The following is a 70,853-nucleotide window of genomic DNA, read 5'->3' as shown; positions in this document are numbered from 1 at the left end:
CTCACAAAAAACAAAGCAGGATTGGATAAAAGATAGAGATGCCAACTCAACCCTCTTTCATGCTAGCATAAAGCAAAGGAATAATCAGAATAGTATCAGCAATCCCAACGAGGTATTTCATGAATTTATCTCCTTTTACAAAAGCTTGCTAGGAGACTCCATTAAGCAACGTATGAAGGTTAAGAGGAGTGTGCTTGAACATGGGAATAAAGTGACTCATGATAAAAATATATCTTTTAAGACCATACCAGGCTGAAGAGGTGAAACAGGTTGTGTTCAACATCCCTGGGAAGAAACCCTTAGTCCTGATGGCTATAGTAGCTATTTCCTGCAAGATAACTGAGAGATTGTTGGAGGAGAGGTGATTAGTGCTATTACTTCCTTTCTTAATAGTGGAACCATTCTCAAGGAGATAAATGTCACAACTCTTACTCTCATATCTAAAACTAAGTGCCCTGCAACTGTCAGAGATTATAGACCGATTGCTTGCTGCAATGTTTTATATAAGGTGGCCACAAAGGTCATATGCAATAAATTGAATAATATTATGCCCGAGCTTATTTCACAAAATCAAGGAGGATTTGTGAAAGGGAGATTTATAGCCTATAATATTATGATCTGTCAAGATTTGGTGAAATATTATGGGAGGAAAAATTCCAAAGCTAACTTCATGATTAAACTGGACATAAGGAAAGCTTATGATACAAATGAGTGAGACTTCATTGAGGAAATGCTTGAAGGGCTCAAATTTTCCAAACATTTTACAGATCTGGTCATGAAATGTGTCAAGACTCCCAAGTTATCCTTGATGATGAAAGGTTTAATGCACAGTTATTTTAACTCAGAGAGAGGCACGAGGCAAAGAGATCCAATGTCTCCTTTACTGTTTGTGCTTAGTATGGAGTATTTGTCCCGTATCATAGCAAAGATTGGAGAGAGGGAAAGGTTGAGATTCCCTGAAAACTGTGAGGCTATAAAACTGAATCACCTCAGTTTTGCAGATGATGTTCTATTATTCTGCCATGAGGACTATTTGTCCACTTACAGTATGCTGCATGGTCGAGATCTTTTCTCAAGAACATCAGGGCTTTATCCAAACAAAGGGGAAAATGAAATATATAACTGTGGCACAAAGGATTATGATATTCTGAAAATCTTTAAAGCTTCTGGTTTCAAGAGAAATAACCTTCCATTCATCTACATAGGGATGCCAATTAATTCCAAGAGGATATCTACAAAAGATTGCCAAATTCTTGTGGACAATATAACTGGAAGAATCAGAATATGGAGTTCCAGAACCTTATCTTTTACAGGTATACTTGTTCTGATAAATGCAGTTCTGCTTACTATACATTCCTACGGAGTTAAATCATCATTATCCAAAAAAAAGGTGATCCAGGAGATAAATGCAATATGCAGAACTTATTCGTGGACATGTAAAACTTCTGCCTGTACTCCTGGAAACATTGCGTGGGATAAGATATGTAAACCTAAACATGCTAGGGGTCTAAGTTTTAAGAACAACTTAAGTTGGAACACTGCAGCCATTGGAAAACATGTTTGAAACACAATTAGTAGAAAGGAGAACATGTGGGTCAAATGGATCCACCATGTCTATCTCAAGGAGAAAGATTGGTTGGAGTATAGTATCCCACAATAAGGAAGCTGGTACAAGAAAAAGATTGTTAAAGTGAAAGGGATAATAAAAGATAAAGTTGACAGGCAGGATTTTGCAAGAAATACTTACAACATCAGAAAGATAAATAAACTCATAGAAGATGAGCTTGACAAGAAACAGCGGGCCAAGACCATTAGGGTTGCTAAGAATGTGAACAAACACGACTTCATCGCTTGGATGGCAGTCTAGGACAGATTAAAGATAAGAAGCAGATTGAAACTGATGAGAATTATGAACAATGAAAATTGTCGTGTGGTATGTAGGAAGAGACTAACCAACACTCATTCTTCCATTGTATGTATAGTGATATATGCTGGAGTAGTATAAAGAGCTGGCTGTGATGGAATATGGAGGATGCTAACTTACATGATATCACTAGATGGATTGGCAGGGGAATGACTAGCTCCTTTAAGAGTCAAGTGTTCTCTACTGCGGTTGTATCAACGATCTGGAAAATAAAGAATGATGTGCTTTGGAATCACAAGTTGTTGAGGCCTGAAAAAAAGGGTGAAACTGCTAAGAATGTTAAAAATAGAATACGAAACATAGACAATACCAAACATAGTCTAGTTGATAAACATTGGTATACCCCTTATAACTATAACTTTACGTTATTTGGCCGAATTAGGCCTTGCTTATACAGAAATTTAGTGAGATTAATAAAATGGCTGATTTATTAAATTTTTTTCTTTGATAAATGTATTTTACTCAAATATTTTGCAAAAAGAAAAAATTGTTCTCTTCATATATATATATATATATATATATATATATATATATATATATATATATATATATATATATATATATATATATATATATATATATAATTTTAAAAAAAAATAACAAATAAGTTATTTTCGTTACAGAATTTCCCTTTTCATAAATATATTCAAAATATATTATAATTTTTTAAATAACTTTTATTTTTAAAGAAACTATTTCGAAATACTTTTTATAAATTAAATATAATTATAAAACTTATCATAAATTTAAATAAACTTTTAAATATATATATTTTTAAAGACTAATAAATTTGAGTTTTTTTTTTAAATTTTCTTTTATATAAAGATAAGATAAACTTTTAAATTTTTTTTTCTTTTTGACTTAAATAAATATTTTATTTGATATGGTTATAAGATAATTTTTCGATATAATATCAATTGTTATTTGTTTTTTTTTTGAAGCAGCAATCAAATCTTATTTGTTACATATTTGTTACATAAAATCTTTATAAAATAAAATCTTATGTGTAGGGTAGTGAAATTGTTACCCCTAGATAAATATATATAAAAACACACTTGAACCTTAACCTAGTTTCGTGAAAAAATATATTATTATTTAATTCGAACGCAACGCACAAATCAGTAATAAGGGTTTTTTGTGACCCCTCCGTTGTACCGCACGCAGTTCTCTCTTCTTCTCACTCCGCAGAAGAGAGAGAAATATCCAATACCTAGCCTCTCTCTCATCTTCACAATCCAATCTCTTCCATTTATCCTATCCTTTTTCAATCGCCGCCGCCGCACCTCCGTTGCCGGTGAAGTTTGTCTTTTTGTTAGCAATCTCTGTAAAACGCCAGATCGATCTCACACAAGGTATGCAGCAAGGTGATCAAACTGTTCTAAGCTTGAGACCTGGTGGTGGTCGAGGAAACAGGCTTCTCGCGCCTAGATTTGAATCGTCCTCTTCCAACTCATCGGTTTCCCCGGCTTTTGGTTCCTTTTCGTCTGATCTTCTTCGTCAACATGGTGCCGCTCAATCTCATTTCGCATTCAAGGTATAAACCCCCTTTCTATTGGATCTGATTTTTTTCTATTAAATTTACGATTTTTTTAATTAAATTTATTTGCTTTTTGTTCTTTTTAGGTTGTTTATGAGAAGGGTTTTATTCACAAATGCTTTAAAGTTTATGTTTTTAATATTTTAGATCGAGTATTGATATTAAGATTCAATCTGTTGCTGTTTTTTTGTTGTGTAAATTTACTTTTGTGAGTTTTGGGGTTGGTGTTTAATAGCACTGTGGCTTTATTATATGGTTTTCTTCTGTTTAAATCCATAGATTTGAATGCCTTTGTGTTTGATTATTGGGTGTTTTGGAATCTAACTATATTGTATAAGCATGTTATAAGGCGTAACTGGCATGTACTCGATTGTGTGTTATGTTTACTGTACTTTGTTTGCTGTTTAACATCTAGGGATTTAAGTTAAGACAGAGGTTAGGCTTGGTTTTAATGTCCTAATTCTTGGTGGGACACTTAAGTGTGTGTGCTTGCCGTAAATATGGACAGAGAGCAATTCGTGGGCTTTAGGTGGGTTTGACTAAGTTTCAAATTACCATAAAGATCCCACATACATAGAACTTAATTTAAAAATTTTGGTCGATGCGGAACCCTCTCCCGTGTTTATTACTTTATTGTGTTTGAATTAATTCAACTTGATTAATATCAAGAGTCATTCTGTTTTTCCTTTTATAAGTTTTATATTTAAGTTGAGATGTAACGTTTTTAATTCGACGAACGATTTGTCTTTACTTGTCGGTGCACTGTTGTTTTATTATGTAGTTTAGTTTTGTACAAATCTGTGATTTTGAATGTGTTCGGACGTGTTGATTGTGTATTTTGGAATTTAACTGATTTATTTTCTAACTTTTCATATACTTAAAAAAGACTTGTATGTTTTGTTTGCTGTTCTTTGTTTTCGGATTAGCAGCTGGGGATTTCAGTTAAGATCCATATAGCAAATGTCAGGTTTGATTGTAATGTCCTAATTCTTGGTGGGACACTTAAGATGTGTACTTGCTGTAAATATGGACAGAAAGCAATGTGTTGGCTTTAGGTGGGTTTGACGGAGTCTCAAAACACCCATGAAGATCCCACATACATTAAAATTAGTTTCAGAATTCTGGTCGATTGTGGCAACTATGTTGCATAGAATCTGATAATTTCCTTTGTATTATGGTTTATATTTATGTTTTTATCTATGGACCAATCATCTATCTTTCATATTGATTACCGCTTGGTGTATTTGTGTTTCATCCTTGAATGAACTTGATTTTCATAGTTGCTGTAGGTTTCAATATATTTCTACTTTGTTCTAAAGGCAGTGCTTTTTTAAATGTTACTGACGACAATTGAACTTGATAGCTATTTACACTGTGATGTTGGTACATATAATTTCTGTGTTATTTTTTATTTGAACTCATTTTTTTTCTCTGGGTTGTATGCTTGGATGGTTCTTGATTGCCTATGACTATATTATGTGATTTGTATCTAACTACTTCTTGCATTATAGATTGGAGATTCACAGTTTGATGGCCATGAGCGGGTGCGATATTCCAGAGAAGAGCTCTTGCATATTAAGAAGGTATTGATAATTTGCCCCTGCGGCTAGTTGTTTCCTTTTTCAAATTAGTAATACTTTTCCTTTATGAGTTTTTTGTTCACACGCTATCTATTTGCAATCCTTTCTATAGTATTCCGACTTTTTTCATGGAAGCTTATGCATCATTAGAAGGCAAACCGGGCTGTTATCTAAGTCTCTGGATAAATATTCTGTATACTTTTGGGTCATTTTTAGACCTCTTTCCTTTAGTGAACTAATGTTAAATCCATGTATTTTGTGAAAGCTTATGCTTCATTAGAAGGCAAATCGGGCTGTTCTCTAAGTCTTTGGATAAATATTCTGTAATCTTTTGGGTCATTTTTGGATCTCTTTTCTCTAGTGAACCAATATTAAATCCATGTATCTTATGACTAATATTTCTTTTACTCATAGACTGTTGAGGAGACCCCTGAGGAGATCCCTGAAGATATTTTAAAGCTCAGACATGAAATCGATGCTGAACTTTTTGGTGAAGATCAAAGTTGGGGTCGTGTCGAAAGCAATGTAAGTGTCTTTTCTGTCCTCTATTTATTCTGTTAGCTTTCTAAGGCCTAAATTCTTTTTCAACCTCTTGGGTAATATATGATTGATTTATCTTGAAGTGAACATACTATTAGTAGTATCTTGCAGGGTCTTATCACAACCATGAATGAAGAATTGTTGTGTTTGAATGATATTCCACTATTTCATTCTTTTGACGCATGCAATGATACATTGGCATTTTTATTAATTTATTTATGTCTATCAAAATGTTTAGTTTTAATTTCGTGTATTAATTTTATATTTTCTTCTGCAGGCTCCAACTCAAACTCAAACTCGATATGCTGAACCAGATAATCGTGATTGGCGTGGCCGATCTGCGCAACTTCCGGTTAACGCAGATGAGAGGTCTTGGGATAATATCAAGGAGAATAGAGAGTTTGGCACTAGTCAACCAAATTCTCAGTACCCACGTTCTAGCCAAGGGGTAATAAACATTGGCAAAAATTCATGTTATCTATTTTTGTTTATATGTTTTATGACCTCATTATTTTATTCTTGTATTATTAATTATTTCAGGGAGGACCTGCTCCTACTCTAGTAAAGGCTGAGGTACCATGGTCTTTTAGAAGGGGAAGTCTCTCTGACAAGGACCGTGTCTTAAAAACAGTTAAAGGGTAATTTTTAATTCTTATCTTTTCAAGAGTTTGATATAGATTATTATCTGACTTTGTTTTTCTTGAATCCTAACTTCCATTCCTGTTATCACTATTCTAAATGCTGTTAACTACTTTAATGCAGTATACTGAATAAGTTGACTCCGGAAAAATTTGATCTTTTGAAGGGTCAGTTGATCGATTCTGGCATTACATCAGCTGATATATTGAAGGTTCTTTATTTTTTTGAAATATATTTCTCTTTGTATCCCTGTTAGTTGTCTTCTCAACTTTGTTTCTTTGATATTGCATGGAGTTATTTCACTGATATTTGATAAAGTTTTTCTTTGCAATTGCAGGGAGTTATTTCGCTGATATTTGACAAGGCAGTGCTTGAACCAACATTCTGCCCCATGTATGCGCAACTGTGTTCTGATCTTAATGAAAAGCTGCCCCCATTCCCATCTGAAGAACCTGATGGTAAAGAAATAACTTTTAAGAGAGTACTCTTGAATAACTGCCAGGAAGCTTTTGAAGGCGCTGGTAAATTGAGGGAAGAATTGGCGCAGATGACTTCTCCTGAGCAGGAGTCAGAGCGACGTGACAAGGAAAGGGTTGTCAAGATCCGTACCCTTGGAAACATCCGTTTAATTGGAGAGCTGCTGAAGCAAAAAATGGTTCCTGAAAAGATTGTCCACCACATTGTTCAGGTTATATCAAGACTCATGACTTGTCTCTTTTTTTGTAATTATTGGTTTGAGTGTATGTACTCACGTGCCTGGTTAATTTGCCTGGATAACTGAATGATGTTAATGAACAGGAGCTTTTAGGAGCTTCTGACAGCAAGGTCTGTCCAGCTGAGGAAAATGTTGAAGCCATATGTCATTTTTTCAACACTATTGGCAAGCAGCTTGATGAAAGCCCAAAATCACGACGTATAAATGATATGTATTTTGGCCGATTGAAAGAATTGAGCACTAATCCCCAACTTGTACCAAGGATGAGATTCATGGTGCGCGATGTTATAGATTTGCGTGCTAGTAACTGGATCCCAAGACGAGAAGAGGTAAACTTACAAAATTTATTATTCTGTTGATACATTATGTTTTAATTCAAATGTTGAATTGACTTGTTTTTTTATATATCAAGTACTAATGTTTTACTCTATCTATATGTAGGCAAAGGCCAAAACCATATCTGAAATCCATTCAGAAGCCGAAAAGAATCTTGGGTTGCGTCCAGGTGCTACTGCTAATATGAGAAACACCCGTGTTTCTGGTATTCAAGGAAATACCAGCGCTGGAGGCTTTCCCATTGCACGACCTGGTACAGGAGGTTTAATGCCTGGTATGCCGGGTGTGAGGAAGATGCCTGGGATGCCTGGTATTGATAATGATAACTGGGAGGTGCCTAGGACTAGATCTATGCCAAGAGGAGACATGTCGCAATCTGGAGGACGTGGCCAGTCTCCTTTCCTTTCCAAGCCATCCCCTGCCCTAAACTCAAAGTTACTGCCTCAAGGTAGCAGTGGTCTTGTAAGTGGGAAAAATAGTGCACTGGTTCATGGAGGTCGTCCAACAAGCTTTGCTTCAGCTTTAGAGCCTACGCCTCAAATCCCTTCACCTGTTAAATCTGTTTCTGCTGCATCCCCTGAGAAGCCCCAGGCCCCAGCTGCAAAATTGAATATTGATGACCTTCAACGCAAAACCGTCTCTCTTCTGCAAGAGTATTTCAATGTTCGACTTTTGGATGAGGCATTGCAGTGCGTGGAGGAATTAAAAGCTCCGACTTATTACCCAGAGTTCGTCAAGGAAGCCATTTCCCTTGGGCTAGATAAAAGCCCGCCATGTGTTGAGCCTGTTGCTAAGCTTATTGAGCATCTGTTTTTGAAGAAGATTCTCTCAGCTAGAGACATAGGCACTGGATGTTTGTTATTTGCTTCTCTGCTTGATGATATTGGCATAGATTTACCAAAAGCACCCAGCAACTTTGGCGAGATAATAGGGAAACTAGTTTTGGCTGGTGGTTTGGACTTTAAGGTGGTTAGAGAAATCCTTAATAAGGTGAGTGATGACTACTTCCAGAAAGCAATATTCAAAGCCACACTCGAGGTAATTAGCTCTTCATCCGGGCAAGCTGTGTTGGATGCACAAGTATCTGATATTGAGGCATGCCAAGCTCTGCTCCAGTGAGTCGAAAGATTTCGCATGCACGAGAATACTTATATCTGGATGAATGGATGGATGTCTCTCTGTCATGTTTAATTACTTTGAAGTTACTTTTACTTTTATGCTCATACTGAGTTATAGAGCAATCTCTATTACAGAATGATATTTAAGTGGAGCTTCCAGGGTCAGTATTTTCTTGAGTTGTATAATTTTTGTTTTGTTGTCTAGAGTTGTTTATTGAGGGAAAAGTTAAAACCATAAAGCTAAGGATTTTGTTTTTCAGTTGGCTAATTCATAAGCCAAGCAAGCTTCTTCAACATAGTGGCCCATTCCTTAGGGGGTCTAAATGTTTTTGTATTTCATTATTAGTTGCCATTTTTCTTCTGTTTTTCTTGACAGAGTAAATTGTTGAACTTATTGTTAGTTCATAAATGCCATTATTGTTATTTCTGTTATGATATAGATTTCCTGTGTGTGATATCTAATTTGTGATAAATAAATTATTATATAGGAGCAATGGCTCCTTCCTAAATCCTAATTATAATTGGAGAAATATTGATTATCACTATCATGTGCTTTTGAATGAAACGGTAAATATAAATTAATTTTGATTTAGTGTAGTTTAGTTTAATGGATTTTATATACTAAAAGAAATGTTTATCATGTTCACGTAATCATAGACTAATTTAAGAAGAGCAATAGTTTATTAAATAATTAAGATTTTGTTTAAGAACTAAAGTGAAAAAAAAATCGGCTGGTGCACCAAAAAAAACCAAGTGCTTGGACTCGAGTGAGAGTGGCAAACGAGTCTCTGCATAGGACGATATTCGGCGAATACCGAGTTCGATTTCTGACAGAAACAACACTTGGGCAGTGCACGTGCCTCCGTAGCACGAGCCGGATTAGTTGATCTACTATGTAGGTCGGAGCCGGTGCGAAAGAAAAAAAAAAGAAACAAATCAATGATTCAAGTGACGAAGATATAATTAAAATCAAGGTTAAACATCTTTATGTTCTCTTATTTCTATTCGTGGTCTATTTTGATAACGTTTTTTTAAATTAGCACTCTGATCATTTATATTTTCAAACAGAGTCACATACATCCCCCCGTTATCATTATCAGAAGTGACGTCAAATATAACATTTGGGACAGTTGATGTGGCATTTCTTCTTTTTGACTGTGCCGTCTCTGATTTTCTCACACCTAAATGGACCCTAATTTGAAAAGTGTAAAAAATCCCAAAAATGAAACCTAAATCGAATGCTTTGGTTCCATAATCACGAGTTTTGGGCATCGTTCATCATCATCATTGAAAAACAAGAGTATTCAAAGTAGTGATTCACATGTTTATAGTAGTTCTAATCTTCGATGGAAACCTTGTTGTCGATGGAGAAATTGCGGTTCTTGGCAGAACAAGAACAGTCAGCAACTATGATTTTTTTTGTTGGGATTGTCCATATTTTAAGGTAAGCTGAATTGTAAAAGTTTTAGGTTAAACTATTGTTGAATCTTCTACTTATGATATTGTTTATTTCTTTCTTAATCTCTATAGGAATATAATCACACTTGTTGTGGCTTCTTTGATTGGTACTATGGAGAAGCTGTAGATGAAAAGGAACAATTTATGATGTAGCAACAAAGTAGGATGAAAATGTTAACAAAAGAAATTGAAGAAGCAAAAAGGGAGGTTGAACACTTAAGACTCACTAATGTTGAATTAAAAGTTGTTATGAAAAATACAATTAAGTAGAAAGAGTTTTAAAAGCTTATGTTTTATGTTGTGTTCACTGTTGTAATAGTTAAGATGTAGTAATTATACTATGTTAGCAATCCATGATTCACTATGTATGAGTACCAATTTCAGTTGATAATGTTTATTTCACTATATTATGGATCAAATTATAGTTTCCCTATGTTAGCAATTCAAGATTAAGTAATTTCACTATATTTTACTTGATAATGTTGGTTTAAGTTTTGAATTTGTAATACCAGAATGTTGCAATTTTGAATTAGGTAATAAACTTATTTAATTTTGACTTAGTAATACCAACATACCAGTTGAATTCAAATAGTTATGACGTTTCAATTGGTAGCATGAATAATTTATGCATTATACTTGATAATGTTTCAATACCAGCATGACAGTAAAATGGTATTACTTAAAAAATCTGAATAGTTTATTGAAATTTGATAATGTTTCAATACCAGCATGACAGTAAAATGGTATAACTTAAAAAATCTGAATAGTTTATTGAAATTTGAATAAACTTGTTCACCATTCATTTAACTTTGTTCACGTAGGGTTACAAAACATAGTTTATAATATAATATATGATTGGAGTGGTTTATAATTAAAAAATTGATTCAAAATAAGCATCCATCATAATTGCAAAAGTGGATCCAAAATATACCTAAACATCTTAAAATAGACATTACATGACTAAATCCTAAATGATCTTCTTTGAAGTGGATCTCTTTGTTGGAGTGATCCTCCTTATGATGGGGCCAACTACATTTTTTGATACACATAGCTTGGTTGTTAAACCCTGCATAACAAATGAAGATGCCTTTCTAACGTGTAACTTTTTTGGCCTCCCATCGCTTGTCTGAGTTCCTTGAGATGCTTGCTGAGATGCCTGGGTTGCCCTAGCCTGAGTTCCTTGAGATGCTTGCTGAGATGCCTGGGCTGCCCTAGCCTGAGTTCCTTGAGATGCTTGCTGAGATGGCTGGGTTGCCCTAGCCTGAGTGCCTCGAAATGCTTGCTGAGATGCCTGAGTTGCCTTAGCCTGAGTGCCTTGAGATACTTGCTGAGATTCCCAAGTTCCCATATCCCGAGTGCCTTGAGATGCTTACTGAGAAGCTTGCGTAGATGGTGTCATCTTACATGTAGACTTATTGTGACCAGTTTACTTGCACCTACTACACCTAAGAACCATTCCAATTTTTCTCATTTTACAATTTTTCTCATCAATTCAACTCAAGATTCCTCCTCTTCTTGGATCTTCTTGGCATTTATATGTATTTAGGTGATTGAACATCTGGATACTCTGTCCTGACCCATAAATTAGTTCCATTGACAGGATAAATGACAGAGCTATAGACAACTTGATACCTTGATTTCTTGAAAACTCTAGGTTGTAGTCATCAACATTTAGGTTTCTTCTATTCAATGCTGATATTGTATGAACACAAGGAAAAGTTGTGAGTTGCCATCTTCTGCAAGAACAATGATGATCGTTCAAGTTGATAAAAAAATCATCCGCATGATTCTCAATATGTCCAACCTCAAAGATATACTCAGATAACATCCTACAACATAATGCACAATCATTAATGTATAATCAACATAATTCACAATTAATAATAAACAATGAAAAATGATAATGTAAAGCTTGTAGCATCAAAATCATCAAAGACAATTTCTAAAGCACTATCATAATTATAACTCTCATCATTACTGTCATCAGAGCTTGTATCAATATTTAACAAACCAGTATCAATATCAACATTCAATCCCTCACCACCATCATTCAATCTCTCACCACCTTGCTTATAATCCCTATTTACTTCTTTATAAATCTTTGCAAGTATATCTTCTTCGTCAGGATTGGACATTTCTCAAGAATTATATCTTCCTCCATATTTACATCTTCTTCTATATGACTATCAACATACTCTGGTTGGGACATGGGACGTTGTATATAAACATCAATACTTATATAAATCATACAGAGGTCAATGATCTCTAACACATATTTGTCATCATTAAGCACATTCATCCCAAAAGTGGGGTCAATATAATAAATGATATCTACCTCAGTATAACCTAGATTCCTCATTATACCAACCAACTTAAAGTAACTCGACTTATCCACATCAATTTTTAATTCATTGCATTTGCCCATTTATACATAGTTTTTTCACTACCTATATAGTCACCACTATGATGTATTTTCAAACACAAGTCTTCATCCATTTCTACCTAAGTCAAGAAAACATAAAATTATTAAAGGGGGCGAAACGGGACAAAAACCCTAAAACACTAGCAGAATAGTAGAAAATCCTAAACTCGATTTGGCCTTCGTCTTCAGCGCTTCTTCAAATTACACTTTCACTCTAGCTTTCGCCTCCGTTGTCTTCAACTTTTGAACAATCTCTTGCTTTCGTCTTCAACGCTTCTCCAGATTACATTTTCACTTAAGTTTTCTACGCCAGTGTTAAGATGTGTTAGAAATGAAATGAGAATGGCTACTCGTTAAATTGTTAACATTTTCTTCATTTTTCAACCACTTCAGCACCTACTTACTACGTCAACACCATTTGACAATTAGTTTTGATTTTGACGAACGAATCTAACACAAAGGTGACACACTTTTAAAAGATAATAAGGATCAAAGAAGCCATTTTAAAAGAAAAGAAATAAAAATGGACCCAATAATAAAGACAATGGAACAAAAAGGATATTAAACTTTAAATCAAATAAATTGGACCTATAAAAACTAAAAGGCAAAATACCCTGTTTGGTCCCTTAAGTTTACCCTCTGGTTCACTTTGGTCCCTCAATTAATTTTCGTGCCAATTTGGTCCTTTAAGTTTCTAATTGTAATCACGTTTGTCCTTCCGTTACTGAAACGTTAGCCAAAGGTCAGAAAAAGTGTCCAGATGGCAATTTGTGTGATGACGTGGTCAAGAGGATTCCAGATGGCATAAAAATGGTTAAGTGTACACATAATGATTTTAGAATCCTCAATCAACCCTCATTCTGTAGTAACAAAACGAAGAAGGAGAAGTGGACTGCGAACAAGAGAAGCTGAATACGAAGAAGGAGAAGGAGCCTTTGCAACGAAGAGGAAGCACATACGATTGAAGACGAAGGCCCTATACCAGGTAAGTATTTTCTGCACGTTATTAGGTATTGTTATAATTTAGGGTTTAACGATATTTAGGGTTTTGTTTATTTAGGGCTTGCTGTAGATTTAGGGTTGAAATATTGTTAATGAACTGTGTTAGGTGAGCATGGACGAAATCCTGGATCTGAAAATTCACCATGGTGGTCATTTCGTTGACTCTGATTTTAGTTTGTACGAGGGAGGCGTGGTTGATAATTTGAAAGTAGATGCTGATAAGTGGAGTTATTTTGAGTTAGTAGGTGTTTTGAAAGACTTAGGTTATAGGGACTTTGACAAAATGTATTACAAGGATCCACAATTAGGTATGAATTTGCTAGTTGATGACACAGGTGCTTTAGAAATTGCAGACATTTACAGGGTGCACCAAAGTGTTGACATTTACATTGAACACACACTATCTCAACCTGATTTTTACGATGGACCAGTGGATGATGTTGATGTGGAATCTGTAGATGAGGTTGAAAAGTTTCTTAATGAGTTACATGATGAAATAGCTGATAAATTGGAACAGATGAATGCTGCCAATGTTGGTGTGGAAGAAGGGGAAGTTGGGTTGAATGGTGATAAGGTTGTAGAAGAAGGGGAAGTTGGGTTGGATGGTAATAATGTTGTAGAAGAAGGAGAAGTTGGTTTGAATGGTAATAATGTTGTAGAAGAAGGAGAAGTTGGTTTGAATGCTGCCAATGTTGCTGTTGAAGAAGGAGTTGGTAATATAACTGGAGGAAATGTTGATGGTCAGTCAAACAACATGGGTGAGGTTCATGATGAAAGTGATGATGATAGTGAGGATGAGAACTTTCAATATGATAGTGCCCTTGAGGTATCATTTGAGGATGAATCTGATGATTATGATGACATAGATGAAGATGAACTTGCTGATCTCATTTCAGTTGATAGTGATGGAAAGTCTAGTGGGAAAAAGAAGCACATGAAAGATACAGGAGAGTGTAAAGGGAGTGATAATGACAGTGATGATCTTCAAAGTGGTTGTGATAGTGATGACAGTAGTGGAATTAATAGGAAGAAGTATCCACTTTACAAAGAAAAGAAAGATATGTCCAACTACAAATGGGAGCTTGGTATGTATTTCACTTCCAAGAGTGACATTAAGGATGCAGTGATATCATATGGTGTGCAGAATGGTAGAGATCTGAAGTTTATAAAGAATGACAAGAAAAGAGTAAGGGTAAGATGTAAGGATGGCTGTCAATGGGAGCTCTATTGTAGCAAGTTACCAGATGAGGATTCTTGGCAAGTAAGAAAGATAATTGATGAACATAATTGTAGTAGGGAGTACAATGTGAAGTTGCTATCTACAAAGTGGTTGAGCAAGAGAATTCAGAACTCTTTGAAAAACAATCCTAGGTTGAAGGTTAAAGATATAAAAGAAAAGGCTTTGAGAAAGTGGAATGCGGGGATAAACAAGACCAAGGCAATAAGAGCAAGAGTGGCTGCCAGGGATAAGGTTGATGGGTCATTTTTAGGGGATTACAATAGGATATATGACTATTGTCATGAATTGTTGAAAGCAAATCCAGGATCTACAATTAAGATGAATGTGGACCCTGTTCCTGAAGGTGTTGATGACCAAAGACCATATTTTAAAAGGCTATACATTTGTTATGCAGCTTGTAAAGAAAGCTTCAAACTAAGTAGGCATGTTATAGGATTGGATGGCTGCTTTCTGAAGGGACTCTGTGGGGGCCAAATTCTGGCAGCTATAGGAAGGGATCCTAATGATCAAATGCTTCCTATAGCATATGCTGTGGTGGAAAGTGAAAACAAGGATAGCTGGACTTGGTTTTTGGAGTTGTTGATTGCTGACTTAGGAGGTGCTAATGAGTGTTTAACCTACACTTTCATTTCAGACCAACAAAAGGTATTGTACAACTTCCTCATTGTATATTTATGTGATGTAAGCTTATTATTTCTTTGAAGTAAACTTATTATTTGTATAATGTAAACTTTAATTTTCAGGGGCTATTACCTGCAATGGATGAGTTGTTGCCCAACGTGGAACAAAGATTTTGTGTTAGACACTTGTATAATAATTTTAGGAAAAGATTTCCTGGAAAGATGTTGAAGGAAGTTATCTGGAAGGCAGCAAAGTCAACATATGCTCAAGCTTGGGAAAGAGAGATGAAAAGAATGAGACTGGCCAATGCAGAAGCATATCTCCATATGATGAAGACTCCACCAAGGTTTTGGAGTAGGTCCTATTTTAGGACAACCAACAAATGTGATGCTGTGCTCAACAACATGTCTGAGTCATTTAACAGTGTAATTCTTGACTCTAGAGGAAAACCACTTGTGACAATGCTTGAAGAGATCAGAACTTACCTCATGGAGAGATGGGCAAAAAACAGAATGAGGTTCCAAGATGTATCTGGTAATGAGATTTTACCCAACATTAGAAAGAAACTGGAAATAACTAGCAATTTTACCAACATGTGGCTTGTAAGGTATGGTTGAGTATTGTCTATTAGTGTTGTTATGTATTGATAAGTATTGTCTATTAATTGCAGCTATTGTTATTGTAGAATGGCAGATGAGCATATATTTGAAGTGAGGCATTTGGAAAACCCAGCTGAGACATTTAGTGTGAATCTGAAGGATTTGCGCTGCTCATGTAGAAGATGGGAACTAACAGGTCTCCCTTGTGTCCATGCAATGGCATCCATGAAGAGTAGGAATTTTAAGGTTGATGATTACATTCCTGACTACTATAGGGTTTCTGCTTACAAGGCAGTATACAAGCATGTTCTCTACCCGGTGAATGGGTCTAATTTGTGGGCCAGGACTCCATATCCAGATGTTCAGCCACCTAAGTATAGGAAGATGCCTGGTAGACCAAAGAAACGAAGAAATCTTGAGCAAGGAGAGATTGATGGGAGTGATAAAAAGATGAGAAGGACATGTTTTATTATTAAGTGTTCTAGGTGCAAGAAGGTTGGCCATAACAAGTTAACTTGCAAGGTGACAACACCAGCTCAGCCAAGTCAAGCAACAGTTATTGATGCATCTCAGCCAAGTCAAGCAACAGTTACAAATACAACTCAGCCAAGTCAAGCAACAGTTACTAATGCAAGTCAGCCAACTAGTACACAGGTGCCTGCAACTCAGTCCTCAGCATCTACACAGGATTATATGAGTGCAACATAATCTTCTAGAGGAAAGCAAGTGACTGGACAATGTTCTAAGGGAAATGCAGCCAAGTCAAAAGTGGATGGGAAGTTACAGAAGCTTGGTGTACGAAGGCCATTTGTAGCCCCAGGACCAACAACAAGATTATCTGCAGCAAAGAATGTGATTGGACCTACAACTAGAAGGACTACCCCAACAAAGAGGCTCCCATCCAAGAAATTTACTTAGTCTTACAATTAGTATTAATGTAATTTGAATTCTGTTTGAACAATTAGGGTAATGGTTATTGTATTTTGAAGTCATTTTGAACAATTATGGTTGTTGTTTAGGTTCTGTTTGTAGGCATGTTGGAGAAGTCTATTATCAACATGTTTATGTCATGTTTGTATTTTGAAGACAATTTGAACAATCATGTTTGTTATCAACATGTTTATGGTTAATGTATTTTGAAGACAGTTTGAACAATTATATTTGTTATCAACAATTATGTTTGTTGTTTTGGTTCTGTTTGTATGCATTTGGGAAATATCATGAAATGTGTTAATGTCATGTTTGTTTTGGTCTGTCAAATGCATTATACACCAAATATGCCAATACTAAAACTCATTTCATTTCACAATTGTGTTACAATTACACATTCAAACTACACATTCAAAAACCAGAAACATCCTAATTGCCAATACTAAAACATCCTATAAAACCAAAAACATAACATTACACAACATATAAACTTCCACTTTTGAAACTTCTTCAATTGGCCTTGAATTTCAGACACCCTATTCCCTAAATCCTCATTTCTGCACTTCAGTTTTTCAAATTCCTTGGATAAGATTTTAAACTTATGTATCAAATCTTCACATTTGTCTTCCACCACTTCCTCATTGAACCACTTGAAAAAACCGCAACCTCTTTGCTCCGACCCCTGTAAATAACAAATTTGTATCAACAACACAACCTCTTCACATTGCTTTAACATACCAAACCAAAAATTAGGGCTTACCTTGTAATTGATACATCCCCAAAATTTCTTTCCGAAATTCTTGTCAGTGTTTGCCCTACGAATCACAGCAGCATCACCACAGTAACAAATTGGCATAGCACGAGCATTACTAAGAACGCAAGACTCGTTGCTTTCTGATTTTGGCTCTTTGAAGAACTCAGAACAATGTTTTTCCTTCATGGTTGGTGATTATCAGAATGGAGATGGGAGAAAAGTGAGGAACACGAAAGGAGAAGGAGAATAGAACAAGAAGTGCAGAGATGGGGAGAAGGAGAACGTGAAATTGAATTGGGGGAGAAGGAGAACGTGAAATTGAATTGGGGGAGAAGAAGGAAAACATAATATACTATGACACATCACCTGCCAGCTAGACAAAACAAACGGACGTTAGAGCCAACTTGACGGACAGGACTGACGTGATTACAATTAGAAACTTAAAGGACCAAATTGGCACGAAAATTAATTGAGGGACCAAAGTGAACCAGAGGGTAAACTTAAGGGGACCAAACAGGGTATTTTGCCAAACTAAAACCTAAGCCTAAGCATAATATTGATTATTATCTCCTTTATTTCAGCAATTACAATGTTAACTATCTTAAAAATAATATTATGTTAATGAATTTCATATTATTGATTCTAAAAGTAGGTAAGAGGTAGGATCACAAATTGTTTGTACTAGCTCTTCTATGCGGTTCTAATTATATTTATTTTTAAGATAATGGATGATAATAAAGTTTGTTATATTTATTCCTACCATTCCAAGTACTTTAAATAATGGATGTTAGTAAAGTTTTTCGGTATTGATTTAATCCCTCCAAAAGATAAATAGGGATGACAATAGATATTCATGGGTACGGATATTAGTTTCCTGCTACCCGTCCGTTTAATAAAAATGATATCCATACGCGCCCCATACCCGTGTAAATATATGTCGGGTGGGTATCCGTGAAATTTTAAATATTCGCGGGTATTTACGGATACCCATAGATACTTTTACTGTAATAAATTCAAAAACATCTTATAGTGAACATTAATGTAGAATGTGAGAAAATGCTAACGGAATGCATAAATTTCACATAATATTTAGTACAAATGTTATAAACTCCATAGTTCATAATTAAGCTACCACTTAGTATGCTAATTTTAAAAGGATATTTAAGTAATTTTAATAACTATTAACAAAAAAAAAAAGATACTGCGGGTGTGGATACTATCAAATCCAAATCCGTACCCGTGAATATCCGTTAAGCTATCCAACTCGTGTCCGTGACGGATTTTACCCGCGGATACCCACATGTATGTTTTTTTGCTATCGCTAGATGTAAATGAGATGCTATCTCTCGCCAGTTGTATAATTAATCATAAATCCACTAACTCCCAATACTCAATACTTTTTGGACAATAGATATGAGTGCAATGTTCTTTCTCGACCGTTGTATAATAAGATATAAACACTAATTCTCGACACTCAACTGCTTTTTGTTGTCACACAATTCTTAGACTATGTACAATGGTTACATTATTCAACACCCTACTTTTTCACTTTTTATCTTCCACATCATCTTCTCTCTCTTCCACCTAATAATTCAACACCTATTCAATTTTTTTTCACTACAATGGTTTTGTTTAATAAAATTCAACACCCTACCCCACATCATATTCTTATTTTCTTTTAAAGTTTTGTTTTTATGATTATATATTAATATCTATTATCAATTAAAATTAAATTAAAATAATTAATATTTAAACTTTTTTTTTAAATTTAATAATTTATTTATTTTTTCTAATTTTCTATTCTTAATTTTTTTTCTTGCAAGTAATAAATAAGAGATGTAAAAATAGTTATTTTTTAAAAAAATAAAATTATAAAAAAACTTAAAAATGCAATAAATACACTAAACACACAACACACTAAAAAAGAAACACACAAAAAATGAAACACACATAATTTAATTAGTACAATAGACTCGGCTCACAAACAATTTATTTAATCATGAAATAGAAAAAAAATTGAGAGAAAAAAGTGAATTTTTTTTTATGAGTCCAAATCAAATGAACCAAGTCTCTATTTATAGAGGAAAAAAAATAATGAATTTTGATAAAAATAGAAATAAATAAAAAATTTATTTACTATGAAATAATTAATTTTAAATGATTAAAAGAAAATAAAATCTAAATAATCACAACAACCAATAAAATTGTGTAAAGTGTTGCATGTGGCCCCACTTTTTTCTCATTCAACATGTTGAATCTTTTCAACACCAATTAATCCACATCACATTAAACACCTCATTCAACAAACCATTGTAGACATTCAACTATTGAATAATTTTTTCAACACCCCCATTGTAAATGGTCTTACATAAACATCAAAGAATTTTTTTTACCCATTGGAAATTTTTTTATTTTTCAAAGGAACTGTCAAATTTTACGAACTCATAGATTAATTGTATCAATAACCTTTTCTATACACTAATGATAGACACTACAAACATAATACATACATATTTTTTTAAACTTTCACATTAAGGGGCCGTTTGTTTTGTTTTTTAAAAAAAATAATTTTTATAGTGTTACATAATTTTGTGAATTTTTTTTTTACAAAAGAATTTTTTATAAAAGTTTCAAATAAAAATTTTATTTGAATAGTTATTCTTAAAATGTGATTTTAGGTATTTCATCTATTTATGAAAAAAAATTGGATATCAAAATTTTAAAAAATCACTTAATTTTAAAGCTATTTCAAATAGATTTTCATAAAAATCATTTTTGAAATACAACTTTTTAAAAAATTGCGATTTTGACTAAGTTTTGGTCTTTAATAATGTATGTTTATGTTTTAGCATATCAAAATTAGTGTTTTATTTTAGAAAAAACGAATATATTTTTTTTTATAATATTTTAAAAAATGGTTTTAGAAAATTTATTTTCAAAAATCCAAATAAATAATCTATTTTTTTAAAGCTGAAGCAAACATGCCTAAAATGGATTATGTCAATAATATTTTCTATACAATAATGATAGAGACTACGAAATGAAAACTTATTTTTTTTCAAACTTTCACATGTCAACTTAATCAACTTCAGAAATCAGAGTTCTTTTGCAGTAGGAATGTTGTTCCTGATACTAGGAATTTGGTGGCTACCTCTTTAGGAGTTCAACAAGTGTTAGGCACTGATAAGTTTCTTGATGTCCCTTCTATGGTTGGAAGAAGTAGGAGAGCAACCTTTAAGTTTATTAAAGATAGAATTTGGAGGAAAATTAATTCCTGGAGTAGTAGAAGCTTATCTCAAGCAGGGAGGGAAACCATGATTAAATATGTGTTACAGTCTATTTCGACTTATATGATGAGTCTTTTTCTACTTCCTTCTACTTTATTAGATGAGATTGAAAAGATGATGAGCTCGTTTTGGTGGGGTAGTAAAAGAGATAGAGCTAGAGGCATTCACTGGTTGTCTTGGGATCGTTTATAAATGCCAAAAGATGTAGGGGGCATGGGTTTTAAGAATTGCAGTGCCTTCAACTATGCGATGCTAAGCAAACAAACTTGGAGAATTATGACTAATCCTGATACTCTTGTCTCTCGTCTTTATAAAACCAGGTATTTTCCTAATACTGATTATCTTAACTCTAATATTGGCCATAATCCCAATTATGTATGGCGAAGTATTTGGAGCTCCAAATTTCTGATGAAGGGATGTCTCAAATGGAGTATAGGATCAGGAGAGAATATTTCGGTTTGGAATCAAAATTGGCTTTTTGATGGCACTTCTCTAGAAAACCCGTGGCTACACAACTTGCTTGTGAGTAATCTTAAAGTCTCATATTTGTTGATTCCAAATGGCAAACAATGGAATCATGCGTTGGTCTTGTCACTAGTAGGTGAAGATATTGTGCAAAAGGTAAAAAAACACACCGCTTTTTGTTTCAGTTCGAGATGACATATTGCATTGGAGGTGTGAAAAAGATGGAAAATTCTCAATTCGTAGTGCTTATCGTTATTGCATCAACAAAGCTATTGATACTTCTCACCTTAGGATTAATGAAGGATGGAATTTGTTATGGAATATTAAAAATCCCCCAGAGTTAAGAATTTTTTGTGGCGGTTATGTATTGTGTGCCTACTAGACGGAGACTGTTGGATAAAGGGATCTCTGGCCTAGCTATCTGTGTTGGTTGTAGTAATAATGAGAAAAACTCTTACCATCTATTCTTCCAATGTCCCAAAAGTATCGAGTGTTGGAATAAAGTGGGGTTATGGCCTATGTTGAAACATTGTAGTAACAACGGAGGGTCGTTTGCTTCTGTAATTTTTTCTTTTTTGCAGGTTTCAAATCATGACCATAATTGATTTTCTCCGTCACTCTATGGAGCATTTGGAAAGGGAGAAATAATCATATTTGGAATGTCGTGGAAGAACCGATAGATGTAATATGTCAGCGAGCGTCTCAACTTTTGGCTGGATGGAAAGATGCTCAGCAATATCGCCTAAACAGTGAGATTAATACTCATCCATAAACTGTTACTAGGTGGTGCAAACCATCGGCTGATCGACTCAAGTGTAATATTGATGTTTCCTTTTCTCATAATAAGGTAGGCATCGGTGCCTGTATTAGAAATGACGCTGTCCAGTTTATTGCAGCCCAAACAGAATGGTTTTCACCATGTACTGATGTGGTTATTGGAGAAGCTATAGGCCTTTTGAGAGCTATAAAGTGGGTAATTAATGTGGGCTTCGACAATATGAATTTTGAATTAAATGCAAAACAAGTTGTAGATAATGTGAATTCTGCGAAGCCTAATGACTCGGATTTCGGAGCTATTATCGACGATTGTAAAAGGCTGATTACTCTCTTCTTTAGGAACTCTCATATTAAGTTCGTTAGAAGACAAGCCAATGAAGTTGCTCATGCTCTTGCACGTGTGACTCCATCTCTTGCTAGTTTTCATAATTTTGTTGATATTCCAAGATGTATTCAAAATATTATTATTATTATTATTATTATTATTATTATTATTATTATTATTATTATTATTATTATTATTATTATTATTATTATTATTAATGAAATGATCTAATTTTTTCTTGTAAAAAAAACTTAATCAACTTCAATTTTGATTTTTTTGTCTTCTTCTACTAAAAGAAAGTATGTATGGATGGTGAATTAATGATTTTTTTTTTTATATCATACACATGCTCACATACACCTAAAAGAGTGTTAAAATAACATTTATCACAAATTTGATAAACGTGACATTTTAATATTAAGAACTTAATTTTATAACCTCAATTGGCAAAATCCAAATTCACATAAAACAACCATAAAATAGGATTTGGGGCACTTTTATAAATTTATTAATACTAATTTTTCTTTCTAACATTAAATGTTTGACTAGTTCACTTCTCAACTATACAGTATTTCATCTTATTGGGGATCAGACGATTGGGGCATGTGAATTGAATTGTGGTCGGTTCAAAGAAGAGGAAGGAGTACTTGCAAGAAACTCCGATGTCAAAGTAAGGTTCAGAATATAAAAGCAAGTATGAAGTATAGTGAAAGTGAGTGCTTGACCCTCTTATGTAAAATAATATTTATAATATTCCAGTGCTGGACTTAGGTTGCTGTTTCGGGCTAGATTACGCAGCCCCAAAACAGGAGAATGCTAGAATCCTAATTGGATAGGACAATGTCAACACATAACCTTCAACCTGGTTCAACTGCCCGTAGACCTCGGAAGAGGAGGACCAATTCTTTCGTTGAACAGTTGATCACGTGCTCTTCAAAGGACACAAGGGCGTGACACCAACAACTATAATCAGTTGGATCTCTTCTTTCGTTGAACAGTTGATCACGTGCTCTTTGAAGGACACAAGGGCGTGACACCAACAACTATAATCAATTGGATCTCTTATTAAACCTTCACCGTGGCATGCGGGACTGGAACCTGCCTGACGGTGGACCAGCCACATCCCGAGTCGAGAACAATATCAATTAATTATTTAAAAAATATTATTTTTCAATTTCTTTTCCTCTCTTATATTTTATTTTTATGCGTGTGCCGATACTTTGTAGCTCTCTCATTTATGTACTACCTTATAAAAGGATAAAATTAGCTCCATAAAAGTTTACCATACTAAACGCTTTAATAGGTTTCGCGCGTTTTTCAATTCGAATTCTGAAGGAAATGGTAGAGGATGGAACCATCGCAAACGATGAATCTATGAAGCTAGCGATAGCGGTTGCGCTTCTTAGATCAAAGTTCACGAAAAATGTTAAACAGTGTAATCCAATTTCTCCCTCTCAATCAGAAACTCTTCTCCGTTGGAAACGAAAGGTTCAAAACTATGCTCTCTTATTTTCTTCTGAAATAGTGAAATTCGATGCGTTTTTTTTCTTCTGATCTTCGTTATTTCGTGTTTTGGATCTCAGGCTAAGGAACGGAAGCAAGAGATTCTACGGCTCAGAGAAGATCTGAAAGAATCTCAAGGTTCGTTCGTGATTCAATCTTTTACTATAAACGCATATTCACGATCACGAGCAATGGTGCTATGGTTTTGAGTTTTTTTGTTTTTGTTTTTGGATTCAGATGCTTCACATTGTGATCTATTTCCTGAGAACGCTTCTTGCAAGTGCTATTTCTTCGATAATTTAGGGGAATTAAGTTCTAAGTATCATGGAAATGACTCGTTTAACAGATTCAATGACGTACTTCGCCGGAGATTTCTAAGACAAGGTATCCTTATCAATTTATTGGGATGTTGTTATTATTTGAAATTGTGGCGTCGTGATTTTGAATTAAATATTGACGTTGAAGATTTGGTTTATGTAGTGCGATTTAAGGAAAGGAGGAGAAGGATTGGTTCTTCATCTTCGTCAAGTCAGCAACGACTTTGTTTAGGTATTTGTTAATAGCATTTTCAGCCATAATCTCTGAAACACCAACACTTCTGAAAAAATGTGTGTCCAAAATATTCACAATCTTCACCGACACTTGTGATTACGTTTAATTTATTAATTTTTTAAATTATATTACTGGTATCGATGTGTCTGTGTAGGTGTTGTTTCCGGTGTCCTTGCTTGATAGGTCATTACTGAATTTTGATAATCTAATGTGTAATATGTTAGTTACTTTATTTGGTCTATAAAATTACTAACCTAATTTATTGAGAGATGTTTTTGTAATTTCAATATTTTCAAGGACATAGTACATCGCCTCACACATTTAGCCACTAAAATAGCTCTTTACCCTTTTTAGGAATTTAAAAGTGATTGTAGTTGCACTAAATCTGCTTTGTAATTTGCAACTAAAACTGCAGGTTTAGCTGAGGAGGATGATACAGAGCAGCTGAAAGCATCTGTTGATTTTCTTGTGGAGTTGTGTGAGACTGTATTACCTGTCAGTATGCTTCACTACTTAGTAGTAGCATTTTTGTTTAACCAATTTGTTATCCAAATATTGCATTGAATATAAACGTTTTTTTTTATGTACTAAAATTTTTAATTTTATTTCATAAGGGTATTCGTTGTAATTTGCAGGTGGATGATTCCAAGTTTGCAAACATGGCACACCAAGCCGTTGATTTTATATTGGGTATTATGCTCTTTGAACTAATTGAAGAGCTTTTCCTAGTCTTTTTCCCCACAAATTAAATGTTTGAAATCACATGCTTTCTAAATTTGAAAAATCTGACTCTTCAAGCTGTATACTTATATTTAGTATACTACTCTTTTCCCTAGTTGAAGACTTTTTCCAACTTCTTTCAATGTAATAATCGGAATTTGGAATCATATACCTTTTCTGTCCTGCTATTTTTATTCTAACTTATTTTGGCATCATTATTGATTCTTCTTAATTAGCAACAACGACGTTCCATCCTTGCATGTATTCTACTTGCTTATGCATTGTGACATGATTGGTATTGGCCAATTAGGAATTTTAGAGTTGCTTACTTATCCATGCAGCCATTGAGAATTTCATTGATCTGCTGAAAAACATCCCTGTGGGAAATTATCTGTGTTCTAGTGTTGGATAAGTTAATGATTTATCTCTCTTTGTAAGTAAAGCCTAGGATAGGACTACCCTACAAATTTTGCGGGTAAGTCTCCTTGTTGGTCGATAGGCAAAGCGAATCTGTTGTCTTTGCACATCCAATGGTCTCTTGCCAATACAGCTGCTAACTCTGGTCAGTTAGCTATGAATTGTTTATGGCTGTGGGCTTACAAGCAATATAAGGTTAATGTAATACAGGTTCCTTGCTCCACATTCTTCGCATCAAGTGGTAACTTACTAGAGATTAACATCAAATTTTACCTCTTGAACTCGACTTTATTTTCTTTGATTTTTATGCTCTTATTATGGACTATTAGCATTTGCATTACTCATGAAACCCAGTGCCATATTCTTTTTCATTCACACTGAATTGTTGTATGTCTTTGCTGAAGTTTCATTGAAGACTCTTCTGTCTACGGGAAGGAACCTGGAACTAGTTGAACGAATTATCAATAGCCTAGTTACACGTTTGACGTTGAAGATGTGCTCGTACTTGTCAGAAAATGGTATTACTAATTTGAGCTTAATGACTATAACTGAAATCCACTTACATTGTTAGTGTAATATGTATTATAAGACCTTAAACTAGTGTAGAAATGTAATGTTTCTGACCTTTATTCTGCAACTTAACCACTTAATATTGTTTTCATTTTTTATATATTCTTTACTCAATGGGTCTTATGTCCCATTTCTTTTCCAAAATCCTATCTTCTAGGATCTCAACACAGTGGCCCCGATGCACAGTTCTGTATTCAGCATTTGGTCCGTAAACTTGGCAGTGAGCCTTATATTGGCCAACGGGCTATACTTGCAGTATGTCAAAGAATTTTGGTGCTAGCAGAACGTTTGCTTTTCTCTGATCCATTTGATGACTCTTTTTCTAACATGCACGAATGTATGTTCATCATGTAAGTTCTTTACCACTGCACATTACTATGATCTCCAAATTTAAATAGGACAATAATAGTGCAATTTAGGTTTTGTCTGAAAGAGTAATGATTTTGAAGAAAATCTTATTTTTATTTTTGGGTGTCAGGATCCAGCTTATTGAGTTTTTGGTGGGAGATTACTTATTAGAGTGGTCAAAAGCTGAAGATTTAGATACCAGTATGCATCATATTTCCGCCTATTTATATTATTGTTCAACATAAATTCTTATTCATCTTTTCTAATTTCCTGTTATCTTGGAGCCTTGATTTCTTTGACTCGTAGCAAATAAAAGGCTGCCTCATTCAACACTTAATTTTTCAGCTATTAAATTCTCCTTCAATTTGTTTGCCAACAAAATGTTGTTGTTAATTGACTGTCAATATTGTTGCAGTGCTCCTTGAAGATTGGATGACGTCAATTGTTCAGGCAAGAAAAGCATTAGAACTTCTGGAAAGCAGAAATGGACTATATGTCCTCTATATGGACCGTGTCACAGGTGAGTTGGCGAAACATGTTGGTGGAGTCTCATTGCTTCAGAAGGTTAAACCAGATATGTTTAATCGCTTGTTTCACTAAACATTGATTCAATTATGAGCAATATATATGGCCCATATAGGGAAAAAATGGTATATATGGAAACTAGGGGAATAGATTATGCCCAACTTTCCTTCTTCATTATACTTTGGCCTATAAACTCATTTTATTCCTATCTTATTAAGTATTAATACCAACATGCCGAGATGTCAATTCCCAAGTTTACTTTCTTTCAATGGATTCAATTCTCATATCCATGACCTTCATCAATACAAAGTGCTTTGTTGCCTCTACATATGTAGTGGGATCTTTAGAAAAGCTAAATATGACTAAATTGTGAAGTTCATCACTTGCATACCTCTCATTGTCTGTAACATACTCTAATCATTTAGCCAAATTGGTAACATATTCATTTTGTTTATGGATCACTCCTAACAGCGACGGTACAAACTCGGTACTTTTACAACCCAATTGTTTCATATGAATGTAAGGCACATGTGCATATACTAGGCACCTAAAAAAAAATCACTTATTGCTGGTTTGTTTCCACTCCAAGCTCCCTCATGGCTAACATTGTTTACTACAAACGTGGAACTTCTATTCATTTCCCAATTTGGCCCTATAAGAACTTCATTCTCTAATAACCGCTTTTCACGACAGGCACATGGTATTCTTTAATAAAAGGCAAAATAATAGATCGCTACGTACGTGTGGTTCTGTAGCTTGAATACAATTAGTTTTTATTTTATAACACAAGCAACATGTTTTTCATTTCTGCACTAGATTATGGGTTCTTGTAACATAATATTGGCATCCACACAATTAACATTTCTCCTTTCTTCTGTCTTATTTCTCCACTATCAAAAGCCTGTACTCTACCCATTAATTCATTTATTAGGATTTAAGGTTATTTATTTCTTCAATCTGTTTTAGTATGTAAATTGATTTGAAAAAGTAATCTACATTACTTACAAGTGTAAGAAAACTTAGCAAAAAAGAATGGTTAAAAACTAAAAATCTTTGACGCAAGAAGCCTTCACTATATAACATACACTTGTGACTTTTTATTTAACAGAAAAGAAAAAAAAGCTAACTCCTCAAGGTTTTCAATCCAAAGTAATTTGAAGAAATAATAATTTGAAAAAATAACAAAAATAATTTTTTTGTTTATCATAAAAAAGCCACATATGTGAACATACAGACTCATGCACGTAAAGATATGTGGCAGCCATTGATGAATGCATGAGAAGAAGAAGAAACTGTATGCTAGAACAGAAGAAGAAGAAGAAGAAGAAGAAGAAGAAGAAGAAGAAAATGAATGCAAGTTTGTATATTGATCAATCTCAAGAGCTTCAATGATTACATACACTTATTTATATAGCTAGCTTAGTTCATAACTAACTAACTAAACTTCTTAACAAACTTCTAACTAACTAACTAACTCTAGGAAGTTAGTTAAGTGTCACTTGTATCTTCTTCTTTTACAGCCCCCCTCAAGTTGGAATAAATGTCAATCATTCCAAGCTTGGACTGAAGATGGTAGAAAGGACCCGGATGAAGAGATTTGGTGAAAATATCTGCCACTTGTTCTTGAGTAGTAATCGGCATCAAATGTATGGTACCATCGAGGACACGTTCACGAACTACATGACAATCTTTCTCAATGTGTTTTGTTCTTTCGTGAAATACTGGATTTGCAGCAATGTGCATAGCGGACTTGTCACAATAAAGGATAATGGGCGATGTAGATGGGAGATGGAAATCATTGAGAAGGGAGAGAAGCCTAACACCTTCACATGTCGTGTGGGCTAAAGCACGATACTCAGCTTCAGATGAGGATCTGGATATCACAGCTTGTTTCTTACTCTTCCAACTAATGAGTGAGTCACCAAGAAAGAAGCAACTGCCGGAAGTGGAACAACGGGTCTCAGGGCAAGCTCCCCAATCTGAGTCAGAGAAACCTGTGAGTCGTAAGGCAGAATTGGCTTTGAAAAGGAGACCCTGGCCAAGATTATTCTTGAGATAGCGAAGGACATGAATACCAGCAAGCATATGCTTGTCAGTGGGATTGGTGAGAAATTGAGAAAGCTTGCTCAAAGCATATGCAATCTCAGGTCGTCGAGTGTGTGTAAGGTATAGATCGATCAAGTAGGCATCTGTATGTAGAGGGTTCAGAGATAGGAATGCCAAGACTTTGATGGAGCTGTAAGTGAGGCTGCATAGGTGTGTTACAAGGTTTAGCACGAAGGAGCCCAACATCATTAATTAAGCCTAGGGCATACTTCCTTTGGCAAATAGAAATTCCATGAACATTGCAAGCAACTTCGAAACCAAGGAAATATTTGAGAGTACCTAGGTCTTTGATGCTGAATTTTGCATCCAATAGTCTTTTGATGTGAGTGATTTCCTCAGGGTCAGTGCCTCCAAGGACCAAGTCATCAACATAGACCAAAATGACAGTGAATCCTTGAGATGATTGCTTGGTGAATAATGAATAGTCTTCCTTGGACTGTAAGTAACCAGATGCTATAAAAGTGTCAGACAATTTTGTGTTCCATTGACAGCTGACTTGTTTTAAGCCATATAAGGATCTTTGGAGTTTACACACAAGATCAGGGTGGGGTAATTCCAAGCCAGGGGGAGGCTTCATGTATACTTCTTCAGGAAGATCTCCATGAAGGAATGCTGTATTGACATCAAGTTGGAACAACGGCCAATTATGAACTGTTGCTACTGCAAGAAGGACTCGAATAATAGTCATTTTTACCAAAGGACTGAAAGTGTCTGTGTAGTCGAGACCTTCAGTTTGTGTAGAGCCTTTTGCAACTAAGCGAGCTTTATATATTTCAATAGTCCCATTTGCATGAAGCTTCACTTTAAATACCCATTTACAGCCATTGATTTCTCCTGAGGAGGCAGATGCACAAGTTCCCAAGTCTTGGTTTTAATCAGAGCAGACAACTCAGCTTTAATAGCCTTCTGCCAATTAACATCAATCATTGCAGTCTCATAGGATTGTGGTTCATGGATGGATGATAAATGCAAAACAAAATGTTTGTGATCAGGAGACAACAAGTTATAATTGAGTACATTGGAAAGTGGATACTTACACTTGGAAGATGATGTGTCACCAGCTGAATTTTGCTTGTCGATTGTATCTGCCAAGAGATTGCAGTGATAGTTTTTAAGATAAAAGGGTGGCTGAGTATGTCTGGATGATTTTCTGATAGGGTTATGAATAGGTAAAGGGTCAGGTGGGGAAGGATTAGATGCAGACAATGGTTCAGGTGAATCATTAATAGGTGAAGGGTTGGCACTATGGATAGGGGATGTATTTGATGGCAATTGAAGAGGATCAATAGGATCAGCCATGAAATGATGATCAAACAAGTCATCTAAAGATGAATTTGGAGGTTGTTGGGTAGGACTGGTGGAAGTAAGGTTAGGTTTGTAAGGAAATGTGATTCAAAAAATGTGACATCTCTAGACAGAAACAGTTCTTTACAATTGAGATCAAATAAGAGGTGTCCCTTCACACCAGGTTTGTAACCTAAGTATATGCACTTTCTAGACCTAATGTCAAGTTTTTTTCTGTTAGCTTTGAGAGTTGTAGCATAACACAAAAAGCCAAAGACTTTGAGGTAGGGTGTTAAAAAGGACTTGGTAGGGCGACTTATGTTGTAAGAAAAGTGTAGGAAGTCTGTTAATGATATGAATTGAGTAACTGACAGCATGAGCCCAGAAAATATGAGGTAAATTGGCTTGGAAAAGAAGATCTCTAGAGATGCCAAGAATGTGTTGATGCTTTCTCTCAACAATTCCATTTTGTTGAGGAGTACCCACACAAGAACTTTGGTGTGTGATACCTAGTTTCTGATAGAAGTTATGAAGTTTAAATTCATGGCCATTGTCAGACCTGATGCATTTGACTTGGCAACTGAATTGTGCTTGAACCACAGTTACAAAGGATTGGACAAGATTTGAAGTTTCAGATTTCTGTCTCATAAGGAATAACCATGTAAATCTACTCTTTTCATCTACAATGGTAAAAAAATCTAAACCCCATCATGGAAGGAGTGGCCAAGGGTCCCCATATATCCATGTGGAGTAGATCAAACACAGCCTTAGAGGTATGATTACTATGAGAAAATGGTAGTCTCTTTTGCTTGGCATAAAAACACATATCACAAGGTAAATTGGGATTGACAGGTTTGATAAAAGGAAAAACTTTATTGAATTCAACAAGCTTGTCATGTGAAGTATGTCCAAGTCTTATACGCCATAAGCTACAATTGGAAGATTTATTTACAGGTATTTGCACATTGGAATTAACAAAATGACTAGGTGGATTAGGGTACAAGGAAACATATGGAGTTTTGAGCAGATACAATCCACCATGTAGTTCAGCTGCGCCAATCATCTTCCTAGATGACAAATCTTGTATGACACAAGTAGTATCAGTAAAAATAAGTTGGCAGTTGAGGGATTTGGTCAGTTTGAGAACATAAATAAGATTGAAAGCAAAACCAGGCATATATAGTACATCTGTGATGTAAAATGATTCAGTGAATTTAATGGTGCCTGAAAAATTGGTAGTCACAAGACTGCCATTAGGGAGTTTTATATTGACATGTTTAATTTGTTTGATGCATTGAAAATAATTTTGGGTAAAACAGACATGATCAGTTGCCCCTGTGTCAAGTATAAAGGTTTCAGGTTGAAATGAGTTTGAAAGGGTACAGATAATACCTGAACTGGGATTGGTTTGTGATGTAAGGTGATTAATGCTATGAGACTGCAAATTTGATGCATCTTGGAGTAAAGCCAGTAAAGCTTTGTGCTGCTCAGGAGTAAAAGCCAATCCAGAGTTTACTTGTGCATTAGCTTCAGAATCATCATGTGGAGTAGCATCTGGTTTGTCATGTGAAGTGGTGTAATTGTTGACTGTACCATCTGGCTTCCAATTGGGAGGATAGCCATGCTTTTTGAAACATGTATCAATGGTGTGGTTGGTCATTCCACAGTGAGTACAGACACAATTACCTCTTCCTCTGCCACTATTAGTTCTGCCCCCTCGAAAATTACCTCTGCCTCGAGAAGAATTTCTAGATTGTGACTCACGATTGGTGTTAGGAATAGCTAACACTTTAGATTCATCAAGAGGGGCACCATTTTGTCTTTCTTGTTGAACAAGTAAGGAATAAACCTTGCATATGTTGGTAGTGGACCCATCAGCATGATTTGAGATCTGATTGCAGTATATTGGTCATTCAAACCTTTTAGAAACCTAATAACTCGATCACTATCTCTGTATGTGCGAATCTTGGTAATAGCACAACAAGTAGGATCACATTCACATGTAGGAATAGGGCGAAAATTATCTAATTCTTGCCATAAGATCTTTAACTTGGTGTAATAAGAGCTAATAGAGGCATCACCTTGCTTCAAAGTGCAAATTTCTTCTTGTAAATCAGAAATGTGAAATACATCATCATGATAGAATCGTTCCTTCAATTCAGTCCACATGTCAGTTTCTTTCTCGATCCAAAGGATGCTTTGAGCGATTTCTTGATCTACAGAATTCTTTATCCATGACATAATCATTGTGTTGCACCTGTCCCAAGCGATGGCATTGAAGTCAAGATCAGATGGACGAGCCAAAGCGCCATTGATAAAGTGAAGCTTGTTCTTGGAACGGAGTACCATTGTCATTGAACGCGATCAAGAATGATAATTGCTGCTAGATAGAAGGGGAGTGACAAGAATCAAAGCTGGATTTTCATTTGGATGCATGAAGTAAGGATTGAGAGTATCATTTTGATACCCTTTTTGTTGGTTGCGAACCACTGATTCTCCATAAACACTGCCTTCATAATTCGCGGACATGATGAAAGATGAGTGAAGAAAGATGAATGTGTAGAGATTGATAACTTGCGAAATGCAGCGGAAAAGATCACAGGCTGATACCATATTAAGAAATGTGGTTGGGCCTAACACAACCCTACAAAACCGGCTTGTAGGGTGAGGATTGCCCCCACTTATAAGGACATGTTCAGGTCATATATTGTCCGATGTGAGACTCTTAACACACCCCCTCACGCCCAGAAACACACAACTGGAGCGTGGAAATAAATGGTGGGTGGCCCGATAGCGGAAACCATAATAGGTGGCCCACCGAATCTTAAACGAGGCTTTGATACCATGTGAATATACAGACTCATGCACGTAAAGATATGTGGCAGCCATTGATGAATACATGAGAAGAAGAAGAAACAGTATGCTAGAACAGAAGAAGAAGAAAATGAATGCAAGTTTATATATTGATCAATCTCAAGAGCTTCAATGATTACATACACTTATTTATATAGCTAGCTTAGTTCATAACTAACTAACTAAACTTCTTAACAAACTTCTAACTAACTAACTCTAGGAAGTTAGTTACGTGTCACTTGTATTTTCTTCTTTTACAACATATAAAAAACAATTTTTTGAATGATTGATAAATTTTTTGATATTCTATATATTTGATAGTTGAAAAAATAACAAAAATAATTTTTTTGTTTATCTTAAAAATCAATTTTTATTAATAAAAAAATCACATATAAAAAAACAATTCTTTGAATGATTGATAAAAAAATCACATAAAAAATAAATTTCTGAATAGTTTACTCTAAACAACTTTTTATTTAAAGTAAGTTTTAATCATTTTGTTAAGTTTGTATTTATTTAAATTTATATATATTTTAAAATCTATAACAAACCAGTAAAAACTCTTTAAAATGGTTATTTTGTTAAAAAAATATGATTTTTATACGGTTTTCCCCAACAAAACCCCAACATTTCATTCCGAACACTATTATATCAACTGCTCAGACAAAAATTCTCTTGAATTCGTTCCAACAGTATATCAACTCCACCAAGTTTAGCTTATTAAAAAAAAAACACTCCACCAAGCTTAAAGACATAAAACTTCTTGAATTGTTTACAATCTCAAAATATTAATATACTTTTAGAAGTTACTAATCGGATTCATTGGTGTAAATGATACGAAATTTAAAACAGACCAAAAAAATACAACTTCATTTGCCTTGTTCAAATAGTACCAATTTGGAAACGGCGTTTGGATGCTGAAACGAGACTACTTTTTATAACTTTCCCAGATACGTGAATTTCTAACGTGATATTAGGAAACGCAGTACCAAACAGGTAAGTATACTTGGATTTGAACTTCTCAAATGAATAAAAGAAATCATAAGAATCCTTTATTTCTCTTAAATAAATTCAGCTAATTCAACTCAGAATAGTTGAGATTCAATGTAACTTTGAAATATCAAAAGTAACAAAAAAAAGAAAAAAAGAAGCTAAAGATGATTACATCTTTATAAGGTATACATGTTATCCGTCTTAAACTCCTCAAAGTTACAAGCAAATATCCCATTTAAATGAGTTAAGATTAAAACTCCTGGTAAATGTCCTCAAAGTCACAACCTGCTTTTGATTTGTATATTATACACACGAATACCCTCTTGCTCTTATCTTGTATTTTAACTATAAACTAGAACTGCATTTGTAAGCTTCCCTATCCGTATGGAATACCCTCTTGCTCTTATCTTGTATTTTAATTATAAACAAGAACTGCATTTGTAAGCTTACCTATCCGTATGGTTTTCATCATGTGCATAAATAATGCAAATGATGGATGCCACTTGACTCAGTCGTTATATCTAAGGTTGCCGAATTCAAGAATCTATGTAAACTCATGGAATTTTTGTAGTCTTGATTTGCAAGTTGCAAGAGTTTACTGAATGCAAAAATGGTATTTTCAACATTACAACAGCATGACACAATTTAAAACCCTATGCGTAGTAAGAATTCAAAATTCAGACTCAGTGATAAACCAAACTGCAATAACATGATTAAATATTTGTAAGCAACCGATAAATTAAACAGGGTTCATAGCTCCAGGCCAAACCAAAGCAAACCAGACCAATAATGCACAAGCATAGCATCATGTTTCAAATATGATACACTATATCGTATATTCATTCAATCAATTTAGAACTCGCTTTTCTATGAATATACCTGAGTTTAACCCAAAATGATTTCATAAGCAAGTCGCGATCTTGTCCAATTCTCTGAGTTAACTTTGGAGTTTGACAGCCATGCCTCGATCTTAAACTTTAGAATCACAACACATCTCAATGATACTAGCAAATAGTTCAACAACTACCTATTCATTGACAACCAACTTAAGTTCTAGCAGTAGAAAAATTCCTATAAGACTATATGCATATATGTTTGCAACAAGAGAATTTCTCTAAGCAAGAAAGATACAAAAAAAGTAAAACATGAATTTTAAGAACATAATACAAATTGTTATGACAGATTGCAAGCAAGAATATATAAGAAGTAATCCAGCAGCCAAAGCAAAGAGAAATAATCACAATATTATTATGTAAATCCATTACGGGGACCTGAGACAATTATCTTCTATACATACACATTACAGATACAAGTAAAACATACAACATAAAATAGGAATTACAAAGACAATGATTATAAATTCTATAAAATATAATTGACAGGATCAATAACTAAAGAAATTCAATGAAGATCTGCATAGATCAATAGAAGGAAGATGGGTTGATAGACTCACAGTTTACATCTTGGATAATCTTCTTAACAATGTTCAGATTCGGAAAACATCTGTTTGAAATCTTTCATCATATAGTCTCCAATGTCCATATCTTTCAGTGTGATAGACAGATCTTGGTATGTAGAAATTTGGTTTTTTAATGTCTTTCAAGTGCGACAAACTTGACGATGCATTTGCAATGTCTCGGCTAGTTAAGTTAGCACAGCCCGACAAATCCAAGTATTCAAGGTTAGGACACCCTTGACATATCGAGTTGAGGCCTTTAACAGTTAACTTGGAGAATCTAATCTCGAGCCACTCTAGATGAGGCATATAATTAGCAATAGCAGCAGCTTCAGAATCTCCATCTTGCGGACAAGCATTTAGGTAATCATCGGGAACAATCCCTATGTGTTGGGAAGGATCAAGCCAATTCATGAGATTTCTCTTAAGAACCTTAAGGTTGGAGCAATTTCTTCCAATCAACTCAATTGACTCATGAGTTATCTCATAACAATAGCTGATGTCCAATTCCCTTAAATTTGGACACCCAGTAGCAATCTTAGAGATTGAATCATCAGTAACACGAGGGCAGCTTCTGATTGACAACACCTCAAGATTTGGACATCTGAAATGCAGTTGAATTGTGTTCCAACAAAAAAAAAAAGATAAAAAAAGAAGAAACCCAAAGCTTCGAGCATTTATACACACTTACAGACATAAAGGCTATATTCCCCAATTAGGATTGTTCAAAAAAACTATGAGCCAAACCGAATGCCAAATCGAACAGAAGTCAAAATAACCAAACCATTATGTTTGGTTAGTGAACGGACCATATCCTACAAACATTTTTAGAACCGAACCATATGACAAATAAACAGAACCTAAATTGAAAATAAAATAAAAAACTAAAAACAAGTTTTAAAATCTTTTTGAAAAAAATTGAAAAATTGAAAAATAGTTTAATTATTCGGTTCTTTAACAAATGGTTCGATTTGGGAAAATTTGTCTTCTAACGGTTCGGTACGGTTCAGAATTTCGAAACGATATGTCAAAATTTTTGGCTTGGTTTGGTTTTGACTAAATTGAAACAGTTCGATTCGATGCAAGTGAACTTTTACTATGATTTAGTGAACTGCCCATAAACAGCCCTAGCCCCAAATGTTGAATGGTGTATAATTGTATTCCCAATTGAAAGCAGAAAACAATTTACACGCTCATTTTTTGTTTGGTTCAGCAGTAGAAAAAATTGATTTTTGAATAAGTTAATAAAATAGATTATGGCTAAAAGTTAATCAAAAGCAAAGTAATTTAATTTGGTTAAATTCATGTAATGGTGTATTGAACAATAAATTGGAGCCTAAAAATCAATTGTAGACAATAGCTATAAATTCTAACTCAAAGTTCAAATCAAATAGAGTCAAAATCAATTCTATTCAGAATCTTATAAAAACCAATTATAAACTTCTAAAATCAATTTTGCCTCCTCAACATGAAAAAGATATACACTTTGGGCAATTTCAGAATGAAAACCTAATAATTGAAGAACCAATTTCCAATTCGAAATTTGTACCTTTGGGCAACGAGATTGAGGGAGCGATCAGAGCAGTGTCGAATGCGAATCTGTGTGAGGAATTGATGAGTCGATCGAACGATAGATAGAAGCATGGAATCGATCTTAAACTCGAATTGGAGGGTCCACCAGCGAGGTGACTCGGATGGCGAGTCGAAGTAAGGTTCGAGGTTGAATTCGGAGTGAAGAGAGGGTTCCTGGAGAGCGGCGAACCATGATTTGCAAACAAGCATCGCACCGCGCCATTGATCCTCGAAGGTGAGTCGAGATAGGATGTTGATGAGACATTCGCGAGTCAACTCGCCCCACTCGGACTCGTTTTCTTCCATTTCTCTTTCTGTTGTTTGGATTGGATTCGCAACTTTTGCAATGCTTGTGCTAAATACGTACAAGTTGCACCGTCATTAACTTAATTGATAATCAAAGTAATAAAAAGTATTTTTTATTTTTAAAATAAAAATTAAAAATTAGAAACTTAAAAGGGTTTAATGGTACACCCTCTCTATTCAAAAGAGAATACTTAACTGTTTATATAATTAAAAAAAAAAAAGGCTAAAATGGAACGTGATTATTATGTCTATAACTATATGTTTAGAAGATTCTAAAAATAATCGATTTTAAACTCATTCACTAATGAAAATCCATTTAAAATTTTTGTTTTCGCGAAGTTTATTTAATCCATAACAAACGAATTTTAACACGCATATAAATATGTAAAATCAAAGTGTATTAAGTGTCACTTTAAAGAGTTTGTTGTTGGGTTCTCTGAAGAGAAGAGATGGAGGCACCGCTATTTTCCAACTTAGAAGAACAGGTTTCTTTTGTTTCAAACACTCACCACCACTATCTCCATTCTTTCTTCACATCACTCTGCTGCATTTTAATCCTTTTTGCTGCATCTTTCTTTCTCTTTGCTGCATCATATATTATTATCAATCTTGATTCTCTTTGTTTCTTAGGTTTCTTGCTTTGCATGTGCTTTTTGTTCATCTACATTTTGTCCCTAAATAGTTTTTTTCTTCATATTTTTATGCAGGATGATGATTCTTTCTTTAACTATCTCAGCAGTCTTTCTCCTTTAAAGACATTGAACTCACTTCCCATGGATTATCCTCTTTTCACATCACCCGATGTGACTTTTTTTGAGGATTCCACATTCTTCGATTCTAGGGATAATCTTTTGGATACATCAAACTCTCAAGTTTCGTGCGAGAATGTAAATAAAATTTATTCACATGAAAAAGTGCCTACTTATTCTACTCATTTATCTCATGATTCAACTGAGTCATCTAGTCAAGAAGCTGTGCAATATGGTTCTTGTAGCCCAGAAGATCATCCACTAATCTCAAAGGATGATGTTAACTACCTTCTTGGAATACTTGGCATGCTAGAACCAAATGGTACCAATGTACAAGACCATTCTGTCAAAGATTCAATTGAGGCAAACACTCAATTGCCAGATTGTGATTACAGTAGCTTAATTACTACAACACAATCTTGTATTCCTTTACCACAATCTAACACTAATTATAAAATGCATACTGTTGATCCACTTGCTTCTACTTCAATACATGAGTCTGAAAATAATCCTTATGAACCAATACCTGCCACTTACAGAAATCAAACATGGAACTATCTTGCCAATTTCCCTTTAATGGATAGCAATCCAATTCAGACAGGGAATGATGAGGTTAGAAATTTGATGCATTTTGTCTATTATCAGTTCTTTTGCGGTTTATATATGTTCATTTCTTTCTAGATGTGTCAGTGTGTTAAACAAATCAATCACTGTAAAGATATTTTGTTTTTGTATATAGCTTGTTCACATTAGACGCAGTATACATATGGGTTTTCTGGATTATGACAAGACCAGTTATACTTCAAACATCACTTCCTGTTCTTCAAAATCTGGTGAGAAGAATGCTAGTAATGAAAATGGTTTTGGAATTCCAGCCTCAGATCATTACAGATGGAATCCTGAACTGCCGAGCTGCAATTCTTCCTTGCATCTTTCTGAAAGCCACCTATCGCAGCTCTCCGCGTCAATGGAAAATCATTTGGGGCCATCTGATAATGAAGTTCAGTCTACAAAAGATTTCACTAAGTTTTTAGTTCACATTACGGGTGAAGATTTCTGTGGTAGTACCCTCAAAATGGAGAGTAAACAGTTGGATCCTCCAAACATGAAAAGGAAGAGAAAAGGTCAGATTGATCTAGGTGCTTCTTGTTCAAAACATGAGAAGGAAGAGGAAAGTGCTGATTTCTGTCAGAGTACCCTCAGAAAGAAGAGGAAAATGTAGTCGTCAATTATCTTCATTCCATTATTAAGTTAGTTTTTATCTTTCTTCAATAGTCTAACACCAAAGTTTGATTTCGCAGCCACAAATCAGGTCACTGTCAATGTAAAAAAGCAAGCTGCCTGAGGAAATATTGTGAATGTTTTAAGGTTTTGTTTCTCCACTGTGACATATATATCATACCATGTTGTAAACATTTAGTTTCATTTATAATATGAATTACAATGGTTGTTGGTTTTGTTTTGAAGGGTGGTGTTGGTTGCTCGCTAAGTTGTAAGTGTCAAGGATGCAAGAATATATATGGTAGAAACGATACGGAGGCGGAAACAAAATCAGAGCTTGAAGAAACAGAAGCATTACATATTTTCAGGTATGATGATATGCTAATTTTTGGTGTTTGATGAGATGATAAATTTGATGTTCGTTATTGATCCTTGCATGTGACAGACCATTGGAAAGATGTAGTGCTAAATTGTTTGGCAGCCAAAATAAAGAGTTCGTGGAATCAATTGCTACTGGATCAGTCTATTCATATGAAAATATACAATGAAGCCACATGCAGTTACAACTTTAACAGAATGATATTTTGTATAGACTTAAAAGCAGTTCATACTCATAACAGTTTCCACAATTTAACTGGAAATCCACAAGGAAAGATATATAAATGCACTTTACTAGAGCTAAAATTTTTTGTCGCAAGTTGGCTGAAATTATGTGTAACTAGAAATTGACAGGGTATAATTTATATATATTGGAATGAGTTATAATAGAAGTATATGATTTAAAGTATTGACTCAAGTTTACCCAACCTTGAGGTATTATATTTATCTTCTATTAATATTATTAGTTTTCCTAAATTCTTAACACAAGTTCAAAATCTAGTTGACTTAGATCTCACTTATAACAAAATTCAAGAGAAAGTTCTGAAATGGTTTCGTGAGAAGCTCTTACCCACATGGATGGAAATTCAACATATTGATCTTAGTTTCAACAAGTTGCAAAGAGATCTTCCAATTCCACCCTATGGAATTCACTTAGTCTTACTCTCAACAACAACTTCACAGGAGACATTGCTTTGTCATTGTGCAATGCAAGTTCTATGAATGTCCTCAGTTTGGCTCCCAACAAATTAACAGGCATGATTCCACAATGCTTGGGAACATTTCCTTCTCTTTCTGTATTGGATAACCCCAGTTTAGCAACATAGTCAGTGAACCATTGATACCATACACGAGGTGCTTGCTTAAGACCGACCATAAAGAGACTTCTTAAGTAGACACACATGACTTAGACATTGTAATACTGAGTATCATGTGAACAGTGACTAGTTTGAAGACGAAGATGAATGTTTTACAACAATTGACATTAAATTGTTGATTTGCACTGTTGCCCATAATAAGAGTTTTTTATCACTCAAAGGAGCCATCAAATTTCTTTTTTATGTTTGAAAATTCACAAACTTTGAATAACATTATCACTCTAAATTCATTCTAAGTTGTTCTAAGACTTAAGGAACCTTTCCAAAAGGTGAGTCAAAACTTTCAATCAACATTTTAAATCTAGCTTTACAGACATCAAACCAATGACCATTAGATGGTGGGTGTGTGTTTAGGAAAATCTTCTTACTAGAAAAAGTGTTGGAAGTCATCTTTCTCCTAAGACGATTAGTCTGTAAATAGGAGTTAGACTCTAATACTACTTATTGGACATGCGACTCCATACACAGAAGAGAAGAGAAGAGAAGGTGAATTATGGAGGTTTGAAAAACTTTGATTAAAATTAAAATCATTTGGAAAATTAGAGTTTGAAAATATTTTATAAAACAAACAAGTAAATATGCAGCGGAATAAGAAGATAGACGGAAAACCAAAGAAAAGACAATAAAGTAAAGACATAACAGAGAGGGAAACACGAGAGATTTATAGAAGTTTATCCTAAATTGACCTACTATTGTCCTTAAGAATCATTATTGAAAGTATCCAATAAATTCGAGAGCTTTTAGAAGGATGTGCCAACGAACCTTCTTATTGCAAGAAAATGAAATTTCATCAAATAAGATATTAACAAATTGTTATTTTGTCATCCCTTCTAACAAAGATTTATTGTATCTATAATGCAGTGGTATGAATTCCATTCTTTTACATATTTACCACCATATTCCTTTTTCAACAATTTACTCTATTCCACTCCATTTAATTCTGTCATTGTATTTAATTTATAATATCCATAGATAGCCTAAAGATAACTGCTGTTCCAAGGTGTCAACCAATATATGAATTCAATAAATAGAAATAGATATCAATTATTGAAATTATTAAGCAAATTGACACAAATAATCACTATTGCTAGTATAGCTAAATAAATAAATGTGCACAAGATTCCAAAAGAAAATAAAGTCAAAATCCCATAATGTAAGGTTGTAGCTAGCAACCATCTAGAGAGAAACTAGCAGCGTGAGGAAAAGAACATATAAGTATTAAAGAATGATGTAAGCATACATAAGTATAAAGAAGCATTATTAGTGTTTGGTTTTAAATTAGAATGGAACATGACTTGACGACAGGCGGTCCTAGTGCAGTTATCCTGTCCCAGACATGGGCTTGAAAAGTTGAAGAAAGGATGATATTATGATCTTTAGGTTTTGCTTTAAAGGTAATGTAAAAAGTAGTAAGAGGAATACGCTGGCTCACTGCTTTGACAATGTCTTGAAACACGTAAATTAAACCCTGATTGTCATGATTGTAGTTATCCAGAGCAAGTTTGGAGAGGTGAATGAAACGTGGGCGCCATCCTTCTGTAATGGTAATGGGTCTTGGGAAGTTACTCAAACGTAAATTCGCCAAAGGTGGAACAGGAATAGCATCGTAGGGACTTATGTTACGACTCCTCTCCCAATACTCATTCACGGCCTTTTCACTATCCTCTTCTTGTTTTATCACTGCTTTATTCTTGTACACAAATCTATCACATGAAAAATAACATGGACATGGATCTTCTTCGTACTTTTCTTTTAGATATTCAATTGGTTTCGATTCCCAATCCAAGTCTGACTCAGTTTCCGATCCTGATTCATCTTCATCTGATTCCGACACTGACTCGTCTTCTTCTGATTTCGGCAGTTTCTCTTGTTGTTCAGATTCGCATTTCAGCGGCTTCTCTTGTTCGTTACCCATCGGCATTAGGTCAGAAGGATTGAATAACAATTATCTGGTTTTGATAGGAGAGACTAAAAACCTCTTCACTGTATATAACCAAACAAACTTGACCGTTTTTGTTTGGACGGATCTTGCTATGTTTATTAAACCTAGATACATAAATTGATATATTTTCACTCTTTTCTACTCATAATCTCTTTCATTTCATTTAAAAAAAAAGAGAATTGTTCAATGCAACCATGATTTTCTTACACACCGCATGAAATTTCAATTATGTCTGCTATTTTATAGATGCACATTCGAAAACACATTTTTTTTAAAAAATTAGTCACCTTGCATAGGTACATTTACGAAAGTATAATAAACTAGTATAAATGGGGATAAAATACAAATAAGTTCAGTTCAACGATTGTTCCGTAGGTGTTTCTACGGAATGGTTTAGCGCCACATTATTCCGTAGATGCATCTACGGAAGTATCTGAGATAGTTTGAACCAATTTGATCACTCTCCCTTTGTTACATTTCTTCATCAACACTCACTCTCCACAACCTAAAAGTCATAATTCATGTCGCGGTACAAAACTTGCGATGATGGGATTACGGTCCGAGATATTTTTTGGATTCATTTGGATTCAATAAAGTTGTTCAACACTTTCCCGACAGTGCTCCTTCTCGATTCTACCTACAAGACCAACAAATATAGACTTCAATTATTTGAGATGGTCGGTGTTACATCCTCCGAAAAGACGTACACCGATGGTTTTTGTAAGAAAAATAGAGGGTGATGGAAGGTGGTGGAGAAGAGAAGGATAGAAATTCCAAAATAATAAAGATTGTTTTTATTTTTATTTTTAAGGAAGATGATATGTTGTTTTTTCATATATTTCATTAAGTTGAAAATACTACAAATATATAGAACCAAGCAATGAACTTACTTGTTGTAGTCATTTTGCTTGTTATGTCACTTTGCTTGTCATGTCACTTTACTTGTCTTGTTTTTTATAATAATTAGATTCTTGCTTGTCAAGATAGTAAAGTAGACCAAATCTAATGATGTCTACTATTTAGTCTACTATTTAGAATAGTGTTGTTTTGGATTTTACTTCCACTACAACAAGTAAGTTCATTGCTTGGTTCTATACATTTGTAGTATTTTCAACTTAATGATATATATGAAAAAACAACATATCATCTTCCTTAAAAATAAAAATAAAAACAATCTTTATTATTTTGGAATTTCTATCCTTCTCTTCTCCACCACCTTCCATCACCCTCTATTTTTCTTACATGGTATCTAGAGCTTCATTGATCTTAACGGGTCTGTGAGGAAAGAAAACCAACTTGATAAAAATTCACAAAAACCTTTAAACACCATAAATGGCTTCCAACACTAGTTCTTTACCTCCACCTCCTATGTTTGTAGGAGAAAACTATCATTTGTGGGCTGCAAAAATGAAAGCTTATTTGAGAGCTCAAAGTTTATGGGATGTTGTGGAAAATGGAAGCAACCCACCACCTCTCCCAAATAACCCAACAGTTGCTCAAATAAAAAATCACAATGAGGAAGTGGCAAAAGAAGGAAGAGCACTAGCCATAATACATGCAGCACTAAATGATGATATATTTATCAAGATCTTGAATCTTGAGACTGCAAAAGAAGCTTGGGACAAGTTGAAGGAGGAGTTCCAAGGGAGTGAAAGAACAAAGAAGATGCAAGTGTTGAACTTAAGAAGGGAGTTTGAAGCACTAAAAATGAAAGAAACTGAAACTGTTAGAGAATTTTCTGACAGAATTTCGAAGGTTGTTTCACAAATCAGATTGCTAGGAGAGGAACTTAGTGATCAAAGAGTTGTGGAAAAAATTTTGGTGTGTCTTCCAGAGAGGTTTGAAGCAAAAATATCCTCTCTAGAAGAAACTAAGGACTTTTCTCAAATCACACTCGCAGAGCTTGTTAATGCTTTGCAAGCTACTGAGCAGAGAAGATCTTTAAGGATGGAAGAAAATGTTGAAGGTGCTTTTGTGGCCAACACCAAAGGCAAAAACCAAAGCTACAATAGTTTTGGAAAAAAGCCTTTTGGTGAGAAAAAAGGAAAAGGAAAAAGGGAGGAAATCAACAACAAAGGAGAGAGTTGGAAAAAGAAGTTTCCACTTTGTCAACATTGCAAAAAAGATACTCATTTAGAGAAGTATTGTTGGTACAGGCCAGGAGTTAAATGTAGAGCTTGCAATCAACTTGGTCAGGTGGAGAAGGTTTGCAAAAACAAAGCAAACCAGCTGGGACAACAAGCCCAAGTTGTTGAACACCACCAACAAGAGGATCAATTATTCATGGCTTCTTGCTATTTAGTCAATAGTAGCAAAGAAACATGGCTAATAGATAGTGGGTGCACCAATCACATGACTCATAATGTTGGCATTTTTAAGGAACTTGATAAGTCCTTCTACTCTAAAGTTACTATAGGCAATGGAGAACATGTTGATGTCAAAGGAAAAGGTGTCATAGCTGTTGAAACTCCCTCTGGTATCAAATACATTTCAGATGTTTTATTTGTACCTGAAATAAATCAAAGTCTTTTAAGTGTGGGACAAATGATGGAAAAGAACTATTCATTGCATTTCAAAGACATGAGATGCACTATTATAGATCCTTCTGGATCTAAGTTAATGACTGTTGAAATGAGAGGTAAAAGTTTTCCAGTAGAGTGGAAGCAAACAACCATGCATGCATTTCCAAGTATTGTTCGTGATTCCTCCTTGTGGCATAAAAGGTTGGGTCACTTTAGTTACTCAACCTTAAAACAAATGAGTTCTCATGATTTGGTTGAAAATTTACCAGTCATTGATGATGTTGTTGACATTTGTGATGTATGTCAATATGGAAAACAAAGTAGATTATCATTCCCTGCTGCGTCAACCTGGAGGGCTTCTGAAAAGTTACAGCTCATACACACTGATGTGTGTGGTCCGATGCCAACGACATCTCTAAATGGCAACAAGTATTTTCTGCTATTTATTGATGATTTTACAAGGATGAGTTGGGTATTTTTTCTAAGGCAGAAGTCAGAAGTGTTTGCTACATTTCAGAGTTTCAAACTTATGGTTGAAAAAGAGGTTGATTGTCAAATTAAAAAGCTCAGATCTGATAATGGTACTGAGTATACAGCAGGAGAATTTAAAACTTTTTGTGAGCAAGCTGGAATCCAACATCAATTTACTGTTCCTTACACTCCTCAACAAAATGGAGTGAGTGAAAGGAAGAACAGGACAATCATGGAGATGTCTCGATGTTTGCTTTTTGAGAAAGATATTCCTAAAACCTTTTGGGCGGAGGCTGTCAACACATCAGTGTACTTACTGAATTTGTTGCCTACCAAAGCCTTGAAGGGAAAAACACCCTTTGAAGCATGGTATAAAAGAAAGCCGTCTGTTCAACATTTAAAGATATTTGGATGTGTCTGCTACGTTCATGTTCCAAATGTGAAAAGAGATAAATTGGAAACAAAGTCTGTGATCGGTATATTTTTGGGGTACAGTAGTAGCTCCAAAGCGTATCGAATTTATAATTTGGAGACCAAGAGAATTCTGGTTAGCAGAGATGTAAAATTTGATGAGTTCTCTAAATGGAATTGGGAGAAAAGTCAAGCTGAAGGTTCAAGTAAGGTATTGTCTATGGAAGATAGTTTGGAGAATCAAAATTCAGAAGATGAAGAAGAAAGTTATGATATTGATGCGGATTTTCCAACCCGAGGTACTAGAACCTTGGATGATATCTATGCCAGGTGCAATATAGCTACATTAGAGCCTACCCGATATGCTGAAGCTGCTAATATTGAGGGATGGAAGGTTGCCATGCAGGAGGAGATGAAGATGATAGAGAAAAATCAAACATGGAAGCTTGTAGACAAACCAAAAAATCAAAAGATTATTGGTGTTAAGTGGGTTTATAGAACCAAACTCAATCCTGATGGATCTATAAATAAGCTTAAGGCCAGATTGGTGGTAAAAGGTTATTTTCAACAACACGGTGTTGATTTTTCAGACACTTTTGCACCTGTTGCAAGACATGATACAATTAGGTTGTTGGTTGCCTTAGCAGCAAAATTGGGATGGAAAATTTATCATTTTGATGTTAAATCAGCTTTTTTAAATGGATTGCTTGATGAAGACATTTATGTCGACCAGCCTGAAGGTTTTATGGTTGGAGGAAGTGAAAATAAAGTTTACAAGCTTCACAAAGCCCTCTATGGCTTAAAACAAGCACCAAGAGCATGGTATAGCAGAATTGATGGTTATCTTTTGCAAAAAGGTTTTAAAAGAAGTGAAAATGAGGCTACTCTGTATGTGAAGAGGTCAAAGAATGAACTCCAACTAATAGTGTCATTGTATGTCGATGATCTGTTGGTTATAGGGAATAAATCCAATTCTCTAAGTCAATTCAAGCAAGATATGGAGAATGAATTTGAGATGACAGATTTGGGTGAAATGAAATATTTTCTTGGAATGGAGATCTTTCAGTCAAGTGCTGGAATCTTTATTTCTCAAAAGAAATATGCTTTGGAGGTATTAAAGAAGTTTAATATGGATAAATGCAAGTCTGTTCCCACACCTCTTATTGTGAATGAAAAATTATCAAAGGATGATGGTGATAATAGTGCAGATGCTTCTATTTATAGAAGTATAATTGGAAGTTTGTTGTATCTTTCAGCAACCAGGCCTGATATAATGTTTGCTGCTAGCTTACTTTCCAGGTTCATGCATTCTCCAAGTCAAGTTCATCTTGGTGCAGCTAAGAGAGTTTTGAGGTACATAAAAGGTACATCTGACTATGGTTTGTGTTTTTTGAAAAATGAGAGTGGAGAGCTCCAAGGATATGCAGATAGTGACTGGGCTGGAAGTGTAGATGATGTAAAAAGTACCTCTGGTTATGTTTTCTCATTTGGTAGTGCTGTGTTCTCATGGAATTCAAAGAAACAAGAAGTTGTCGCCCAATCGTCAACAGAAGCGGAGTATATTTCTGCAGCAGCAGCAGCAGCAAATCAAACTATTTGGCTAAGGAAGATTTTAACAGATGTGGAACAATTTCAAAACAACGCTACTGTCATATGGGTGGATAACAAATCTGCTATAGCCATAGCTAAGAATCCAGTCCAGCATGGAAGAACCAAACACATCAAGGTTAAATATCATGCTATTAGAGAAGCTGAAAAGTCAAAAGAAATCAGTTTGGAGCATTGCAGTTCAGAAAATCAGATTGCAGATATAATGACCAAAGCTCTTTCCAAGGGAAAGTTTGAAGAATTGAGATCAATGCTTGGAGTATTCAAGAAAAATATCAAGGAGGAGTGTTAGAAATTGATATTTTTCTAACATATTACTTTTCTTGTTATGTCACATTACTTGTTTAGTCATTTTGCTTGTTATGTCACTTTGCTTGTCATGTCACTTTACTTGTCTTGTTTTTTATAATAATTAGATTCTTGCTTGTCAAGATAGTAAAGTAGACCAAATCTAATGATGTCTACTATTTAGTCTACTATTTAGAATAGTGTTGTTTTGGATTTTACTTCCACTACAACAAGTAAGTTCATTGCTTGGTTCTATATATTTGTAGTATTTTCAACTTAATGATATATATGAAAAAACAACATATCATCTTCCTTAAAAATAAAAATAAAAACAATCTTTATTATTTTGGAATTTCTATCCTTCTCTTCTCCACCACCTTCCATCACCCTCTATTTTTCTTACAGTTTTGCTTTTTTGGAGTGTGAAAAAGAGGATAATTTTAGGTGGGCATTGAAGGTGTGTCGGTCTCTTTTGAAGCAACAAGTCAAGATGCCTAAGGTGATTGTTACGGATCGCGATACCGCTTTGATGAATGCGGTTGCAAAGATATTTCCTTCTCCTAATGCATTACTTTGTCAATATCACATATCATGTAATGTGAGAAGTAAGGTGAAACCCGCTGTGGGGACGAACTAAGTAAAGATTGAAGGTGGGAAACTGGTGAAGTCCGGAGTGGTTGTTAACCAAATAATGGATGCATGGGATCGTATTGCCAGTTCTTCGACAAAATAATTATACGCCGATCCTGTATTGCAATTTCGGAAAGTATAAGAAAAGTATCCCGATTTATTGAAATTTGTTGAAAGCACCATTCTTGACAAGGTGAAGGAGAAGTTTGTTTGTGCATGGACTGATAATGTCCGACACCTTGAGAATACAACCACCAATAGAACTGAGTCGGCACATGCTACTTTGAAAAATTGGTTGGGTAATAGCAAAGGTGATTTGTGCCGAGATCGGGACACCGTAAATCTCATGATTAAAAACCGGGTTAAATATGTCTGGGGTCCTTATAAATATGCGACCCTACAATTTTGGTCCCTCTAAAAATTTTCTTTGAATAATGGTCCTCACAAACTTTTTCATCCGCAATTTTGGTCCCTACCGTCAAGTTTCATTGACAGAAGCTGACGTGGCACAAATTACGGAGATTTTAAACTTCCTCTAAACTAATCAAAAAAAAATAAAAAAATTGGTATACACCTCCAATTCTGTTCCAGAAACAATATATTTCCTCAATTAAATTTACATGGATGTATGAGAATGAAAAATTCATAGCCATGGAAACTTTTCAATTCCAATTTAGTTTATGTAATGTATTATTATATATAGTATTGGTTCAAAACATAGTCGAAATTGAAATTTGTAAATAAATTAATTAAAAAAAATTATATATAATAATATTGAAGATCAAAACATAGTCGAAATTGAAAATTTTAAATAAAATTATATCTTAAAAATAATTTTTATGAACAGTTATATGAAATAGTTTCAAATTTAAGTGTGTGTTTTTTTTTTATTTTAAATTTTGATATCCCAAAAGAAATTTCAACATGAAATATCTAAGATAGCATGTTAACAATAACTATTCACACAAAATTTGCATTTGAAATTTTTATGAAAAATTACACAAAATTATATTACACTATATCAATCATTTTTTTTTAAATAAAAACAAACGGACCTTACAAGCATTTCATACACATTAGGGTCTGTTTGGTTCAAATGAGGGGGAAGGATTTTAATGGAAGAAACAGGAGGGGAGGAGGGATTTAAAAAAAAAATTATATATATGTTTGGTTCAAACGAAGGGAGGAGAAAAGAGGGATTTTGGTTAAACATATGTTTGGTTTAAAAGGGGAGGGGAGAGTTTTTTTATAATAATAATTTATATTTTTATCTTTATGATTTTATATAAGTGATATGATATTCAAAAGGGAAAATTCCATATATAAATTTTTGGAAATAATATCTGTAATTTTGAGTGATTAAAAATTTATAACTTATCACATAACGTTAAAAAAATTGAGTACAATTGATACATATTATAACTCTCGACACAAAATAATCTATGTGTTGATAATAACTTTTGAATACATAAAATAACTTATATATATATATATATATATATATATATATATATATATATATATATATATATATATATATATATATATATATATATATATATATATATATATATATATATATGGGTTTAATGGATATGCACTGACAGTGTAAAATAGTTTTACACTGTCATCCAATAAACAACCACCAATTTGCCATGTCATTAAATTTTTTCAAAAATAAAAGAGTGTTTTAATTAGATACATGGTTGTGATTGGTTGACAGTGTAAAACTATTTTACACTGTCAGTGCATCACCCATTTTCTCTCTATATATATAAAGATAAATTTTTTATCAAAGGTAATAGCACATGGATTATGCGAAAAATCATGGAAGAGAGGGACTATATTTCTTACATTGCAACTGAATGGAACTCATTGCTTGCTCAAGGGAAATTTTATATGAAACTTGTTTATGATAACACGAAGATAGGTGCTATTGTAAGTTGTTATAAGCTGTTGATGTCTAATTGTGCTAGGCCTACGGCGAAAATTATTTTCTGGCTAACTTGTCACAATAGGTTGGCAACAAAATGCAGATTGGTGAGATTGGGAATGTTGAATGACAGTAATTGTATTTTCTGTAGCAAAGAAGAAACCATTCAACACCTCTTCTTTGAGTGTGATGAGATACAGAAGATTTGGTGTAGTATCCCTCATTGGATTCAAGTGCATCATTCCCCAAAGAGATGAGGAGCTTAGTTGGATTATTAGTCATGGCAAAAGCAAAGGCTGGAAGGCTGCCTTGCTCAGGTTGGCAGCATCAGAGACTATATATGGAGCTTTGACTTTTCGTAACACTATATGCTTTGGAAAGAAGAGTGATAGATCTTCCATTATTGAAAACATTATTGCAAAAATTGTTTTTAGAGGATCGCATAGTTCAATTCTAAAGCCTCATTGTTAGATTAATGTTGATATAGGCTTTTGTTTTCTCTTGATTCTTGGTTGGATGGGTCCTAGCGATCGTCGTGTACTCATTTATTTTTTGGATAATCAAAGTTATTTCTTCCAACTTTTTTTTAACAAAAATAAAAAATTGCAGTGATTATAATTTTTATTAAATAGAAATAATAATTTGAAGGTAAAGAATAATTATAATAAATTGATAGAAATAATAGAGAAAACTCACAAAAAAAAAAAGAAGTAGGAATACGGGAAAAAATAATTTTGAAATAATAAAATAAAATTGGGGATATTTCAGTGGATATATTAAAATATTAAGGGTTAAATGGCTTTCACCCCTGCAATAGTAGTGAGATTTGATTTGCCCCCTTTTAAAAAAAAAATTGATTTACTCCCTGTAATATTTGGGCACCCCCCTAAGCGTGTAAAAACGGGGGGTATTTTTCTCTTAAGGGGCAAAAGACTTACAATTTTAATATTATAGGGGGTAATCCAATTTTTTTTTAAAAGGGGGTAAATCAAATCTCGCTACTTTTGCAGGGGGTGAAAGCCATTTAACCCAAATATTAAATATCAACGGACACATTCTCTCTCCTCCACTCCAAATCCACCGATTCTAAGGGCGTGTTTGGTTCGAGGTAGAGCGAGGGGAGGGGAAATAATATTTATAATGAAATGTGTTTGGTTCAATTTTTAGGAAGAGAGAGGAGGGGAACAAAATCCCTCCAAATGACACTTTTTGCATCCCCAAATCGAAGAGATTCAGAGGGAAAGGGAAGAAACCCGAGTTTTAACATTTAATAAATTTATATCCAACATATCCTCAATTTTATTTTATTATTTTAAAATTATTTCTTTTATATTTCGACTTTTCTTTTTTTGTGATTTTTTCTCTAATGCTTACTTCAAACTTATTATAATTATTCTTCACATTCAAATTGTTTTTTATTTTTTTTCTCTCTTTCTTGAATCTTTCAGAAAATCATTTGGAGGGAATCATACCTAAAGGTGACCAATTTGATACGTTTGGAAATGATTCCTATATATGAGGGAAATGCAATGCCAGCTTCAAATCATTACAAAGGCATAAAAAATGAAATGACGTTTTCTGGAAGGAAACCTCAACTGCCGAGCTGCACTTCTTCTTTGCATCTTTCTGAAAGCCACCTATTGCAGGTCCCCGCATCAATGGAAAATTTAGTTAGTAATAGTATGTTCATACAATATGATCACATACTATCTCATTTGAAAAAAAAGTTAATTAAGGTTTAGTTGGTTGAAAATGTGGCAGTTGTTTTGTGGAACAGATTAATGAATCAGTTAATTAGAATTACAATTTTTATCATAGGATAAGATTTTCACTGACTCAATCAAGGAAATAATAAAGGAAGGAATTAGGAAGTATGCCTTGTCCTTTAATTTACTCGACTTATCAACTTATCTGGAATCAACTTCATTTGTCAAACAAACAAGTTGTTAAATTGCATTTTGTATGCATTTGCAAACAAGTCTTTGTTTTCCATCTTTTGGGTCAAACACGTCCGTCTTTCACAATCATACACTTCATTTTCTCTTTTCTCCTATTTTCCATCACAAATTAAAGTCATTCACTTATTTTCCTCCTTAGAAAAGACTAACAAAAAGTTTAAATACATAAATCTTGATATTACAATTCAAATATATTATAGTCAAAACTGTGTAAAATTTATATTCAAAGTGGAGCCTGCAAACTCGTCTTTGCTTTGAAAATATACAATGAAGCCACATGCATTAACTACTTTAACAGAATGATATTTTGTGTTATCTAATGGAACATAAAGAAAATAAACTTCAACAAACAACTAGAACAATTTTGTAACACTCTTTGTTTTTCTAATTTGATACTTGATATTTTTACAAAGCAACATGACATGCCTTTATATAGGCTTTTAAAAACTAATCCTTCAATGTTAAGTAATTAATGGCAATGGCGGTAATTTGTTGGCGGTGGTTAATTGGCGGTGCTAATTACCAGCTATATTCTAATCCTATTTCTTAATGGTTAAGTATTTTATAGGATTTCTAGCTAACACTTAATAATTAAGAAAAACTTAAAATAGGCTTCTAGTTACTACTTTAATATTCTAGGATTTTCTTGATTTAATTCTAACATTGCCTCCCTTAAATCAAGCTTGTATTATTCCAAGCATTTTCTTCAATTTGTAAAATAGCTCAATCTTCAGAGGTTTCGTAAATATGTCTGCAATTTGTTCTTCAGTGGGACAGTACTCGATCACCACTTCTTTCTCAACTATCAACTCTCTTATCTTATGAAACCGAATATCAATATGCTTGGACCGTCCATGGAAAACCGGATTCTTACTCAGTGCAATTGCCGACTTATTGTCACAATATATCTTTGTAGGATTATTCTGTTTCTGATGCATCACTTCTAAAATTCTTCTCATCCATACTGTTTGAGTAGCACAACTGGTTGCTGCAATATATTCAGCTTCAGCGGTAGAAAGCGCAACAACTGGTTGTTTCTTTGAAGACCATGAAATTGCACCTGTGCCCAAATGAAATGCATACCCTGACGTGCTTTTTCTTGTTTCTATATCTCCAACCCAATCACTATCTGTGTATCCAACAAGTTCCACATCATTATTACTAGCATAAAAAATACCTTCGGTTAGAGTACCTTTGATATAACGAAGAATCCTCTTTGCTCCTTGTAAATGGCTAACACATGGTTCTTCCATGAATCTGCTGAGCAATCCAACTCCATATACTATATCTGGTCTTGTTGCAGTCAGATATCTCAGACTTCCAATCAAACTTTTATATTGGGTTGAGTCTACCCTCTTTCCATCATTTTCTCTTGTCAGCTTTAACTTTTCTTCAACGGGTGTGTAAACTGGCTTTGAATGCTCCATCTTGAACTTCTTCAAAATATCACTTGCATACTTCTTTTGAGATATGAAAATTCCATCAACTTGTCGGACGACCTCAATGCCAAGGAAATAGGACATTAGGCCCAAATCTGTCATTTCAAAATGTTGAATCATAGCCTCCCTGAATTTTGTAATCATCTCTGAATTATTTCCAGTGAAAATCAAGTCATCAACATATAGGCACACAATAAGGACATCACCAGGATCAATGTATTTGATATATAGCGTGTGCTCGTGAGGATATCTCTGAAAACCATTCTTCACAAAATAAGAATCAATCTTGTTATACCAAGCTCTTGGCGCCTGCTTCAAACCATATAATGCTTTCTTCAATCTATAGACTTTATCCTCATTTCCTTTGACCAAATATCCTGCTGGCTGCTCAACATACGCTTCTTCTTCCAAATTTCCATTAAGAAATGCAGACTTAACATCCATTTGATGTATTTTCCAACTATTTTGAGCTGATATTGAAATAAGCATTCTAATTGTATCTAACCTTGCAACAGGAGCAAATACCTCAAAGTAATCAATACCTGGCTTTTGCTTGTATCCTTTTGCCACCAACCTTGCTTTATACCGATCAATCTCACCATTGGGTTTGTACTTTGTCTTGTACACCCACTTCACTCCTATAGCTTTCTTGTCTGCTGGTAACTCTATCAGCTCCCATGTTTGATTCTTCTCAATTGCATTGATTTCTTCATTCATGGCTTTTCTCCAATTTTCATCATCAGCTGCTTCTTCAAAACTAAATGGCTCACAATCTGCAAATAAAGCAATAATCTCCTCATCAGATGGGTCATTATCATTGCCCAAAACACAATCTTGCAATCTAGCTGGTAATCTACGCGGCCTTTGTTGTCTGTTGGATGTTTCTGGCTCATCAGGTGCTGTATGTTGTCTGTTGGATGTCTCTGGCTCATCAGGTGTTAAATTATATTCATTCACCTCTTCGTAATCATTTGAAGTCACTATTGGATCTGTTTGTGACTTTGAGGACCAATCCCACATTCCTCCTTCATCAAAAGTCACATCTCGACTAATAATCACTTTCTTTGTCTCTGGATTGTAAAGCTTATAGGCCTTTGAGTTTGAACTATAACCAACAAAGATACATCTTTCTCCTTTGTCATCTAACTTTTTTCTCAATTGATCTGGTACATGAGCATATGCAATACATCCAAAAACTCTAAGGTGTCGGATTGATGGCCTTCTTCCACTCCAAGCTTCTTCGGGAGTCTTTTGTTGAACACTTTTTGTTGGACACCTGTTTAAAATATAAACTGCAGTAGCAACAACTTCTGCCCAAAATTCCTTAGGCATCTGTTTAGCCTTCAACATGCATCTCACCATATCCATGATCGTTCTATTCTTTCTTTCAGCAACTCCATTTTAGTTGAGGTGTGTACCTTGTTGTTAATTGATGCTCAATACCATGTTGCTCAAAGAAACTTGTACCAGCGAGGTATTCTTGGCCTCTGTCTGTTTTCAATGCTTTGATTTTACAACCACTTTGTTTTTCTACAAATGCTTTGAATGTCTTGAAGGCATCACATGCTTCTGATTTTTGTTTCAAGAAATGCACCCAAGTCTTTCTACTAAAATCATCAATAAAAGTAATAAAGTACTTACAGCCACCAGGTGTTGGTATTTCCACTGAACACAAATCTGAATGAATTATCTCCAGTAGCTTCTTCGCTCGCCAAGACATTCCAGTTGGAAATGAATCTCTATGCTTCTTTCCAATCTGACAAGTCTCACATACTCCATTTGGAATATTCACAACAGGCAATCCAGAAACATATTCTTTTCTCGACAGGTAATTCAAGCCAGAAAAATGAAAGTGACCAAATCTCATGTGCCATAACCAATCATCATTTGGAATGATAGAACTTAAGCAAGGAAATTTTTCATGTTGAATTTTCAAAGGAAATAAGCGGTTTGGTGTCATTCTTACCTTTGTGATGAATCTGCCATTTCTATCGATCAACGTGCAAAAACCATTGTGAATCTGCATGTTGTAACCTTTCTCCGACAGTTGTCCCATACTCAGGAGATTGTGATGAAGACCAGGAGCATAGAAAACATCACCAATAAAGTTTTGAGTTCCATCTTTCAACCTGATAGCAATTCGACCTTTCCCCAAAATTGGAATATTTGAATTGTTTCCAAACTTCACGGTAGATTTTACCGTTTCGTTTAAAGAAGAAAATAATTCCTTTTTCCCACACATATGATTACTACAGCCAGTATCCAGATACCAAATATCCTCCTCCTCCTCAGAAAATGTATTACTGGCCAAAAATAAATTTTGTGGATTTTCAAAGTACTCACATGTATTTTGATACGAACTTTCTGCCACATTTGCCTGATGTTTGTATCTGCAATCAGCTGCTTTGTGTCCAAACTTTCCACAGTGATAACAACTATAATTCGTCCTTTCTTGGTTGTAGATACCTCTTCCTCGACCACGATTGTTGAATCCAAAATTGTTTCCTCGACCACGATTGGTGTATCCAAAATTATTTCCACCTCTTCCTTGATTGAATTGATTGGAATTATTGTCTCTCCATTGATTAAAGTTGCCACGTCCTCTTCCTCCATAATTTCCTCAGCCTCTGCCTCTATAATTTCCTCTTCCTCTGTTGAAAGTATTTTGATCTCTTTCTTCTACAATATGACTTGACTCAGAAGTGTTGAAATTCACCTGACTCTTTAGAGCTTCTTCTTTTACCACCTTTTCGGTCTTTTCTAATATTCTGTTGACATGACTTTCAATGCTTCCTTGTAATTCTGCTACAGACAGAGTATCTGTATCGTGGGACTCAATTATTGTAGTCACCACATGGTCAAACTTCATCGGCATCGTACGCAGAATTTTTTCTACCACTTTGCTATCTGGAATATCTTCTCCATATACTCGCATCTTGTTGACGAGATTTATAACACGAGAAAAATATTGTTCTACTGTTTCTGAATTTGACATTTCGGACCTTTCATATTCTCTACGCAGCGATTGTAATTTGGACTTCTGAGCTTTCTCTACTTCTTTATGTGACAGCTTCAATATGTCCCACGGTTCTTTAGCAGTTTTGGCATTTGCTATTTTGCCAAATATTGAGTAATCAATTCCTTGATAAATTTGTGAAAGTGCCAACTGGTCCTTTCTACGAGCAACTTCATCAGCTCCTTCTTGTAAACGAGGATCTACAAAGCTCCAAACATTGTGAGCTTTTAAATGTGTTGTCATCAACAGTTCCCAGTAACTGAAATTTAACTCTGCGGTTAATTTTGGACCAGACCAGACAAAATTGTAATTTGCCATATCTCTCAAAAAAATACTCACAATAATTTTTTTTTGACACAATGAGAACTCTTTTGTTCCTCACACACTCAAAAATATTTTTTTTTGGACACTCACACTAGCAGAATCTAACCTGCTCTGATACCAATTTGTTATCTAATGGAACATATAGAAAATAAACTTCAACAAACAACTAGAACAATTTTGTAACACTCTTTATTTTTCTAATTTGATACTTGATATTTTTACAAAGCAACATTACATGCCTTTATATAGGCTTTTAAAAACTAATCCTTCAATGTTAAGTAATTAATGGCAATGGCGGTAATTTGTTGGCGGTGGTTAATTGGCGGTGCTAATTACCAGCTATATTCTAATCCTATTTCTTAATGGTTAAGTATTTTATAGGATTTCTAGCTAACACTTAATAATTAAGAAAAACTTAAAATAGGCTTCTAATTACTACTTTAATATTCTAGGATTTTCTTGATTTAATTCTAACATTTTGTATAGGCTTAAAAGCATTTCATACTCATAAATAACAGTTTCCACAAGGAATGATATATATCTTATAGTCTATAAGCACCTTTATAATCCTCCTATAAAGCATGAACAGAACTGTCTGGGCAATAATCACCTACGGCCAACTTTTTGGCTATAGATTCTAACAAGGTTAAAGCTTAACAAATTTTAGCTTGAGAGAAAAGGTTAGAATCAAATTTTAAAATTTTAATAATTTTTAATAAAATTATAATTACTAACGTTCAGACGGGCACTCCCGTGCCCGTCTGTCCGCTTTCTTTAATGCGCACAGCAGAGAAAAATAAACGTGTGTATATTTTTTAATGAGATTTTTACTGTACACTTCATTTGCTGAAATAATATTAGACACAATTAATAGAATTAAAATGAATATGATAAATATATATTAGTTTAAATAGTTTATGTGAGTTTACCTATACAATAATAATTTTATTATTTTCTGATATTAAACTAATAGAATTTTATTGAGAGAGCGTTTTTTTTATAAAGTTTGTGTTATACGTCCCATTAAAAATAATATTAATTAAACATGATTAGTATAATAAAAATTAAGATGATTAATGGTATTTTCAGTATGTTTTAGCATTATGTCACACCATTTTTTATTGGGCTAACACATATGTCTTTTATGTATATGTCTTTTGAACAAAACATGTAGTTATTGCGATATTGTATATATGATGATACATGTGTCTCCCTCACCCTCCTACCCTCCCTCTCCATCTCACCCTCCCTCACCCTCTCCCTCTCTCTCTAGTTTTATTTTGTTCAAAGTAAATAAAAATATTTTAAAGTGTATAATGAAATAAAAGTAGGTCGGTCCAAAATCCCATATCCTCTTTATATATATTTATAGATTATATATAATTATAGATAATTATAGAATAGATATAGATTATAGAATAGATACAGTTATAGATAAGGATTGTTATAAATCAGAGAAAGAAAAATAAAATAGAATAAAAGGTGTATTAAAATACACAATTAAATATGACAACAATAAAAATGATATTATATAATTATTTTAAAATATGTTAAGCTATACTTTAAACAGAGATAGCAGATAGCAGGGTTAGATATAACATCTAAATTGAAAATTTTACTGCTAAAAATGAGAGGGACAAAAAATATCACCAAAAATACTTGCTATTTTTTGAGAGTTTGGAGGGAGGGGAGGGGAAGTCTTCCAAAAATGAAATTTTAAAAAAATATAGGAAAATATTTGACATTTTTTGGAAAAATGATTTTGTTTAAAATGATAAAAGAGTCATTATCATTAGTAAATTTTTAATTTTCAGAATACTGTAACAACCTAAAAGATATTTGGAAAATTTATGTAAGCCCTTCAAAACCCTCCTTCAATACAATTTTTGAGTTCCCCCATTTTATGGGGTTTTTGGTTTTATTATGAATAAACTCAAACCCTCCAAAACCCTCCTACCCAAAATCTTTTTATCCTTTTCATCCAATTTTTCCTATTTTTCAAAGCCCTCCCCTCCCTTCCCCTCCAAACTCCCAAACATAGCCTAAAAAAACAACAACGTTAAAAAGAGAAGAAAGGGTGAAAAAGATTAAAATTAAATAATTGGGCTAATCCTTTAGATAGGTGCTCTATAGACACAAATGTTTTGAAATTATCTCTCTCTCTCCTTCTCACTCTCCCTCTCTTAAAAATGCACTCTTTTAAAAATATAAATTGAGGATAAGAAAGTGAAACTGTAAAACTTATAATTAGCATTAAAACAGGCCAGACCAAAATTACTAAATATTAATATACATGAAGATATTAAAATGTGTTATGAGTGTTTTCACGCAAAAAGATAAACAACTAATATGTAAGAAAATAGAATTTGTCCAATAACATTAGAAGTTAAAACTAAAGAGTGTAAGAAAGTGAATCAAAGTAAAGAAATAAGAGCAGATGAAAACCAATTTCAATCAAACACTATAATTCTTTGAAATACAAAAAAAAAAAAAAAAAAATCATACAATGTATAAAAAGTTGGTGAGAAAGTAATTCTTGTAACCAAACTGTGCAAGACTAAAACAAAATAAAAACAAATAATCAAAACCTTGTAAGTGAAAACTAAAAAATTTAAATAGAAGTTATCTGCATAATAAAATAAAAATTATGAGAGTCTGTCCCTTTCATTGTAGCCGTTTCCATTCTTTCACTTGTGTAAGCATATTTATTCAATACTTAAATAAGTATTTAAGTTATAGTTTAAATCCATCCAATGGACAAAAATCCTCTAATTTGATCACCTTTTGAACTATTTTATGAATGTCCATGTGATTCTATGTAAATAAGTTTAAAATAAATAAATTAGAATATAATTATAAAAAAAAAATTAAAAAGAACAAATAAACTACAACATCAAGAAAAAGGAAAAAGGCATAAAAAAACTTCCATTGCCATAAAAATTGGAAATGAGAAATACATGTTGGCAAAGTTTTTCGTTGCTCTATTTTATTTTTCTACCATGTCTTATGCCTAAAACTGAAAAACATTAAAAATACTATGCAGAAGTTACATAATCATTTGAATGAGAAGTTACGTGTTAGACATGAAATTCATCATTTGAATTGGAGGTTAATAAACCAACCAAAAACTGTGACAAAAAAAAATACAAAATACTTTTTTGAAAAATTAGAAATTACAAAGGGTAGAATTGGTAGAAAAAAAGGTCAGCCCAAAAACTTGATTTCAGAAGCCCAAATACAACATATAATTATAGATTATAGATTATAGATTATAGATATAGATATATAATTATAGATAAATAAAAATTTGATTTGAATGATTATTTTTAAAATATTATTTTAAATATTTTACTGATTTTTTTCCAAATATTAAAAATTTAAAATATCACTTAATTTTGAAAATAAAATTTATTTGTGAAATTATTCTTTTCATTTAAAAATAAAAAATTTATATCCTTTAAAAAAATTTAAAATATTTTTTTTAAATTAAAACAAACATGCCTTAATTTCTCTTATTATCTAAGAAAAATTGGTTGAATATGATTCCGCTTTATTTATTGACCGAAGAATTTTATTTTAGTCAATAATGATGGCTGGAACTTGGAAGTTAGACAATTCTTAGAATGGCAAATTACCAATAATTTAATCTGTTATTAAAAATTCACTTGTTAAATAAAAAATCATAAGAAAAGAAGAATATAAAGAGGGTTTAAGTTCATAATTTCTACTAATTTCAAAACATAGCTTTCTATTTCTAGTTCCAAATGATGTGCTTTTTTCTCCATTTGTTCTTATTTCTGCTTCCTCAATTTCCTTCCTATACTTTCTCATTATGCAGCCATGATGATAACTATGCCTTGATACAGTTCAAGAACTCATTTGTCATCAGCACTTCACCTGCACCATGGTCTCGTTGTCCATCCACTCCTTCAAAGATAGGATCTTGGAATAACGGTACAGATTGTTGCGAGTGGGACGGTGTCATGTGCAACAACGTATCGGGTCACGTGATTGGTCTCGACCTTAGTTGCAGTCATCTCAAAGGTGAATTCTCTCCTAATAGCACTATCTTCCACCTCAAGCAACTTCAACAACTCAACTTGGCTTCCAATCATTTTTTTGAATCTACAATCTATCACGGAATTGGCAATCTAGTGAATCTCACACATCTCAATTTATCATACACTGGATTCAGTGGTGATATTCCCTCCTCAATCTCTCACTTGTCAAAATTAATTTCCCTTGATCTCAGCGGTCGTTTAAGAGTTGAACCATACACCTGGAAGCGTCTCATTCTTAACGCAACTAATTTGAGACAACTTCATTTAGACAATGTAGACATGTCTTCAATCGACGGAAGCTCTTTGTCGCAACTAATAAACTTGTCATCCTCTTTGGTATCTCTCAGTCTATCAACCACTAGATTGCATGGAAAATTTCCAACTAACATCCTCTCGTTACCTAATCTTGAAGAACTAGATTTGTCAACTAATCAAAACCTTACTGGTCAACTTCCAGAATCAAACTGGACCGCTCCTTTGAGATATTTAGACCTCTCCTACACTTCTTTCTCTGGTGGAATTCCTCATTCCATCGGTCAGTTGAAGTCTCTTACTCACTTAACCCTTATAGAGTGCGATTTTGACGGGTTTGTTTCTCCATCTATGTGGAACCTCACTCAACTCACACTCTTGATTCTTGAAGGAAACAATTTTCATGGTGAGATTTCACCATTGCTTTCAAACCTCACACACCTCACTTCCTTATATCTTGACAGTAATAACTTTAGCGGTAAGATTCCTAATGTTTTTGAAAATTTAATCAACTTAGAATATGTAGCACTTTCTGGTAACAATCTAAGTGGCCAAGTTCCACCATCATTGTTTAATCTGACTCTCCTTTGGCATATAGATTTATCGTTTAACAAATTAGTAGGCCCCATTCCAACAAAAATCGCTAAACATTCAAAACTATATCTTATAGCCTTGGATAATAATATGTTAAATGGAACAATTCCGCACTGGTGTTATTCCTTGCCTTCATTGGGTGAGTTGGATCTCAATGACAATAACCTAACAGGTCCAATTGGTGAATTCTCAAGTTATTCTTTGAGATATCTATTTCTCTCCGATAACAACCTACAAGGTGATATTCCAAATTCAATTTATAAACTTCAAAATCTTTCTGACTTAAGTTTGTCATCAACCAAGTTGAGTGGTGTTGTGGACTTTCACCAATTTTCAAATTTGACAAAACTAAGTTTTCTTGATCTTTCCCACAGTAGTTTTCTTTTTATCAACGTCGATAGTGGTGTTGACTCCATCTTACCTAACCTTCAGGTATTATATCTATCTTCTAGTAATATTAACACTTTTCCTAAATTCTTAGCACAAGTTCAAAATCTAGTTGAGTTAGATCTCTCTAATAACAAAATTCAAGGGAAAGTTCCAAAATGGTTTCATGACAATCTCTTACACACATGGAAGGAAATTGACCATATTGATCTTAGTTTCAACAAGTTGCAAGGAGATCTTCCAATTCCACCCTATGGAATTCTATACTTTTTACTCTCAAATAACAACTTTGCTGGAGATATTGCTTTGAAATTATGCAATGCAAGTTCTATGAATATTCTCAATTTGGCTCACAACAAATTAACAGGCATGATTCCACAATGCTTGGGAACATTTCCTTCTCTTTCTGTATTGGATATGCAAATGAATAATCTCCATGGAAGCATGCCTAGAAACTTTTCCAAAGGAAATGCATTTGAGACTATAAAATTGAATGGCAATCAATTGGAAGGACCATTACCACAGTCTTTGACTCACTGCACGAAACTAGAAGTGTTGGATTTAGGAGACAACAATCTAGAGGATAAATTTCCCAATTGGCTAGCAAGTCTACAAGAGTTACAGGTACTACGTTTAAGATCAAATAGATTTTATGGTGCAATCACATGTTCTAGTTTCAAGCATCCATTTCCAAATTTGAGAATTTATGATGTGTCTGGCAACAATTTTAGTGGCCCCTTGCCAACATCGTGCCTCAAGAACTTTCAAGGAATGATGAATCTGAATGACAGTAAAATTGGTTTGCAATACATGGGTAATGACAGTTACTATAACGATTCCGTGGTGGTCATTGTGAAAGGTCTTTCTTTGGAGCTAACGAGAATATTGACTACTTTCACAACAATTGATTTATCAAATAACATGTTTGAAGGAGAAATTCCACAAGTCATTGGTGAATTAAATTCTCTCAAAGGCCTTAACCTTTCAAACAATGGAATCACAGGTACCATTCCACAATCTTTGAGTAATTTGAGAAATTTGGAGTGGTTGGACCTCTCACGGAACCAGTTGACGGGTGAGATTCCTGCACCTCTGACAAATTTGAACTTTCTCTCGCTCTTGAACCTTTCACAAAACCTTTTGGAGGGAATCATACCTACAGGTAACCAATTTAATACGTTTGGAAATGATTCCTATGAGGGAAATGCAATGTTGTGTGGATATCCGTTGTCAAAATCATGCAGAAATGATGAAGAAAAGACACCATATTCAACAAGTAATGATGAAGAGGAATCGGGATTTGGTTGGAAAGCAGTTGTAATAGGTTATGGATGTGGATCAGTACTTGGAATGCTCGTGGGATATAGTGCGTTCTTCAATGGTAAACCACAATGGCTTGTGAGGCTTGTTGAACACATGTTTAACATAAGACTGAAGAGAACACACAACAAAGCTGGTGCAAATCGCAGAAGAATACATTAGTTTCATGTGATGCTGTTTAATTTTCTACTTCACTGTTTAATTTATACTTACTGTTTTAGGAATAAAGTATGTGTTTCTATAAGGATACACTATTATTTTGTTGTCAAATGTGGTTATTATTATTATGATATTCTAACACAAATTTTGACATCTGATCCTGATATTGTATGTCATTGTTCGAACACATAAACACACAGAAGCCTTCTAGCTTGTGGAAGCCCTATTTTTGTTTGTGTGTTTAGAGAATTCAAGATGCTTATAATATTTGATTAGTGTGTTTAGAGAATTTTTATGTTTGAAAACGGTTTTTAACTTAAAAATCAGTTGTAGAAAAATAAATCCTGTTTTAAAAACTGGATTTTTACATCTGAAATCAGTTTTAAATTGAAAACTAGTTATTCATTTTAAAACCGATTATGAAGTTTGTTTTATAATGAATATGATGATAAAGATGTTGAACTTTATTATATGATAAACGTGTTGAAATTTTTTATATTATGCATATTCTGAAACATGTTATGTGATTAACATGTTAAAGTTTGTTTTGTGATGAACATGTTGAAATATGATCTGTTATGAGAATCTCGAGGCATGTTCTATGATAGTGATATTGTCATGTGATGAACATCAACATCCTGGTGTTATTAATATTATTTCCATTGGCTTATTTTGAATATGAATGTTGTTGGTAGTTCAGGGAGAAAATCTAAACGTAAGGAACTAAATCATAGCAAAAATTCATTCGAACGAAACCGAACAGTTTCAATTTACTCAGAATCAATCCGCTTCAATTTACTCAGAATTGAACCGAACCAAAATCATTGATTTGGTATACCATTTCAAAATTCCGAATCATACCGAAATGTAGAAGACAATTTTTCCCGAACCGAACCATTAAATTATTTTTCAATTTTTTTAAATAAAAAATTAAAACTTTTTTTTAGTATATTTTTATTTTCAATTTTAGTTCGGTTCGATTTTAGTTCAGTTTCTGTTTGGTTCTAGAACTATTTGTGTAATTAGGTTTGGTTCATTAACCAAACATAACGGTTTGCTTATTTTAATCTCAGTTCAATTCGGAGGTTCAGTTTAGTTCATGGTTTTTTTAAACACCTCTAGGTGTTGGGACAGTGAAGTAAGAATCAATGTAATGGTTGATCTACCTTATTTAAAGAGATAAAAGTGTCACTCTTCAAGTATTTAAAAATTTTCAATTCAAACTTCATTTCTTACTCTGTTACTGACTTGAGTATTGAAATGTTAACCTTGCAAGTCAACCTCCTCTCCACTGCATCGGAAGCCTTGAACAACCATAAGTAGCACATTGTGACTTCAACCTCTATAATCATCATATAGTTCCAAAGTAGAACATTGACACCGTTTGTGATAATCAACTTTTGATTCCTATGATCTCCACGATTCATCGTTTCTCGATTCGACCGAATCAAATCCATATCTCCTTCGATCAAAACGCAAATCTCCATTTCTTGATGAGCTTTGTCAAGTTCGTAGTCAAACTTGTAGTCACATTCCTATCCAATGAGACTATTTTCCCCACACACACTTGTACCGCCGTTAACACTCTTCAACAGGACACTTTACCGACATGCGGGACTCTTACCCTTTGCCTATGTGGGGTACTTTTGATACAAGCAAGTCGGTCCCTTTCTCGAAACATAGGGCTCATGATACCAAGTATTAGAACACCAATCGGGGGTGCCGAGCGAGGAGCATACTATAGGGTCATTTTTTGAACAACACACCTTTGTGGGAGACACACCACTTCTTCACCTAAAACCTTAAGGTGATAGGTGAGTGGGTTCTCCCACTTATATATGCTTAAGTCTCCACATTCCTATCCAATGTGAAACTATTTTCCCCACACTCACACTTGTAATTCTTAACATTAAGTAGTTAGGAATCTTTATGAAACTAGTAACTTTAGGTAAGGATATAATAGGAAAAGCAAATAATATGTGGGGGTGTCATTTATAACTGAGGGTGGCAGGTTAAATTTTCAAAAATCTAATTTAAAAATGAGGTCCATATAATAAAATTTGATTTTTGATTAAAAAAAGAGAGAGGGGCTAAAGTGGAACATAATTGTCTCAATATTGATATGCCATAGCAAAATGTTAAAATTTTATAGAGTAGTGTAAAACTAATTTATAATGACAAATCAATGCACAACCTTTAACGTCAAATAATATCTTTGACACGCATATAAATAAATATATTTGATGTAAAATCAAAGAGTGTTGGTGCAACTTTAAGCATTACAAAAAGTTTCTTGTTTGGTTGTTTGAAGAGATGGAGGCACCGCCATTTTCCCAACTTAGAAGTGGTTTCTTTTGTTCCAACACTCACCACTATCTCCTTTCTTTCTTCACATTACTGTGCTAGCTGCATTTTAATCCTTTTTGCTGCATCTTTCTTCTGCTTTGCTGTTTCATATATTATTATGGATTAATTACGTTTTTAGTCCCTATAAATATGCGACCCTGTATTTTTAGTCCCTATAAAATTTTCCTTTAATGAATGGTCTTTCTAAAATTTTTATAAGGACTAAAAATACAGGATCGCATATTTATAGGGACTAAAAACGTATTCAACTCTATTATTATCAACCTTCGTTTTCTTTCTTTCTTAGCTTTCTTGCATTGCATGTGCTCTTTTGTTCAGGTAGATTTTTTCCCTAAATAGTTTCTTTTTTTCCATATTTTTATGCGGATGATGATTCTTTGTTTAACTACCTCAACAGTCCTTCTCCTTTAAAGACCTTGAACTCACTTGCCATGGATTATTCTCTTTTCACATCATCCGATGCGACTCTTTTTGAGGAATCCGCATTCCTCATTGCTACGAATAACCTTTTCGACACATCAAACCCTCAAGTATCGTCATCCGAGAATTTAAGAAAAAAAAGTATTCACATGAAAAAGTTCCTACTTATTCTAGTCAACAAGCTGTGCAATATGGTTCTTGTAGCCCAGAACATCAATCTCTAATCTCAAGGGATGATGATGTTAACCACCTTCTTGGATTACTTGACGTGCAAGACCCAACTGTGCAAGACCATTCTATGAAAGATTCAATTGAGGGTGGAATGTATATTCCGGAACTAGGTCAGATTGAACCATACATTGAAGCGCCAGATTGTGATTACAATAGCTTAATTAGTACAACACAATCTTTTATTCCTTTAGCACAATCTAACACTAACAGTAGTAATTATATAATGCATACTGTTGATCCTGAAAATAATCCTTATGAACCAATACCTGCCACTTACAGAAATCAAACATGGAACTATCTTGCCAATTTCGCTTTAATGGATAGCAATCCAATTCAGACAGGGAATGATGAGGTTAGAAATTTGATGCATTTTGTCTATTATCAGTTCTTTTGCGGTTTATATATGTTCATTTCTTTCTAGATGTGTCAGTGTGTTAAACAAATCAATCACTGTAAAGATATTTTGTTTTTGTATATAGCTTGTTCACATTAGACGCAGTATACATATGGGTTTTCTGGATTATGAGAAGATCAGTTATACTTCAAACATCACTTCTGCTCTTCAAAATCTGATGAGAGGAATGCAATACCAGCCTCAAATTATTACAAATTAAAGGCATAGAAAATGAAATGACGTTTTCTGGAAGGAATCCTGGACTCATTGGTAATGTTCCCTCAATCTCTCACTTGTCAAAAATAATTTCCCTTGATCTCACCGGCATTGTAAGACTCGATCCATTCACATGGAAGCGTCTCATTCTTAATGCAACTAATTTAAGACAACTTCATTTGGACGGAGTAGACATGTCTTCACTCAAAGGAAACTCTTTGTCCCAACTAATAAACTTGTCATCCTCTTTGGTCTCTCATTCTATCATCCACTGGATTGCGAGGAAAATTTCCAACTAACATATTATCTTTACCTAGTTTTAAAGAACTAGATTTATCATCTAATCAAAACCTTAGTGAGATTCCTTATTTAGACCTCTCCGACACTGCTTTTTTAGGTGAAATTCCTTATTCCATAGGTCTGTTGAAGTCATCTACTAAGTTAGTCTTTAAAGAGTGAAATTTTGATGGGTTGGTTTCTTCATCTATGTGGAACTTCACTCGATTTTCATTCTTGAATCTTGCCGGCAACAGTTTTCACGGTGAGATATCATCATTATTTTCAAACCTCACACACCTCACTTCCTTAGATCTTCAATATAATAACTTTAGTGGTAAGATTCCAAAGGTTTTTGAAAATTTCCAAGGTGTCATCCAATATATGAATTCAATAAATAGAAATAGATATCAATTATTGAAATTATTAAGCAAATTGCCACGATTTATCACTACTGCTATATATTAAAAAAAAAAAAAAACTTAGTAAATAAATGTGCAAAGATTCCAAAACAAAAAAAAAAGAACAAAACCCCATAATGTAATGTGGTAGCAACCATCTAGAGAGGACATATAACTATTAAAGAATGATGTAAGCATACATAATACATAAGTATAATACTACTACTAAAGAAACATTCTTAGTGTTTGGTTTTAAACTATAATGGAGCATGACTTGACGACAGGCGGTCCTAGTGCAGTTATCCTGTCCCAGACATGGGCTTGAAAAGTTGAAGAAAGGATGATATTATGATCTTTAGGTTTTGCTTTAAAGGTAATGTAAAAAGTAGTAAGAGGAATACGCTGGCTCACTGCTTTGACAATGTCTTGAAACACGTAAATTAAACCCTGATTGTCATGATTGTAGTTATCCAGAGCAAGTTTGGAGAGGTGAATGAAACGTGGGCGCCATCCTTCTGTAATGGTAATGGGTCTTGGGAAGTTACTCAAACGTAAATTCGCCAAAGGTGGAACAGGAATAGCATCGTAGGGACTTATGTTACGACTCCTCTCCCAATACTCATCCACGGCCTTTTCACTATCCTCTTCTTGTTTTATCATTGCTTTATTCTTGTACACAAACCTATCACATGAAAAATAACATGGACACGGATCGTCTTCGTACTTGTCTTTTAGATATTCGATTGGTTTCGATTCCCAATCCAAGTCTGACTCAGTTTCCGATCCTGATTCATCTTCTTCTGATTCAGACTCTGATTCTTCTTTATCTGATTCTGATTTCGGCAGTTTCTCTTGTTGTTCAGATTCGGATTTCAGCGGCTTCTCTTGTTCGTTACCCATCGGCATTAGCTCAGAGAAGGATTGAATAACAATTATCTCGTTTCGATAGGAGAGACTAAAAACCTCTTTACTGTATATAACCAAGCAAACTTGACCTTTTTTTTGATAGTAAAACTTGACCGTTTTTGTTTGGACGGATCTTGCTATTTGCTAACCCTAAATACATAAACTGATATATTTCCTCTAATAAAATTAATAGTTGTAAAAAAGTCTACATTTCTCGTTTTTGCCATCACATTAAAATTGTGGTTATTTGATTTTTGCTTATTATAAAAATAATACAATTTCATATTTTATCAAACTTACTCAATCTCTTTCCATTCTCTATTTTTTTTTTACTGTTTCATTACTTTCTCAGGTCTTTCTTCCAAAAAAAATTTACTATTGATATAAATATTTTTATATACGAAATTTACTATTGATCCAATTTTTTTTTGTAAATGATACCTAAACAAAAATAAAGTCCGTATACGGAAAAAAATCTATTATTGATCTAAATATTTTTATGTACGAAAAATGTTATTAATGATCCAAATATTTTTTATTCAACGATGGCATAGGCCAAAAAATATATTATTGATCTGTATAAGGAATTTTGTAAATGATACCTAAAGAATGGTATACGGAGAAAAATTTACTATTGATTTAAATATCTTTATATACAAAATTTACTATTGATCCAAATAATTTTATAAATGATACCTAAACAAAAATGAAGTCTGTATACGGGAAAAAAATCTATTATTGATCTAAATATTTTTTATATACGAGAAATGATATTTATAATCAAATATTTTTGATCCAAAAATGGTATTTGGAAAAAAATCTATTATTGATCTAAATATGTTTATATACAAAAATTTAATATTGAATCAAATGTTTTTGTAAATAATACCTAAACAAAAATAATATTTGTATACGAAAAATATATGTTATTTATGAAAAATGGTATTTATGATCCAAATATTTTTTTATTCAAAAATGATATATGAAAAAAATCTACTATTGAGTTAAATATTTTTATATACGAAATTTATTATTGATCCAAATATTATTGTAAATGATACCTAAACAAAAATGAAGTTTGTATACGGGAAAAAAAATCTATTATTGATCTAAATATTTTTATATACGAGAAATTGTATTTATGATCATATATTTTTGATTAAAAAATGGTATACAGGAAAAATCTATTATTGATTTAAATATTTTTATATTCGAAATAATTAATTATATATCTGAATATCTGTTTTACTTTTTAACATTTCATTTAAAATAAATGATATATCTAAATGCGCGTAACAGAACTCGTGCGTATGCCCGAGTTTGTTACTAGTTTCATTTTAAAAAAGAGAATTTCTCAATGCACCCATGATTCTCTTACACACCGCATGAAATTTCAATTATGTCCGCTATTTCGTATATGCACATCCGAAAACACTTTTTTTTTAAAATTGGCCACCTTCCGTAGGTACATCTACGAAAGTATATTAAACTAGTATAAATGGGGATAAAATACAAATAAATTCAGTTCAACGATTGTTCCGTAGGTGCATCTACGAAATGGTTTAGTGCCACATTATTCCGTAGATGCATCTACGGAAGTATCTGATATAGTTTGAACCAACTTGAT

The 70,853-nt window shown here is 33.8% G+C and overlaps 9 protein-coding genes and 2 non-coding genes across 12 annotated transcripts; 8 read left to right on the top strand and 3 right to left on the bottom strand.

Annotated features, from left to right (window-relative positions):
- The first annotated feature begins 871 nt into the window (after positions 1-871).
- Positions 872-1,564, top strand: LOC131627147 (uncharacterized). The gene has a single exon (XM_058898280.1). It carries the CDS (start codon positions 872-874, stop codon positions 1,562-1,564), a length of 693 nt encoding a protein of 230 aa, XP_058754263.1.
- A 1,478-nt stretch (positions 1,565-3,042) lies between these two features.
- On the top strand, positions 3,043-8,821 carry LOC131627625 (eukaryotic translation initiation factor-like). The gene is made up of 9 exons (XM_058898468.1): positions 3,043-3,458; positions 4,973-5,044; positions 5,456-5,566; positions 5,859-6,029; positions 6,122-6,219; positions 6,344-6,431; positions 6,558-6,908; positions 7,019-7,264; positions 7,377-8,821. Exons 1-9 carry the CDS (start codon positions 3,279-3,281, stop codon positions 8,388-8,390), a joined length of 2,331 nt encoding a protein of 776 aa, XP_058754451.1. The 5' UTR covers positions 3,043-3,278; the 3' UTR covers positions 8,391-8,821.
- LOC131645537 (small nucleolar RNA snoR103) lies at positions 3,936-4,038 on the top strand. The gene has a single exon (XR_009297145.1). It is a non-coding gene; the product is annotated as a small nucleolar RNA snoR103 (small nucleolar RNA).
- On the top strand, positions 4,462-4,565 carry LOC131645535 (small nucleolar RNA snoR103). The gene has a single exon (XR_009297143.1). It is a non-coding gene; the product is annotated as a small nucleolar RNA snoR103 (small nucleolar RNA).
- Positions 8,822-17,059: 8,238 nt separating the features above from the next.
- Positions 17,060-17,601, bottom strand: LOC131626331 (uncharacterized). Its single transcript, XM_058897430.1, has 3 exons — positions 17,422-17,601; positions 17,197-17,343; positions 17,060-17,113 (listed from the first exon to the last, which is right to left on the bottom strand). The coding sequence occupies exons 1-3, from the start codon at positions 17,599-17,601 to the stop codon at positions 17,060-17,062; spliced, it is 381 nt and encodes a 126-aa protein (XP_058753413.1).
- Positions 17,602-20,894: 3,293 nt separating this feature from the next.
- LOC131625482 (protein MULTIPOLAR SPINDLE 1-like) lies at positions 20,895-27,289 on the top strand. The gene is made up of 12 exons (XM_058896613.1): positions 20,895-21,323; positions 22,015-22,393; positions 23,573-23,757; positions 23,853-23,910; positions 24,010-24,156; positions 24,253-24,321; positions 24,740-24,819; positions 24,960-25,014; positions 25,866-25,979; positions 26,189-26,381; positions 26,510-26,580; positions 26,795-27,289. Exons 1-12 carry the CDS (start codon positions 20,895-20,897, stop codon positions 26,977-26,979), a joined length of 1,965 nt encoding a protein of 654 aa, XP_058752596.1. The 3' UTR covers positions 26,980-27,289.
- Positions 27,290-34,830: 7,541 nt separating this feature from the next.
- LOC131627614 (F-box protein SKIP1-like) lies at positions 34,831-37,533 on the bottom strand. Of its 2 annotated transcripts, XM_058898459.1 has the most exons (3): positions 37,146-37,533; positions 35,594-36,200; positions 34,831-35,167 (listed from the first exon to the last, which is right to left on the bottom strand). In XM_058898459.1, the coding sequence occupies exons 1-2, from the start codon at positions 37,472-37,474 to the stop codon at positions 35,627-35,629; spliced, it is 903 nt and encodes a 300-aa protein (XP_058754442.1). In that variant the 5' UTR covers positions 37,475-37,533; the 3' UTR covers positions 34,831-35,167; positions 35,594-35,626. The 2 variants fall into 2 exon arrangements, with proteins under 2 accessions (XP_058754442.1, XP_058754440.1); XM_058898457.1 differs by lacking the exon at positions 34,831-35,167 and having other exon boundaries at positions 35,367-36,200; positions 37,146-37,532.
- Positions 37,534-37,889: 356 nt separating this feature from the next.
- Positions 37,890-38,904, top strand: LOC131622900 (uncharacterized). The gene is made up of 2 exons (XM_058894191.1): positions 37,890-37,959; positions 38,182-38,904. The coding sequence occupies exons 1-2, from the start codon at positions 37,924-37,926 to the stop codon at positions 38,902-38,904; spliced, it is 759 nt and encodes a 252-aa protein (XP_058750174.1). The 5' UTR covers positions 37,890-37,923.
- A 23-nt stretch (positions 38,905-38,927) lies between these two features.
- Positions 38,928-40,198, top strand: LOC131600331 (uncharacterized). The gene is made up of 4 exons (XM_058872514.1): positions 38,928-39,441; positions 39,525-39,591; positions 39,691-39,812; positions 39,890-40,198. Exons 1-4 carry the CDS (start codon positions 38,990-38,992, stop codon positions 39,990-39,992), a joined length of 744 nt encoding a protein of 247 aa, XP_058728497.1. The 5' UTR covers positions 38,928-38,989; the 3' UTR covers positions 39,993-40,198.
- A 16,324-nt stretch (positions 40,199-56,522) lies between these two features.
- On the bottom strand, positions 56,523-57,236 carry LOC131619575 (uncharacterized). Its single transcript, XM_058890878.1, has one exon. The coding sequence runs from the start codon at positions 57,234-57,236 to the stop codon at positions 56,523-56,525; it is 714 nt and encodes a 237-aa protein (XP_058746861.1).
- Positions 57,237-61,006: 3,770 nt separating this feature from the next.
- Positions 61,007-64,018, top strand: LOC131600320 (receptor-like protein 7). The gene has a single exon (XM_058872504.1). The coding sequence runs from the start codon at positions 61,007-61,009 to the stop codon at positions 64,016-64,018; it is 3,012 nt and encodes a 1,003-aa protein (XP_058728487.1).
- Positions 64,019-70,853: the final 6,835 nt, after the last annotated feature.

Source organism: Vicia villosa, linkage group LG1 (assembly GCF_029867415.1).
Source record: "Vicia villosa cultivar HV-30 ecotype Madison, WI linkage group LG1, Vvil1.0, whole genome shotgun sequence".
Classification (NCBI taxonomy): domain Eukaryota; kingdom Viridiplantae; phylum Streptophyta; class Magnoliopsida; order Fabales; family Fabaceae; genus Vicia; species Vicia villosa.
This window is presented reverse-complemented; position numbering and strand designations above follow the sequence as displayed.

Excerpts from the sequence above, each read along its gene's own strand:
- LOC131626331 (XM_058897430.1), bottom strand. The coding sequence starts at position 17,601 with ATGAAGGAAAAACATTGTTCTGAGTTCTTCAAAGAGCCAAAATCAGAA. Across the intron at positions 17,344-17,421 it reads GGGGATGTATCAATTACAAG|GGGTCGGAGCAAAGAGGTTG; the intron begins GTAAGCCCTAAT and ends TGTTATTTACAG. Across the intron at positions 17,114-17,196 it reads ATGAGGATTTAGGGAATAGG|GATGTTTTAGTATTGGCAAT; the intron begins GTGTCTGAAATT and ends TTGGTTTTATAG.
- LOC131600320 (XM_058872504.1), top strand. The coding sequence starts at position 61,007 with ATGATGTGCTTTTTTCTCCATTTGTTCTTATTTCTGCTTCCTCAATTT.
- LOC131600331 (XM_058872514.1), top strand. The coding sequence starts at position 38,990 with ATGGGTTTTCTGGATTATGACAAGACCAGTTATACTTCAAACATCACT. Across the intron at positions 39,592-39,690 it reads AATATTGTGAATGTTTTAAG|GGTGGTGTTGGTTGCTCGCT; the intron begins GTTTTGTTTCTC and ends TTTGTTTTGAAG. Across the intron at positions 39,813-39,889 it reads GAAGCATTACATATTTTCAG|ACCATTGGAAAGATGTAGTG; the intron begins GTATGATGATAT and ends TGCATGTGACAG.
- LOC131627625 (XM_058898468.1), top strand. The coding sequence starts at position 3,279 with ATGCAGCAAGGTGATCAAACTGTTCTAAGCTTGAGACCTGGTGGTGGT. Across the intron at positions 6,030-6,121 it reads ACCCACGTTCTAGCCAAGGG|GGAGGACCTGCTCCTACTCT; the intron begins GTAATAAACATT and ends TAATTATTTCAG. Across the intron at positions 6,220-6,343 it reads GTCTTAAAAACAGTTAAAGG|TATACTGAATAAGTTGACTC; the intron begins GTAATTTTTAAT and ends ACTTTAATGCAG.
- LOC131627147 (XM_058898280.1), top strand. The coding sequence starts at position 872 with ATGTCTCCTTTACTGTTTGTGCTTAGTATGGAGTATTTGTCCCGTATC.
- LOC131627614 (XM_058898459.1), bottom strand. The coding sequence starts at position 37,474 with ATGGAAGAAAACGAGTCCGAGTGGGGCGAGTTGACTCGCGAATGTCTC. Across the intron at positions 36,201-37,145 it reads CTCAATCTCGTTGCCCAAAG|ATGTCCAAATCTTGAGGTGT; the intron begins GTACAAATTTCG and ends ACTGCATTTCAG.
- LOC131625482 (XM_058896613.1), top strand. The coding sequence starts at position 20,895 with ATGCCAAAAGATGTAGGGGGCATGGGTTTTAAGAATTGCAGTGCCTTC. Across the intron at positions 21,324-22,014 it reads GTGAAGATATTGTGCAAAAG|GTAGGCATCGGTGCCTGTAT; the intron begins GTAAAAAAACAC and ends TCTCATAATAAG. Across the intron at positions 25,015-25,865 it reads AGCCGTTGATTTTATATTGG|TTTCATTGAAGACTCTTCTG; the intron begins GTATTATGCTCT and ends TCTTTGCTGAAG.
- LOC131619575 (XM_058890878.1), bottom strand. The coding sequence starts at position 57,236 with ATGGCAAATTACAATTTTGTCTGGTCTGGTCCAAAATTAACCGCAGAG.
- LOC131622900 (XM_058894191.1), top strand. The coding sequence starts at position 37,924 with ATGGAGGCACCGCTATTTTCCAACTTAGAAGAACAG. Across the intron at positions 37,960-38,181 it reads TTTCCAACTTAGAAGAACAG|GATGATGATTCTTTCTTTAA; the intron begins GTTTCTTTTGTT and ends ATTTTTATGCAG.